The 71,014-nt window shown below is 51.5% G+C and overlaps 2 protein-coding genes and 1 pseudogene across 2 annotated transcripts; all 3 read left to right on the top strand.

Moving 5' to 3' along the window:
• Positions 1-2,142: 2,142 nt before the first annotated feature.
• Positions 2,143-3,432, top strand: LOC142047494 (myeloid cell surface antigen CD33-like; annotated as a pseudogene).
• Positions 3,433-28,370: 24,938 nt separating this feature from the next.
• On the top strand, positions 28,371-55,662 carry LOC116838266 (sialic acid-binding Ig-like lectin 16). Its single transcript, XM_032803310.2, has 12 exons — positions 28,371-28,896; positions 46,955-47,115; positions 47,461-47,865; positions 47,989-48,309; positions 51,318-51,371; positions 51,776-52,039; positions 52,339-52,404; positions 52,533-52,799; positions 53,257-53,562; positions 53,987-54,080; positions 54,343-54,466; positions 55,475-55,662. Exons 1-12 carry the CDS (start codon positions 28,880-28,882, stop codon positions 55,652-55,654), a joined length of 2,259 nt encoding a protein of 752 aa, XP_032659201.1. The 5' UTR covers positions 28,371-28,879; the 3' UTR covers positions 55,655-55,662.
• A 7,255-nt stretch (positions 55,663-62,917) lies between these two features.
• Positions 62,918-67,196, top strand: LOC116838242 (sialic acid-binding Ig-like lectin 13). The gene is given in 7 exon segments (XM_032803296.2): positions 62,918-63,053; positions 63,338-63,742; positions 63,882-64,202; positions 65,122-65,427; positions 65,559-65,652; positions 65,875-65,998; positions 67,017-67,196. Coding segments are annotated over 7 exon segments (1,566 nt in total).
• The last annotated feature ends 3,818 nt before the right edge of the window (positions 67,197-71,014 follow it).

The following is a 71,014-nucleotide window of genomic DNA, read 5'->3' as shown; positions in this document are numbered from 1 at the left end:
ATTTCTTTTAAACCTGCTGCCTATTAATTTCATTTGGGGCCTTCTAGTTCTTGTGTTATGGGAAGGAGTAAATCATACTAACTTATTTACTTTCTCCACACCAGTCAGGATTATATAGACTCTATCATATCCCCCTTAGTAGTCTCTTTTCCAAGCTGAACAGTCCCAGTCTTATTAATCTCTCCTTCTATGAAAGCTGATCCACACTCAAAATCGTTTTGTCACCCTTTCCTGAATCTTTTCCAATTCCAGTTTGAGATGGGGCCACCAGAACTGCACGCAGTATTCAAGATGTGGTGTACCATGGATTTATACAGAGGCAATATGATATTTTCTGTCTTAATATCTTTCCTCTTCTTAATGATTCCCAACATTCCTGGTGGACGCTGCACACTGAGTGGGTGTTTTCAGAGAACTATCCATAGTGACTCTCAGACCTCTTCCTTGAGTGGTAAAAGCTAATTTATACCCCATCACTTTATATGTATAGTTGGGATTATGTTTCCCAATGTGCATAACTTTGCATTTATTTACATTGAATTTCATCTACCATTTTGTTACCCAGTCACTCCATTTTGAGATTCCTTTGTAGCTGTTTGCAGTCAGCTTTGAACTTAACTCTCTTGAGCAGTTTTGTATCATCTGCAAATTTTTCCACCTCACTGTTCACCCCTTTTTCCAGATCATGTATGAATATGTTGAACAGCTCTGGTCCCAGTACAGACCCCTGGGGGACACCGCTATTTCCCTCTCTCCACTGTGAAAATTAGCCTTTTATTCCTATCCTTTGTTTGCTATCTTTTAACCAGTCACTGGTTCAGGAGAGGCCCTTCCCACTTATCCCATGACAGCTCACTTTGCTTAAGAGCCTTTTGGGAGGAACCTTGTCAAAGGCTTCCTGAAAATCTAAATACTTGGACTGGGTCACCCTTGTCCACATGCTGTTGACTCCCTCCAAAAATTCTAGTAGTTTAGTGAACCATGATTTCCCTTTACAAAAACCATATGGAGTTTTCCCCAACAAATCTCTGAATCTGATCATTCTGTTCTTTGCTATACTTTCACTTTACTATAATTTCAACCAGTTTGCCCCGTCACTGAAGTTAGGCTAATTGGTCTTCAACTGCCGGGATCACCTCTGGAGCCTTTTTTAAAAATTGATGTCACATTCGCTATCCTCCAGTCATCTGGTACAAAAGCTGATTTAAATGAGTTAGTAGTTCTGCAATTTCACATTTGAGTTCCATCAGAAATCTTCTCCAGCTTCCTTACGAGAATGTCATGTGGGACTGTGTCAAAAGCCTTGCTGAAGTCCAGGTATGTTATGTCCACCGCTTTCCCCCAGCCACCAGCCAGTTACCTCGTCAAAGAAGGTAACCAAGCTGGTTTGGCAGGATTTGTTCTTGGTAAATCCATGCTGGTGATCACCCCTTCGGCCTCACAGATTGAAGGTTTTATTTATTGCTCTAGTGGCTTTCCAGGTGTCGAGGTCAGGCTGACTGGTCTATAGTTCCCCGGCTCCTACTTTTCCCCTTTTAAAGATGGCCCCTCTGTTAGCCCTTCCCCTGTCTTCTGGGACCTCTCCTGGCATCCATGAGTTTGCAGATATTATTGCCAGTGGCTCCAAGTTTTCTTTGACTAATTTCTTCAGCCCCCTGGGTTGAACAGCTTCCTGCCCCACTGATCTGAATTCATTCAAATTGGTCGCAACATCTCCAACGTGTTCTTTACTGATCCTGATCTGCAGCCTTTCCCCTTTGTTGTCCGTGGTAACTTCACTGGTTCCCCGCTCACATGTTGTCTTTTGTGGGAAGACTGAAGCAAAGCAGGCACTGAGCAGCGCTGCCTTCCCACCATCTTCTGTCACCAGCTCGGGATTTTCTGACCAATCTCATGATTCTTAGAGAAAATCTCAGTTTTTTTCACCAATTTAAGGATTTTTTTAGCCTACAATCTCTCGGTACCATCTGGTGATGGAGGGGAGGGCTTCAGTGCACTAGCAGCAGCCCCAGATCAGCCCATTGCAGAGCCCAGCAGCACTGATGGTCCCCAAGGTAGATCTGTGCCCCCCAAAGACCTTCCACTCTCACATTTCCCACCCACCGTATGTCTCTAGGTCTGTCCCAGCTGGACACCCCAGACATGGGCAGAGCCCTGCTGCCACAGCAGGACATCAGGGAAAGGGAAATCCCACCTCAAGGTCCCCCATGGAGACCAGGGGGTACTTCCCCCCCTGCAGCCACGCTGAGGGTCCTGAGCCTCGCCCTGCTCTGGAGGGGTAAGTATGCAGTACCTGCCACCTCAGTGCAGGGGGAAGGGCAGAACCTGCGCTAAGCGGGGCCAGGTCTGTCCCAGGACTTGGAAGGGAGACTGGCCAGAGGGGGAGGGGAGCTCGGTGTCCCAGTGTGGTGCTAGGGGATGCCGAGAAAAAGGGAGCAGAGAGGGGACTTGCAGAGGGCTAGAGGTCGGGAGTGAGGGGCATCGGCAGAGTTGGGGGGGCGCTCAGGGTTTGTCTCTGCTCTCTATGGGTCCCACTTTGATCCCTCTCCGTCCCCTGCAGAGTCCCTGTCCCAGCTGCCTGGATTTACCCTGAAGGTGTCGCAGTTGGTGTCGGTGCAGGAAGGTCTCTACGTTCTCGTCCCCTGCACCTTCACGTACCCAGTCTCATCTGACACCGAAAATCCCTAGGCCCAGCTCTATGGATACTGGTTCAAGGGTCAGGCCATTGTGGGCCAGGATCTTCCCGTGGCCAGCAGTGACCCCAGCCAGGGGGTGTCACAGATGGCCAAGGGCCCTGTTCCGGCTGGCAGGGGATCTGCTGAGTGGTGCCTGCTCCCTGCAAATCAGCGATGTCTGGAGGACGGATGCAGGGAGATATTTCCTTAGAATTGAGAAAGGAAAATTGAAATACAGTTTCCTCTCCAATAACGATCGCACTCGCCCTACGCTCACGATCTCAGTGCCAGATAAGAGCAGCTGTAGTCACCGCTCAGCAGCCCCCTGAGCCAGCCAGTCCACACCCTGGGGCCAGATCGGGGCCGCGCCCCTAGAGGGGAAAGGCCCCGTGTCCCTGAGTGATTCTCTCCCCTCTCCCTGTGTCCAGGGCTGACGGAGGAGCCAGAGATCCAGATCTCGCCGGCGCGGGGGCTGCCAGGGACGCTGCTGGCCGGGGAGCCGGTGACTGTGACCTGCACGGCCCCTGGGCGCTGCTCCAGGCCCCCTCCCTGAGTCACCTGGATGGGGCCGTTCAGCGACACAGCCCAGGATGTCTCAGCCCAGCTGGTGAACAGCACCTGGGCCCACAGCTCTGCGCTCAGCTTCATGCCCAGCCTGGGGGACCACGGCAAAGAGCTCGTCTGCACCGTCACCTACAGACCACCACGGGCACCTTCCACTAGCGAAACCATCTGGCTCCATGTCGGCTGTGAGTGACCCCCCCAACTCCTCCGTGCCGGCCCCCAGTCCCCTCATCCCCACCCCTGGGCTCCCCAGCCCTGCCCTCCAGCCCCTCCCCCAACTCAGCCCTGTGCTGGGATTCCCACCCCTGAGCTCCTGACCCCCAACTCAGCTCTTTGCTGGGCTCCCCATCCCCTACCATGCACCCTCAACCAATTCTACTCCAGGCCCCTTCCCTCCACACCGTGCAGCCCCTTCTGCTGGGATCCCCACTCCTGGGCTCCCCAGCCCTGTCCTCCAGCCCCTCCCCCAACTCAGCCCTGTGCTGGGATCCCCACCCCCCACCATGTACCCTCAGCCAATTCTCCTCTAGGCCCCTTCCCTCCACACCGTGCAGCTCCCTCTTCCTTGGGATCTTCACCCATTCCTGCCCCCTTGGCTATGGCTACCCCCATCCAGACCTCTAGGTCCCCAGGCCCTTCTCTTCTGGGATCCTCTCCACTCCCGACCTGCCCTGCCCCCACAATCCTCCTGTGCTGGGATCCACTCCCCCCGCCCCCGCATTCCAGTCCCTGCTTGCTGGGATTCTCCCCCTCACACCAGCCACCCCAGTTCCCCCTGAGATCTTCCTGAGCTGTCCCACTGTGTCTCCTCCCCCTTCCCCTTTCTGCCGGGATCGGTGGATGCTTTATATGGGGCAGAGTATTAATGGGACCCAGTCGCTGTCTAGTACTAAACACGCTCCAGGCTTGGTGCCCAGAGACCTCTGCCCGCCCTGCCCCAGGGAAACCCTTGTTAAACGGCCCGTGACCCTCGTGCTGCAGATCCAGGGCAGAGGGAAAATCAGCGGCCACCTTTGCGGGGTGAAGGATCAAATCAGGCATCAGTGTAAGGATGGCCCTTGTTCCCTCAGGCAGAGGGAGATTTAGAACGAAACTCCCTCCCATCCCCGCATCTGAGCCCAGGCCCCAGTCAGACTCCGAACATCTACACAGACCTCGGAGGAAACGTCTGCACTGCAATCAGAGACCCGCAGCCCGACCTAACGGACCCAAGCTCTGAACCTCGGCACTGCGGGGCTTTAAGGGCAGCGTGGATGGACCTGCCAGGCCTGGCCAGCTGGTACCAGCATCCGGCTATTCCGGGTGTTGCTTTCAGCTGCCCCTCTTGGTGCAGCCCAGCTGCAAAATAGCCAGGCCTGGCCAGCTAAGCCTGGGGGCAAAAGGAGAGGGCTGAAGAGAGACAATCCAAGGGGGGAAGGCAAAGGATCCCTGACAGGGGTGTCTGATGTCCCTGGTGGTGCCTGGGACAGGGGTGGGGGCAGGAGCGGGGTAATTTAGACCCCTGGCTCTGTCCTGCCCTGGGGAGGACATGGTTGGGGATCAGGAGATTGTCATAGTTAATTTGCTGCATCAAGGGCAGCCCCAAAGGGGGCAGCTGAGGCTTGATTGGACCCCTGGGCTGTCTACAAGAGCTGTGAGCACCCAGGCTGAGGGCAGAGAAGCAGATGGGTTGGTGTGAAGTGCAACTGGTGGAGGATGGGGCCAGATCAGCTCCCAGGGGCTGGCCAAAGAGACACCCCAGGGCACAAGAACCTGTGGGACTCTCTGCCACTGGATATTAGCAGGTTAATCTATGGGACTCCCTACCCCTGAGCATTAGTATGGTTAACCCATGGAACTCCCTGTCCCTGGGTATCACTCTAACTATTAATTTGTCGCTGTGTCTCCTGTTCTCCCCAGACAGCCCCTGGCTGGGGACTGGGCTGAACTCATCCTGCCAGCGCCAGGGGCCCAGCGTCAGCTGCAGCTGCTCCCTGTGCTCCCAGCCCCCGCCCCAGCTCCAGTGGCAGGTGGACGGGGAGCCCCTGTCTGGGAACAGCTTGCGGGGGGCCCTGCAGGTCAGCTCCTGGGCCTAGGGGGACGAGGCTGTCAGCACCCTGAGCTGGACAGGGAATGGAGACGGGAACCCTCAGATCTTCTGCCTCGGCTCCAGCATTGACAGGATGTTCGCTGTACTGCTGAGCCCACCGGAAACAGGTGAGAGCCCTTCCCCACTAGGGGTAGCGAGCGCCAAACTGGCCCAGAGGTGGAGATTTGCTAGCTTGTAGGAGGGGACAGGGATTGGACCATGGGACCTTTCCCCTCAAGTGGGCACCGGCTCCTACTTGGCATGGCAGGTTTGGCTGGCATAGGGGCTGGGATCTATCCCAGACTCTCGACTTGTTCCATCTCCCACAGGTGGCCTCACTCGGGCATTTATCGAAATCAGCTGCAAACTCGTCTTCTTGGCAACTGGATTCATCCTGTCCTATTACCTCACCCTGCTCTATTACAGACAGTAACTCAGCTACCGACCTACCTACAGACCTACCCACCTACCCATATACCTACCCACCATTCTACCCACCTCTGTACCTGCCTAGCTACCTACCTATGCATTTACCATCCTATTCACCCCCCATGCACCTACATACCCACCTACCTACCTATGTAACCATTGACCTGCCCATCTACCGACTACCTCGCCTAGCTACCAACCACTGACCCAACCACCCACTGACCTACCCACTACTGATCTACCAACCTACGTACCCCCTACCTCCTATCTCTCTCTTCCCTCTTACCCAACTACCTACCTACCTACCCACCCATCTATGTACCCATCTACCCACCTACCACCCAGTCTAGCTACCTATTCACCTACCATCCCATCCCCCCACCTACCCACCCATACATGTATCTATCTCTCTCTCTATCTATTCCGACTGCCAGCCACGTACATACCCCAGAATCTCTCTCTCTCTCTCCCCCACCCCCAGGACACCCTGTCGTTCCTCAGCCACCAAAGAGCCAACAAGGAATTGGAATCTCACAGGACTGAGGAAATGGAGAATGAGACCTCAGCTGGGGGCACTGCTGCCCCGGGTGAGGCCAACAGAACAGTTTAGCTCAGTACCTGACCCCCTTCCTATCCATCCAGCTCAGACCCATGGGACTGGGCAGCACGTGGAAGCTGCCTGTAATATTGATATAACCAGTAGATGATCTATTTGTTGCCCTGATGGTTATGACCAGGGCCGGCCTTAGGGAAAATGGCACCCTGGGTGAACTTGTATTTTGGTGCCGCTCCATCACTCCTGGCCCCCACAGGCTCCCTGGGATTTCCCCCCCCCCCATCACCTCTGGGTCCCATTGCCTCCCACGGTGTTTAATTTGTATTGAAAGAGATACCAGAGCTCAGCTGTGGCTCAAATTAAGCCCCGGCAGGGTGGCCTGATACTGGCAGGTGCTGGCTGGGCACCCAGCTCTGAAGGCAGCACCACCACCAGCAGCAGCGCAGAAGTCAGGGGGGCCTGGCACATAGGGTGTTGCCACCCTCCTGCGCTGCTGCTGGGGCTTGTGGTGCCTGGTGCTCAGCACGTGGCTCAAGGCTTTGCACTGTCACAAGTGGGCTACATCTCGCAAGAGCCCACGGCCTCCTGCAGCCCCCTGGCCACTCCTGGCTCACCTTGGGGGGGGCACCAGTTCAGATTTGGAGTGGGAAGAGGAAACTTTAGCCATGATTCCAGGGACTATTTAGGCACCTGAAAACTCTCTGGGCTTTGCAGATAATAACTTAGGGATTAGCTGACAGGAGCACTGTATCTAATTGTTATATAAAGAAAGAAAAAAAAATGTACAAATGCCAATTAAAGACACGTTTGACGTTTATATGTAAATTTAGGACAATCAGGAGCTAATACAGCAAGATATTCCCAATCCCAAGCCTTGAGGTATCAGTTCTGGAGCTTTAACGCGTATATCAGAAACACACGTCTGATACTTCATACACAATCTTTAGTAGAGATAAATAAAATCTGCTAACACAGACACACTGTGTTACTGCCATTATCTCCTCTATTTTAGTCAATTGTTTTCCACTCAAAACGTAATTTTAACATATGTGATTAAGGTTTTGTTTTCTTTTTTATTAAGACAGGGAATTAACTTTTCTAATTCTTTTGGCATTTATGTTTACCAGTCAAAATCATGTGCCATTTGACTCCATCATTGCTGTTGGTATCATAGTTGGAACTGCAGTTATTTTCATGCACATTTTAAGTTAATTTACAGATCTAACTAAAAATACAATTTGAAAACAAGCAACTTTCATCTGCGCAGTGTCTATAGTTCTGTGTTTAGCTAATGTTTTTGAAACTGACATTAGTAAAGTGAGTACAAGCTAAAGTTCCATTCTAGGAGGATGCTATTATTTGATTGTACCACTTTAAATAATGAATGGCAAAGCGCAATATGTTTAATAACATTAATAATGCTAATTACTCCAGCCAGGACAGGTTAGGCAATTTAGAACTCACTAGTCAAAGAATTCAGCATGAGCGTAAGAGAGAAATAAAATTATGAAATGCAGAGACCAGTCAACAAACTCAAATAACGGCACTTTGAAAGAGTAAAATTACAGAGAATATATGTGCATTGCAGGAAGTACCATCAAGTAACAACAGCAAGATAAGTATGTGTTGGGAGGTGATGAGTGTGAAAAAGAAGACGTGTGAGCTGGTGGAGTGTGAGAGAGACCATGCACTGCCCCTTTAAGAGAGGAGCACTCAGCGATCTGCCAGCAGCTCCGTCCCTCACTCGGTGAGCCCTGTTGCCCCCACCCTGCTCTGCGGAGATGGGGTACATGGGGGGTAGGGGACAGTCTGATATCAGAGCCCCTCCCCCTCCTCCTTACAGCCGACAGGAAGTTCCCGTGAGCAACTGGCCAGGGGTAGCTCCGAAGCAGGGGGCAGGAGCCGTGTGGCTGCAGATGCCAGTGGGGGGCACCCTTGCTCCGGATTTGCCCCATTCACCCGTGCCTGAATTTCTTTCCTGCAAGGCTCCCAGATATCCTAGTGACGACTGCAGGATGACGCCCTTTGGAGCAGTGGTTCTCAAACTGTGGATCAGGACCCAAAAATGGGTCATGAGACCATTTTAACAGGCTCAGCTGAGCGGGCTGAGAATTACTGGGGCCCGTGGCCAAAGCCCGAACTGCACCACCTGAAGCCTGAGAGCTTCAGCCCTCAGCTTCGGGTCTCAGGTTATAGGGCCCCTCATTTGGCAATGAAGCCCTTGGGCTTTGGCTTTGCCACACACACCCCCACCCAGGGTGGCAGGGCTCCGGCAGGCTCAGACTTCAGTCCCTCCTTCCTGGGGTCGTGTAGTAAGTTTTGTTGTCAGAAGGGGGTTATGGTGCAATGAAGTTTGAGACCCACCTGCGAGAACAGAGCAGACCACCTGATGCTGGTTACTGATCCCTCCAAGACAACGCCCAACCCAGCAGCTCTAACGGCCACTACCTGCCAGCGCGGGGAGAAAGTTTCACAGACAAACTTTTTTTTTAATGCGAAATGGAAATTCAGCAACACCAAAACATTGTGTGAATCCAGGTTGATTTTGCTGAATTGTTCATTAGGTGAGAAAAACTCAAAAAATTCCCCAAAATGGAAAGATTCTTTTAGGCATTTTCAAAAAGAAACATTTCACTTTCTCAATTCAAAATCATTCTATGATTTGAAATTTCTTGGTTTTTTTTTTAATTAAAAAAACTCTAAAATCCTTGAAATCAAAACAAAATGTTTCATCCTCAAGCCAAATCTATTTCTGACCTTCTGGTTTGCTGAAAATTTTTTGACCAATTTTCTTTTTCAGTTTTATGTGAAAAGGTTTTTTTCCCTTAATTTTGGTTCCCTCAAAATTTATCAAATTATGCTGCCAGATTGACCCCCAAATATTTTTTCAAACGATTCATTCTTTTTTGTTTCGATCCAAACAGTTTTCAGTTTGCTAAAATTCTGATTAATTTTTGTTTCAAGCCACTAGCCAGGTGGAGAATGGGCCACTGGGCGATGGCTTGGATCCAGCCCCTGGGTGGGGGACTGTCATAAACGGATAGTTAAGGGTTAATGCCTCTTTTTCCTACAAAGGGTTAAGAAGTTCACCTAGCCTAGCTGACACCTGACCAGAGGAACCAATGAGGGAACAAGATGTTTCAAAAGGGAGGAGGGAAGTTTCCTTTGTTTAGAGTCAGTTTCAGTTTCAGCCCGAGTGGAAAAGATCAAGGAACCAGCCTCTTATCAGAGTCGTAAGTTTTAGAAAGGAATAAATAGGTTTATGTTTATTTTCTTTTGTGACTTTGTCTTTGTGCAATTAGGGGAATTATCAAATTGGGTATTCTTGAGTGTACTAAGGTTTTTGCCCAGGGGAACATCCTGTGTTTTAAATCTATTGTCTGTGAGATCAGCTTGTATGCTGTCTCCCAGAGTTTTTTCTTTACTTTTTTTTTCTTTAATTAAAAGCCTTCTTTTTAAGACCTGATGGATTTTTTCCCTGTTTTTTTAGATCCAGGGGGATTGGATCTGGACTCAACAGGGATGGTGAGGGGAAAAGGGAGGAGGAAGAGTAATTCTTCCTGTTTTAAGATCCAAGGGTTTGGATCGGTGTTCACCAGGAATTGGTGGAGGAGTCTCTCAAGGCTACCAGGGAGGGAAGGTTTTGTGGGGAGACAGAGTTTTCCAGATGACTCAGACATCTGGATGGTGCAGATCTAAGCGTAGTTAACTTAGAGGTGTTCATGCAGGTTCCCACATCTGTACGCTAAAGTTCAGAGTGGGGGTGAAATGTTCATAGGACTGGCGGGCCAGGGGCAGATACCTGTGACAATGAGGTGCAGGCTTGTCGGGTGGACCAAATGCGGCCAAAGCCATAACAACCCAGTCTTACCCAACATAACAGTGTTTAAACATGGTCCAGGGTTTTGGCATTCAGAGAGCCCAGCCTGCTTATGAGTACCATTGGCCCAAACACAATCGAAATTATTTTAACCTTTATTAAGATAAAGAAAAGGGAGAAAAAAAAATTAAAGCATTATGAAAGTAAAGAATATAAGATCAGGCTTTTATTTCAACATGTTTGTTCCTTTAGCTGGAGAGAGTTTAGAGGAAAAACCTCTAGTTGGACAGACTTATTATCATCTTTAAAATATCTAACGTCCCTCTTAGGGGAAAAAAAGTTAGTGAAATGAGCTGGAGCCTACTACTGTAACAATCTGATCCCATTCATTCCGGGTGGTGGCTCGGATTCAGTTGAGCCAGTAAAAGTGGGAATATTATCTGCGCGTCCCTCTCTCTGCCTGGGTCTGTCAGGACATTCTTCTCAGGGTAGGATAATGAAGCCTGGGACCCCAGGAGATGAAGGGGGTAGCCCCGATGATAGGTGAAGCTTGTATCAGTATCCTCATGTTCTCTTCTCTTACTGGTTTTTTTACTAGTCTTTGATTCCTCCTTACCTCTCCTCCCCTAGTTTCCCAAAAAGCGTCTAGTCTTCAGGACCAAAAGGATGGAATAGCCCATCCCCTCATTATTTTTGCCCATCCAATTAGGCCTACTTTCTGAGACACATAATATTTGGGTCATTGAACTCCACATCATTTAGTTTTTAAACAAGGTATATTAACAGCTAGTCTCTTGTGGTTATTAGTATAGCAACTCGATTGCTTTATCATGGAGTGTATTTAACTCATTCGAGTTGTCTTGTACTTGTGTGTGAGTTTTTAAGGCATATGCTACTCCTCACCTCACATTTCTGTGTGCTTTAGCATTTTCTATGTGTAGCAACTTATCGACCTACATAGCGTATCTGTCCCAGTTAAACTCATTCTGCAACAATGTATACGTTAAATCATCACTCACGATCTATACCCTAGTGAGAAAGTGCTCGCAAGCTTCGTACCCCCAAATCATCTCGAGTTTAGAACCGGGTGATTGATTAACAAATATTGAGGTTTCTCCTCACAATGAAGTGCTGGATCACTTGCTCCATAAACCAAGGCGTAGAGATCCACCATGAAGATCCAGGCCCCATCAGTGGGCACTGAATGTGCGGGGATGATTGAAGCAGGACCCTCCCAGACTCACACGAATTCTGGACCCTTCAGGCCCAAGTCTGGACTCTGGGCAAAAAGAATCCTGCATAGGAGAGATGAGATGGGAGGAACATGGCTGTTCTGCATGGCGCCCCAGTGGCGCAGTTACACAATCCCAGACATAAATCTTAAGTCGTGCGAGCAAGTGTTAAGGGTCTCTGGAGAAATGCGGCGAATTGATTTGTTCAAGTATTTTATGTACCATATATCCCCACCATAATTACGTGTGTTTGTATTTATAACTACAGTGTTAGTGTGTGTGTGTATACACACACCACACACAGTTATATATAGACTATATATCTAATTAGCTCAGTTTCATGTTAATGTAAACTCTGTGTATATAATCTCACACACACACACACACACATATAGAAAGAGTGAGTGAGTACATATAGACTGTGCACACACACATACTGGATATATACATATATTGACTAGTATTTTAGGATATATGTTATATAATGATGCTAATTATATTTTGCTTGTTCTATTAAACTTATCACAACAGATCTGGGTTGTGTCAGAGACTCCCAGGCCCCTGGGAGGAACTCCCAGGTCACTCTGGGAGATTAAGACCTGGTCAAGTCACCGGTGGCCTCTCTCCTCCACCTTTTGTCCTCCCACTGGCCAGAACCGGCTGGCTCCCATGATGGGCTGGGCCTCTGGGCCACTGGTTGCTAAGTGCCATAATGTCCAGGCCGGTGTCTGAGGTCCCAGATGCTAGGTGAGGTCACACCTGCCCATCTGCAACTACAATCCCCATCTCCCACCACCTCGTTACACACGCAGAACACAGGGAAACAGAGGCACACTCAGTATTCATGAAAAACACTAACAAAATCCCCCATTTCATCACAGGTTGTTTTTAAAATAATAGTTTTGTGCAAAAGTTCCCTTTGCTAAAAACTAATCCCAGGTTTGTTTGTTTTTTAGAAAGGTTTCACAGAGATCTTGGCCATCTAAAATGAATGGTCACCGGGAAAAATTCACTGGCTAGGAATTTTTCACAAAAAATGTCCCATATTTTTCAATTCCCCACACTCCCTGCTCCCATGTATCAGGTATCTTCAGGACATAAAAAGAAACAGGATTATTTGAATTATTAAAATGATAGATTAGACTAGATAATTAATGGACTGGTAATTAACCCTTTCTCTTCCATATCAGTAAGAGACGGACCCCCAGTCCCCATGATCTCCATGTTATCAGCCCTGTCAGGATTTGATCTCGACCTGGCGGTTCCAAGGTTTCCCAGTGAATCTCTATTTTTCCTGCATCTGAATCTGGTAATTCCCAAGACCCTGGAAAAACACATGAGTCAAATACTGAGCTCAATACAATGCACAAAGATCCCTTGCCCAGCACTGAGATGCAGCTGCCTTTGGAGTGGAGTGCGGGGCTGTTTCTTCAGGGACCCCTAGGCCAGAAAAGAGATGTGGCCATCTCTAGGGTGGGACGCGGGGGCTGTTTATATAAGGATCCCTTGCCCAGCTGGCACTTAGATGCAGCCACCTCTAGGTGGGGCATCTGTTTAACAGCAACCAGGGGAAACCTCCCAGGCAGCTAATTAAAACGAGTCTGAAAGCAAATGGGATATACCAGAGGCAAATTGTACCAACACTGTACAGAATGGCCCCTGCTCCTGCCTGGAGTGGTTTAAAAAGCAGCCCTGCGGGAGGTGTGGGCCGCCGGGGATTGTGGGATAAGGCGTGTAACTGATTGGAGCAGCGTAGTCTGTATGTGGATTGCCAACATATTGCCCCAATCAGGCGTCCCACTGGCCCTTTATAACAGAGGCACGGGGCCAGTGACCGGCAGTGAGTCATCTTCCTTCAGCTGAGGGACGAAGAGAAGGAAGGATGGACCTGGACTGCCTAGTGCTTGAAGGGCGTCACCATCATCGGGGATGAAAGCCAGGCGCGAGTAAAAGGCCAGGGAACTGCAGCGGCCAACAACTCACCCCACGGCATGCAGGGCTTGTTACCAAGGCCCCTGGTGGTCCTGGGTATGTTGCAGGGGGAATGGGGAGGGAAATGGCAGACAGGCTCGTTTCCAACCCCCCATTGCTATGAATGACTGGCTTATACACTGCAGTCGAATGCTTGGCCCATGTGGACAGGGGGTACCGGATGGGGTTCACTGCAGAAGCCCATAGGCTGAGGCAAGGCGGCGGGGGGGGATAAGAGGTGCTGGGAGGTTCCTTTGGGGGAGGGGAAGGACCCTTATGAGAAGGAAGGGGTTACAGCCGAGGCAGAACCCCAGAATAATGGGCCGGGCTGGGAGGGACCGGGTCAAGTGGCAGTGGCGACACCGGCCTGCATGAGGGTCTGCTCTGGATGAGCTATTCCTGGAGGTGTCGAATAAGATCGTCTGTTGGTGAGTCATGTGATGCTTACACACACAAATTAAGGTAGTCAGCCCGGACACCGAGGGGGTTCCTGCCCCGGATCTGCCCACATGACCAGGGTTCTGACCTGATCCGCCATGGATCTCAGCGCATAAAGCAGTGAGAAAATAACCCACTAGACCTGGCAGGCACTGTCCAGCAGGAATTCTGCTCCAGGTCACCCTATCCACCACTGGGCGGGGACCTTGTGTTCAAGCTGCCATGCCCAGTGGTTCAATTGGACCCTCTCACCTGCTTTCGTGTGACTCTACCCAGCCCTGAATAGGGGCCAACTGGCCAGGAGGTGGGTGGAGCAAAATATTACAGCTGAAAACATCCTCTTGTGGTGGAAAGATCTCTCAGGCAGCCAACTTCCCAGCACCAGCCGCCAGGAGCCCACACCAGGGGGGCAGAGCTGACAGCCACTAGCTGGGGCAGAGCCAGGCCAGGGTCTGGCTGGGTGTGAGACTCGAGGGATCGTAGACTATGTCTCGGTCCCAAAGCCCTTAGGGAGCTGTTGTCTTTCGTCTTAGTCTCTCCCAAACCCTTTGTCATGTATCTAACATTTCCATCCTGGGCAAGCGGTCCCTTGTATAAACAGCCCCCGTTTGCCCCACCCCATGAGGGCAGCCACATCACAGCACTGGGGAGAGGTCCCTGTGTTAAACAGACCAGGACAGATTTCTCTGCCTCTCAGCCTCTTTTAAGGCTGAGGAAGAGACGGAACGCATGTGGCAGGCGGTCTGGAGATCCAGCTGCCTTCTTCCTTGATCCAGCCAATGACCCTGGACCATCACAAGGGAATCCTCAGATTCCGGTCACTGAATTCTGGGAGGCATTGAGGAACTGAGAGTCAGAAAACAAACATCTGTGCTCAGGTGGACCAGCTCCGATCTGCTGGGTCTCCCTTGTGAGAAGACCCTAGAGGAGAAGGACCCCTGATCCCACTCCCACCCTTAGAAAACCAGCCAGTCCCATTTCTTGGAGCAATTTAGAAGCCAGGGTTCCCTAGAGGGGAAAAGACCCATGCCAATCCCCCCTACCCCAGCCATCCCCTGTGGTGGGGCCGGAGCCGGCTTGTCCGTGGGAGGCTGAGCCTGTATCTCTGACAATTCTTCCTCTTTGCTGATGGCACCAAAATCTCCAGCCACTGACTCCCCTTTCCTTTTGATTTACCTCTCTCCCCAGCCCCTCGCCCTGACACTTGCATTCCGCTGCCTCCCAGGCAGGTCTCCTCACGCATCTGGCTCTTACCCATTCACTGGCTCTTCCTAACCAGACACCTGCTGTTCCAGGTGCGCTGTTTCCCAGTGCCCCGCACCCACTCCGGGTGAGTGATTAGTATCTGCAGATGTCCCAACACAATAGAGGTGTGAGTGCAGTGTTAAAATTATTATTCGTGTGACTGGAAAAAGCGAGTTTTAATATGGGATAGGCTGGGACATGGGGCAGGTAGCCCGGACTCCTGGCGTTCTGTCTCTGGCTCTGGGAGGGACAGCTGGTCATAGTTGGGTTACAATGGGGGTGGAGACAGGATCAAGACTCTGGCTTTTTGTCCCTGGCTCTGGAAGGGAGTTGGTGTGAATGCTTATTGAGGGGGTCAGAGGCCCAGACTCCTGGTTCAATTTCCAGCCCCACAAGCCAATATGCAGCCTGCCCCTGTTTGCAGTGAAGCAACGGAAGCCCCTGCCACCCCCCCCCCCCCCCCCCCCCCTGAGGAGGGAAGTCGGCAGGATGCTGGTGCTGGGGTTCTGAGAGAGCATCTTCTCACACCCCTCCTGTCTGCACCAACTCTGCTTCACATTGCTGTGCATGCTGCTTCCCCAGGCTCCGAGTCACAACCTGGGATTCCTGGGCCTGCGAAAGTCGGAGAGCCAAGTGCTTAAGCCCCCTTCTGCAGGCCTAGGGCGTGAGTTGGAAATGTGGGGAAGGGAGGTGGAAGGTCTGCGGAGACCGGGTGCCCCTTCAAATCCCCACCTGCGGCCTTCCCATCCCAGCCCTGGCAAAGTCCTCGGCAAACCTCTCCCCGTGTTCTGTCTACAACCACGGCTGATTTTTGGGTATCTCACTCCCTTCCTTGTCCCCTTCGGGGTTTCCTTCTACCCCAACCTGCCCTGCACCCAGAAGCCTCCTATGCTGCGATTCCACACCCCATTCCACCCCCCTTATTGGGATTTCCCCTCACACCCAGCCACCCCAGTTCCTTCCTGAGATCCCCCAGGCTGTCCCACCACGTCTTCCTCTCCTCTTCTTTCTGCGGATCGTGGATGCTCTGTATGGGGCAGAGCTTAATGGGACTCAGTCACTGTCCAGCACTAAAACACGCTCCGGTGTCGGTGCCTAGAGACCTCGGCCCACTCTGCCCCAGGGCAAGCCTCATTCAATGGCCTGGGACCTTTGTTGCTGCAGATCCGGGCAGAGATGAGGGAAATCAGCAGCCGCCTTTGTGAGTGAAGATAAAAGCAACATCACTGTAAGGACGGGCCTTTTCCTATCAGCCAGAAGGATTTAAGGAATCCCACCTCCCAGTTCCCCGCCATGTCTGAGCCCAGACCGCAGCCCGACCCCGAAGTCACACAGACTTTGAGAAACGTCTGGCACTGCAGTCAGACCTGCAGCCCGAGCCCAACCAACGGCCCAGGCTTCTGAGCCTCGGTTGCCGCGAGGCTTTGAGGGCAGAGTGGACGAGACGTTGTGAGGCCTGGCCCGACAACACTAGCGTCCGCTGTTCTGGTGTTGATTTCCACATGCTGCCCTCTGGGCGCAGCCGGGCTGCAAAGTACCCAGGGCACGCTAACTAAGCCAGAAGGTGAAGGGGAGGGCTGGGGAGAGACGAACTGAGGGGGAGGCAAGGACCCATGAGGGGGGTGTCTGACATATCTGTTAGTGGCTGGGGATCAGCTGGGGCAGGAGTGAGGTTATTTAGTCCCCTGGCTCTGGCCGGCTGGGAAAGGATACATCTGGGAGTGGGAGGTGCCATAGCTAATTAGCTACTTTGAGGCAGCTCCCGCGGGGCCAGCTGAGGCTTGAACGGACCCTGGGCTGTCTACAAGGCCGTGAGCTCCAGGCGAAGGTGGAGACAGGTGGGTTGGTGTGAAGGCAACTGACCGAGGATGGGGCCGGATCATGCCCAGGGCAGAAGAACCTGTGAGATCTCCCTACTGGATACAGCAGTTTAATCTATAGGACTCCCTTCCCCTGGGTATTAGTATGGTTAACCCGTGGGACTCCTGCCCCTGGGTTTCTCTCTCTGACTATTAATTTGTTGCTGTGTGTCCTGCTCTTCCCCAGACATCCCAAGCTGGGGACCAGCTGAACTCGTCCTGCCAGCACCAGGGGTCCAGGGTCAATACAGTTGCTCCCTGAGCTCCACCCCCCGCCTGGCTTTAGGGCAGCTGTACAGGGAGCCTTGGCTGGGAACAGCTCTGGGGGGCCCTGCAGGTCAGCTTCATGTGTCCAGGGGGATGAGGCCGTCAGCACCCTGAGCTGGACAGACAGAGAACCGGATCTTCTGCCTCTGCTCCAACATCCACAGGATGTTCGCTGTACAGTACTGCTGAGCCCACCGGAACCATGAGAGCACTTCCCCACTAGGGAGCGCGACACTGATCTGGCCCCAGGGAGGGCATTGACTGGCTTTGTGGGGGGAGGTGGGTGGGCATTGGGCCACAGGACCTTTCCACTCTGGGGGGCGCAGGCTCGTTCCTGGCCCAGGCAGGAATTGGCTGGTTCGCAGGGATTGCAGGGATCTATCCCGACTCTCGACTTCTTCCAGCTCCCACAGGTGCCTCACTCGGGATTTATCGAAATCAGCTGCAAACTTGTCTTCATGGTGACTGGATTCTTCCTGGCCTATTACCTCACCCTGCTCTATTACAGACGGTAACTCAGCTACTAACCCACCTACCCACCAACCCACCTATGTACTGACCTAGCTACCAACCCACTGACCACCCATCTATCCATCTACCACCCCGCCAAACTACCTACCTAGGAACTTACTAACCTACTCACCCACCCACCTACCATCCCATCTACCTATGTACTCACCTACTTACCTATTTATCCATTGACCCGCCTAGCTACCTACAACATTGCCTAGCTACAACCCACTCTTCTACCCACCTACTGTACCCACCTACTGATCTACCAACCTACCTCCTATCTCTCTACCCACTTACCCAACCAACTACCCACTTACCTATGTACCCATCTACTTACTCACCTACCATCCTTCCCATCCATCCACCCATAATCTATCTATCTATCCATCCCCATCCACCCCCTCTATCTATCTATCTATCCAGACTGCCAGCCACTTATATACCCCAGAATCTCTCTCTCCCAGGACACCCTGCTGCTCTCATGGAAGCAGAAGGAAGGACAGACCAGGGGCCAGGGAATCCATGGTGCCCGAGTCCGGCGTGTAGATTGGGACGTTCCTCAGCCACTGAAGAGCTGACAAAGAACTGGTAGCTCAGGGGACTGAGGAAACAGAGAATGAGTCCTCAGCTGGGAGAACTGCCACCCTGGGTGAGGCCAACCGGCTGATCTAGCCTGATATCCTGCCCCCTCTCTACGCCTCCGGATGAACCTCATCATGGGCCCATCTAGACTGTTATCCCGCCCCCTCCCTGCCCCTCTGAATCATACCCATGAGCCTGGGAAGCAGATGGAAGCTCCTTGTAATGTTTATATGACCATTAGATGATCTGTTTATTGCCTTGATGATTATGACTCTGTTGGCTCTGTGATGACCGCCTGGCACCCAGATACCCTGGTGACAAACACAGTATGAGACCCGATTAGACCCTCTAGAGAACAGAGCAGACCAGATGATGGTAGTTACTGATTCCTGCAAGACAATGCCCAACCCAGCAGCTCTGACAGCCGTTCCCAGCCAGCGCAGGGAGAAAGTTTCGCTGACAAACTATTTTTTGAGTGCAAAATGCAAATTTGACAACATCAAAACTTTGTGTAAATCTGGGTCGACTTTGCCAATTTGTTTGTTTAGGGAAAAAAACCTCCCGAAATTCCACCAACTTGAAAGTTTTCATTTAGGCGTTTTAAAAAAGAAACGTTTCACTTTCTTGATTCAAACGCACTGTATGGTTTGAAATTTCCTGTAATTTTACTTTGTAGTTAAAAAACATCTAAAATGCTTGAAATCTAAACAAAATGTTTCATCCTTAAACCAAATCTATTTCTGACCTTCTAGTTTGCTGAACATTTTGACCAATTTCCATTTTTGGTTTTACATGAAAAGATTTTTTGCCCCTGACTTTGGGTTCCCTCAAAATTTATCAGATTATGCTTTTCAGATTGACCCCAAAGTATTTTTTTTCAAATGTTTGGCTCGCCAAAAACATCAAACATTTTTCTTTTTGTTTCGACCCAAATAGTTTTCAATTTGCTAAAGTTTGTAACCAATTTCTGTTTCAAGCCACAAGCCAGGTGGGGAATGGGGCACTGGGTCTTTCCCCTTTCGTGGGTGATGGCTTGGATCCAGCTCCACGGTGAGGGACTAGCTGGCTTAGGTGGCAGAGGTGGAATATGTGTGATGATGAGTAGGCTGTGGTTGCTCGGTAGCTGTGCGAATAATTCCCCTTGGTGATGTCAGATAATAGCAGCCCTCGTCCCTGTCTCACATGTTGTTCTCGATGCCAAGGAGCAGCCCCCGTTTTTCCAGGTGCCCAGCTCAGAAGTGGCGCTGCGCCTCCCCCAACACCTCTCTGCAGAGGATGTTGGTAGCGATGGGTTTTCCACAGAACATATCCGCTTGCTCCATGAACCAAGGCCCACAGATCCCCACATCCGATCCAGGCCATTTCAGTGGCCTGAATGTGCAAGAGATGAATGAAGCAGGACCCACCCAGGCTCACACCAATTCTGGACCCTCAGGCCAGGTCTGGGTTCTGGGCAAAGAAGCCTGCATAGGAGAGACGGGGATGGGAGGAACACGCTGTTCTTGATGGAGCCACCAAGGTGCAGTTACACAAAGCCAGACATAGTGTGTGAGCAAGTGTTAAGTCTTTGGAGAAATGCAGGATTGATTGTGTTCAATATTTTATGTAGATATACACCCTGCAGTGACTCTCCGCCAGCGTACACAGGAGTTATTATGTCTGAACCCAGCACAGGCAGGTCTCAGGCCCCTCAGATCTAGCCAATCTCTGCACTGTCCAGCTGGGTCTGTCCACATCCAGATGCTCATTGCAGAAGTGATCTCCTTCACCACCCCTCCTTACCCTTTGTCTAGTCCCTGGGCAAAAGGTCACCTGGGCATCATCTCTTCCATCCTTTGTTCCTGAACTGACAGAACCAGCTGCCTTATGGGGCCCTCTCTCCTCCACTCTTTGTCCTCCTAGGGCTGTCAGGGTTCCCTCCCTACTCTGACTCTGGGTACAGATGTGGAGGACCAGCATGAAAGAACCCTTAAGCTTATTTTTACTAGCTTAGGTAAGAATTCCCCAAGCACAATCATTTCCTTGTCTTGGACGGTATTGCTGCCACAGTAAGTGATTCAGACAAAAAAAATTCAAGAAAAGGGTCACTTGGAGTCCCTTTTCCCCAAATATTCCCCCAAATCCTTTCACCCCTTTCTGGGAGCTTGAGATAATATACTAACCAATTACTTACAGTGTGAGACAAGACCAAACCCTTTTTTTAGGACACTGAAAATCAATCAGTTCTAAAAAAAATAATTTTATTTAAAGAAAAAGTAAAAGATCACACCTGCAAAAAATCAAGATGGAAGGTAACTTTACAGGGTAATAGAAGATTTAAACACAGAGGATTCCCTTCTAGCTCAGCTTGAAAGTTACTACAAACAGGAATAAACTCCCTCTTGCATATGGAAAAGTCACAACTAAACAAGAGATAATCTAAGCATTTCTGCCCTATACAATTTTGTAATCTTAGATGCTCATTTCAAGTATGTTTCAGGAGAAGGTTTTCCTACTGGCTCTCTCTCTCTCTCTCTCTGTTGTGTGTCCAGCGAACACAAACAAAACCTCTGTGCCCCACACCACATTTGAAAGTATCTCTTTCCTAATTGGTCCTTTGGTCAGGCCAACGCAGGTTATTTATCTTCTTACCCCTTACAGGTAAGGATTCAGTACAGCTGCTCAGGAGAGATTTTAGCTACCTCTAGCTGTATGTTGAACAGGGACAGAACTGGCTGGCTCCTAGATGGGATGGTCCTCTGGGTCACTGCTGCTAAGATCCTCATGTCCAGGCTGGTGTCCAGGGTCCAGGCGCTATGTGACATCACACTTGGCCCTCTGCAACCACAACCCTCCTCTCACCGCTTTGTTACACACCAGCACACAGGGAAATGGAGGTACACGCCATATTCATGCAAAACATAACAAAATCCCCACTTCATCATATCTGTCTTCACTTTGAGTCTGAACTCAGCAGCGGTCATTCAGCCAGTGACCCAGGGAGGTTCAGGTCCTCTCTCCGGACAAACCTCGGCTATAACATTCGTTCTCCGTTTCATATCTCAGCTCCATCCCTAATCCTGGAGGCTCAGACTCCATCTCAAGGACTTGGCGTTGGTCCTTTCATTTGGTGGATCCTGTTGGGATGAGTGTCAGTGTACACAGTAAAGTGGCACCCAAATATTAACCTGCAGCTTAACGGCCCACCCACAGCCAGGCATTGCTTCTCTATGACTGCAGAGTTCTGCTCCATGTAGCAGCCTGGGAGGGAGGAGGGAGGACGTGTTGCGCTCGGAAAGGGGCAGGGCCAGGGCGGGGATTTAGTTTGATGCATCCGTCTGTCAAGAAATCATCATCAATAGCTGTGGTTGTGAAATCCTCATTCTTCATTGATTTGTCCTCTGGTTCCCACTTCCTATTGGTGTATCTGTCTGTCTATTCTCTGGTTCTTTATTGTTCTGTATGTCTGCATAATAAATTTTGCTGGTGTAAATTAATTAAGGTGGTGGGTAGGATTGGTTAGAGTTTTGTTACACTATGTTAGGATTGGTTAGTAAAATTTTAGTATAATGATTTGGTTAGAGGTACAGCTAAAGGTCAATATTCACTATATAAATGGGGTCCAAAAGGAAGTTCTTTGCTCCAGGGACACAGCCCAAGATCAGAGCTCGCCAGACCTCACCTCTGCAATTACAACTGGCAGAAACTGAGTCCTCCAGATGGACCTGATCCTGACTGCCATCAAGAAAAGTCATCTTGTTTATGGTGTGAGCACTGCATGTGGGGGGTGGGATAACTCAGTGGTTTGAGCACTGGCCTGCTAAACCCAGCATTGTGAGTTCAGTCCTTGGGGGGAGGGGGGGCATCTAGGAATCTGAGGCAAAAATCCACCTAGGGATTGATCCTCTTTTGAGCAGGGGGTTGGACTGGATACCTCCTGAGGTCCCTTCCAACCCTGATATTCTATGGTTCTTCTATGATTCTATGTGTAGTGTGTGCAGTCTGTTTTGGGTGATTGTTAATAAATAGAGGATATAGGATATTACTGTGTAAGGCTCTTTCACTGGTAAAAAGTCCTGCAAACCCGCAGGGTTCTGCCCGAGGCCTAGGAAGAGAGTAAGGTGGGTGCTCTACATTGTAAGGTGAGGCCTAGAGCCCTAGGAACACAGTAAGGGCAGGTGCCCTTGAGTGTGTGAGTAATAGAGAATTTTGTGGGGTAACAATTTGGTGGTGAATGCCTGGGCAGCCTAAGGTCTTTTGGACTGAACTGACAGACTCTAACCCAGTAAATAATAGCTGAGTATCCGTGTCTGCTGTCAGGATGGGTCACTACCTATCTGGCAGAGTGCCCTCCTCTTCCCCCGCCCCCAGAGCAACAAGAGAGAAAGTGAATGGAGAAAAGGGACCAGGAGGGGTGGGGACTAGTTGAGGAGCCCCCCCACCTTCCTTGCTAAATGGTTACTGGGTCAAAGTCTGTGCCCACAGGAAGGGGCGGTTCCGTGAGGAAAGCAGGATCGGGCCCAGACAAGCAGGCAGGCAACAGAGAAAACAGGTAGGGAATCCTGAGGTCATAGTGGCAGGAGTAAGAGAAGGAGTAAGTGCAGGCATGGGGAATTCAGATCCCTGGGAGAATACTAGGAAGGGTGATATCTGGGCCGATGGAGGTGTCAGTTTGAGAGATAAGCAAGTGATTTAAGGAAAGAGAGCGAGATGTTAACTCTGCAGAGGCTGGAGGGAATTAAGCAGCTGAACATTGTAAAAATGTTTTGGTTTTTTTAAAGTGTCATAGAAAGAATTTTTGGTTTCTTTTCAACCATTCTGAAGGGGAAATATGCCCTTTTCCAAAGGAAGGTCTGTAAATAAGCCAGACACAGACAATCTGATTGAAGTCATTTGTCTAGGAACAATTTAGTCAAATTCGCTAAAAGAACATAAGGCGTTTCTGTTGGAACATAAGTGCCCCCAAATGTATACAAATGTAATCTATGTACAGCTGTGTAAAGAAGTAGTGTAAGGGGATGTTAAGCAAAAGAGTGTGTGTGTATCTGTGTGCATGTGTGTAAATATATGGTGTAAATCTGTGGAGTGTTTAGGACCTAAACCAACGCTCCTGGTTTGTAAAACTCTGTTTTGTGGGTTTAAGATTAACTTCTTTGTTTTGTTTTTCAATAACACCACTAAATATCCATTTGACGCTTTCATTCAAAGTTGCAAAACTGACAGACACTGTTTGTCAGACACAGGTAACTGGTGTTGTTCGGGTTTGGTATTGAGCATTTAACCCTTAAGGTACCTCAATACTTTCTAAAGTTCAAGATCTTTTTAAAGACCAAAGCGGTGGCTGCAGCAGGGCAGTCAAACCCAGGAGAAAAGGGAAAGATTCTGGATTCATTTTCTGGGAACAAAATAGCAGATAGGAGCTGTAGTAATATAACAAGAAATATTTTTTTTTAAAGACAGCGCCTCTCTAGAGCAGCAGCAGGGGTGAGGTGCACAAAAAATACAACACTCGGAACACTAAGCCTTAAGGTGGATCTGAGTAATCAGACTGTCACTTTGATAAGGGTACATGAAAACTCTGTGAGTACAAAAGAAACAGTTACACCATATGTAAAAATTGATATGGCTAATATAATGTTCTAGAAGTTAAACTATGGAAGGAAGGTGCATTTTTCCCAGGACATGTGCAGTGTATATTGTAGAAGGGGTCAAAGAAATGCAAGCAAAACATGCTACTTAATTAAATCTGGTGGAAGTTGACTGTGTCCCTTTTAAGACAGAATCTCTGAGCTGCTGATAACTTTGAATCCAAACGCAAGCCAGAAAGCCTCTGTGTTAATGCAAATTACCTAACTCATAGAGGAAGGAGAGAACTCTAGCCAGACATGGTCCCCACAGGCCCTGCTGCATGTGCCTCCCTTTTTCCTCTTCCAAATGCAGTCTGGATCTGTGTAGGTTTCCTGTTTTACCAGTTACCTTGCTTTTAAAGTGCGATTTGCGCAGTTTCCTATCTGAAACACAAATAGCAGAAGTTCTCGCTGATGTGAGGTGCTTGTTTAAAGCTATATCACCAATTGTATTTGTGCTTATGAATATGTAATCAATATGTAAGGAGTGACTGAGACAGTATGAGACAGTACGAGTGTAAGAAATCAGTGGCAAGGCTTGAACCAAAATATTACCATGTAAGGGTAGTCCAAGAGTATAGGGGACAATATATAAACCTCCGGCAGTAGCAGCCAACAGAGAGATGTAACCCATGACTGCAAGAACTCGGGACCCGACTGGAAGCAGTGGAGCCCTCCTACAGATGTGAAGGGACTCCAGGGATTCTCATCACTTAGTGGTTTTGATCTCTGGGCAGCTGGAGCCTGATCACCTCCAGTCACCTAAGATTGAAAATAACATCTGAACCTGCAGTCTGCCAGTAGAACGAATGCAATGTGTGAGTGAGTATAATTGTGCGGATAAGGGAAGCAAGTAATAAATCAAGCCCCAATACTACTCGAGTTGGACCTTGGTTTGTGATTATTTCTTGGCTGGTTCCAAGAACGAGTAACCAGAACTGCCCATAAATGGCAGCACAAAGGAGCCTCAGATAAAGGACAGACCTGGTCAGCAAACAAACTATCTGAAACCTAAAGGCTCAAACTCTGACCCTCGAGAGGAAGGAGGGAAAAAAAGGAGTCAAACCTAAGAATAAGAAAGGGACAGATTAACCCTCAGCAGGAAAAAATATTCTTTTTCTGCCTCTGTGCAGTGCTGAAATCTGAAGACAGGTACAAAATGGGTCTGCTTATATGCATGACACTCCTACCTTTTAACTCACCAAAACCCCAAGGGTATAATTAATGATATAACAAGATACCTTGAATAGATTTGAGGCTGATGTTAGTAGTATACTGCTCGATAGCATTCATCACCATGCATTTTTGACAGGTTGCCACGCCCCATTGAGGGCTTATATCCTGCCTTCCCATCCTGTTTCCGTTGGCACAGAAGTTTGGTGCTGTCAGCCATTTTGAAACTGTGTATATGTGTTTGACTAGGGGAAATGTTGTGTGTGTTTTGCTTGGGTACATGGAGTAGTAAACAGGGTACTGGGTACTAAACAGGCTGGCCATAATAAACAGGCTGGCCTTAATAAACTAAGTAAACTGGCCTTTAGTAAACTAAACAGGCTGGCCTTAGTAAATTCATTTTTTTGGCTCTATGGGTTCTTTTTAAACCTATTTTTTTATATTATTTAACTTTTTTCTTAAACTAAACATTTAAAAACAAATATTTCTTTTTTTCTTTAAGTTCTATCTTTCTGTTCTTGAATAACCTTCCTTTACCAACCTCTCTCCTTACTCAGTCACATCCAATCACCTTTCTTTCCTTTTTTCTCTAAACCTTGCCCACACTTTCTTTTTTCATCTTTACACTCTCATTCTCTTCTTTCCACCTTTCTCTCTCCATGTACCCAAGCAAAACACACACAACACTTCCCCTAGTCAAATACACACACACACATTCTCAAAATGGGTGACAGCACCAAACATTGGCTCCAGTGGAAACGGGGTGGGAAGGCAGGACATAAGCCCTCAATGGGGCGTGGCAACCTGTCAAAAATGCATGGTGATGAATGCTATCGAGCAGTATACTACTGATATTGTTAGTATTAAACATTGGGATAAACTTGCTGTTAATAAGCACCCCTGTAACAATGTATAGTGTATAAGATTTTTGGAAAAAACCTTTAAGGCCATATGGTAATGATGCTTCTCAGCTATTACCTGTGAATAAACTTAAAGCTTAGCACAGCAGAAAAAAAACATTACATACCTGGTCTTCTGTATAAAAAGGGAAACTGAGGTACACCACTTCATGAATGTCCTGACTGAACAGTGGGATAATTTCCCCTAAGCCCTTAAAGGATAAAAGCCATTAAACCTGGCCTGCCTACAGAACAAAATACAGGAAAGTATGGGGGTAATTGCAGGCAAAACAGAGCAATCAGCAAGGGTATTTGTAGAAGGAAGGGATATTTTAAGCAATAATCTGCCACCCCAAAGGGGGTAGAAACTTGTTCTTTTTGTCTTTCAGAAAATCAGGAAAAGCTGGTACCAGCTGAAGAGCAACCCAGAATACCCTGAATCTACTGTTGTAACAAAGATAGCGTTTTGTGTTTGTTTTGACTTATGTTGTTTGTCTTGTTGCTAGCATTGTTGTGTATTGTGTTACAAAAGGGAAAATAGTGCATTAGGCAGAAAAAGATTAATATGCATTCTAACTGTATTTACAGAAACCAATGGTGCAGAAAAGCAGAGGTCAAGGAATGCCAGTCTGTTAACAGGGAAACATCTTTATGTGCTAAAAGGCAAATTAAAAGACAAAATATGCATAAGACACAAGGTTTATCTGTTGGTCGGAATGGAAGAATAGACATTAAAAAAATTGAGAAACAAAGTGAAATAGCCAAGGGAAAAAAGGGTATGTGAAATCAATGGGTTCTTGGAGGGGGGGAAATCAGTAATAATTGGCAAATCTTTATCAACTTCCAGCATGCAAGCCCAGATGAATGCACCTGTGTGTTGTATTAAATTAGATGTAAGGCAAGAAAGGCCATTACAACACCTTGCCTGATTACTACAAGGGGCAGTACGGTAAAGGCCCAGTGAAGGTAGACCTGCCTTAATACTATCTCAGTGTGAACTACTGAAGGTTATTGGATATAGCTGGCAGCCAGGAGGGAGGGGTACCCTAAAGAAAAGGCTCCCATGAACTGTATTGAACTGCTTTGGGTAAAACTGGATTACGAGTTGGATGCTACTAACATAGAGGTAATGGCAAACTATTATGCTACAGCTGAAATACAAGAATTGGAAAAGTCCATCCGTGCAGCCTTATCAACATTAGGAATGGGTCAACAATTATTTTCTAAAATGCTGCCAGTATGGCAAGTGAAAGGTGAAAAGAATTTGTTACTGTTAGCAGGGACTATGGAATCAATACAAGAAAATGTGTCCTTTGCATTAGCCTGTATACGGGCCCCGGAAATGAGTCAGCAATTTTGTTTTCCCAGTGAATCTCTTTTTTTTCCTGCATCTAAACCTGGTAATTCCCAAGACCTAGGAAAAAAACGAGCCAAATACTGAGCCCAATACAACGAACAAAGATCCCTTGCCCAGCACTGAGATGCAGCCGCATCTGGAGTGGGGTGCAAGGGCTGTTTATATAAGGACCTCTTGCCTGGCTGGCGCAGCGATGCAGCCACCTCCAGGTAGGGCATCTGTTTAACAGCCACCAAGAGAAACTTCCCCGGCACTTGATTAAAAAGAGTCTGAAACCGAATGGGGATTAACCAGAGGCAGAATGTAACAAACCAAACTAGGGGCCAGCCCAGACACCAGGGTTCCTGCCCCGGATCTTGCCCCAATGACCAGGGTTCTGACCTGATCCGCATGGATCCAGTGCAGCAAGTTATAACCCACTAGACCTGCAGGAATCTGCCCCGGGCTCTCCCCTTCTGCCACTGGCTGGGGACCTATGTCCAAGCAGCCACACCTCAGTGTTCAGTAGGACCCTCTCACTTCCTCTCTGTGGCTCTTGACCCAGCCCCAAACCGGGGCCGACCGGCCGGAGATGCAGCACACTCACCAACTGGAAACTTCCTGTTGTGGAAGATCCACTCAGCAACCAGCCTTCCAGCACAGCCGCCAGGGCCCACACATGGGGGGCAAAGCTGATGTGCCACTGGCCTGGGGCAGAGTGGGTCAGGGTCTGGCTGGGGTGAGAGACTTGAGAGGACCCGGCAATTAGGGCTGGTCCCAATGCACCCATGGGGCAACGTGTTTCTTTTAGTTCTAGGTTTCCCCCAAACCCTTGTGTATCTCAACACCGGGCAAGGAGTCCTTGTATAAACAGACCCCGCGCCCCACCCCAGAGATAGCCCCATTGTAGCACTGGGGAGAGGTCCCTGTGTAAACAGCCCCCAGGAACCAGGTCAGATTCAGCTGCATCTCAGCTCTTAAGTCAACGGACGCTGTTTGTGCTGGGCCATGGAATCCAGCTGTCTCTCCTGATCCAGTCAATGACCTGGGTCCTAGCACAAGGGAATCCCCAGATTCAGTGACCCAGAACCTGGGAGCTATTTGAGGAACCGAGAGACAGAAAACAAACCTCTGCGCTCAATGGACAGGTTCTGATATACTGGTGTCTGCCTGGCTGAGAGATCCTGGTGGAGGAGGGCCCCGGCTCCCACTCCAACTCTCCAGACCCAACCAGTGCCCCACCCTGGGGCAGATCAGAGCCAGTGCCCCCTAGACTGGAAAAGCCCTGTGCCCCATTCCCTCTACCCCCAGCCAGCCCCCCACACGGGGCCGGAAGCCGACTGTCAGTGGGAGCTGCCTGTGTCTGTGACAATCTCCCTCTTGCATCGATTGCACTGAGATCTCCAGCCACTTGAACCACCTTCTGCAACATGTTCTAGGGCCAGATTCATATGCTGGCTTCCCCTTCCTGTCCTGAAATCTCACATCTCACTGCAACCCTCATTCTGACACTCACACCTTCTCCGTCCCAGGCAGGTGTCCTCATGCACCCGACTTTTCTCATTGGAGTTGGAATTCACTAGCCATCCTAACCGGGCATCGGCTGTTCCAGTGCGCTGTTCCCAGCCGCCCCACCCCAGAGGCAGATGCAACTCAGCTCCAGGTGAGTAACCCCTGGGCAATGTCGCTGTGTGGCTGTTCCCCAGCTGCCCCGCCCCGGAGGCAGCTGCATCTCAGCTCGGGGTAAGTGATTAGTGTCTGCAGCATGTACAATACGATAAGAGGTGTGAGCTGCTAGTGTTAAAATATTATAGTGTGACTGGAAAAAGCAGTAATAAAGGGATCGAGCTGGGACAGGGGACAGGTAGCCGGACTCCTGGGTTCAATCCAAGGCTCTGCGAGGGGAGTGGTCGGGGGGGAGCTGGGAGCCAAGACTCCTGGGTTCTGTCCCTGGCTCTGGGAGGGGAGTGGTCGGGGCGGGGAGCTGTGAGCCAGGACTCATGGGTTCTGTCCCTGGCTCTGGGAGGGGAGTGGTGTGTAGAGGGGCTCAGAGCCTGGACTCCTGGGTTCTATTTCCAGCCCCACAAGCAATATGCAGCCTGCCCCATTGCAGGGAAGCCACGGGCAGCCCCAGACACAGGGAGGGGAAGTCAGCAGGATGCTGGTACTGGGGTTTCTGAGACAGCTTGTCCCACCGCCCCCCTCAGCATCCACTTCTGCTTTCACATTCCTGTGCATGCTGCTTCCCTAGGCTCCAAGTCACAAACCCTGGGGGACCCGGGCTGAGGGTCAGAGAGCCAGGTGCCAGGCCCCCCTCTGAAGGTCTAGGGGAGAGTGGAACTAGGGTGGGGGAGGGAACTGGATGGTCTGTGGAGACTGGGGTGCCCCTCAATCCCAATCGACAGCCCCTTCCCATCCCAGCCCCTGGCTCCCTGCCCTCGCAGCTCTGCCAGTGGCCCTCCAGCCTGAGCAGGGTCCTGCCCTAGGGCTCCCCCACCATGGGGACCACACTGGAGCCATGGGCTCAGGGGGACACGTATAGCCTCATATCTCAGCCTCCTTCCCAAGAAGACCTGAAGGCAGCAGAGGGATGGTGGGAAATGGAACTGCTAGGCTTTTCCCCCTTCCCCATAGGGGTGGTTTTGGGGGGCACAGAATGCAGGCATTGCAGAGGGATGGGGATGGCGGCTGGATCTCTCACGGCTGGCCCCAGGACAGCAGAGCCTGTCCCACCCTGCTCTGGCAGGGGATGGTGCATGGCCACAGGGGATCCAGGCTGAGACCCACCCAGCTCACTGCACCAGTGACCAGCCCCAAGCTGCAGAACTCCATCCTTGAAACCCCCTCTGATGGGCTGCCCTGACCACTTGCCCCACCTCCTGGAGAAGGGCAGCCAATCAGGGGTGCTGCAGGAGGGAGGCAGCTCCCCCCTCAGGAGCTGAGAGGAGTTTTTAGGTAGGGGAGGGAAAGGGGGGGCGGCCTGTACCATTTTCATGGGGGTGAGTGGAGCCATTGCCCTGTACTGTTTGCACAGAAGGGGAATGGGGGATGCAGAGGAGTGGCTCATACCATTTTAAAAGGCAAGGAGGGGTGAGGAGTAAATAGTCCACACCATTTTCAAAGGGGAGAGCAGTGAGTGACCCATACCATTCTGACAGCAGTGGAGAGGGGAGCGGGAAAGGAGTGAGTGGCCAATACCATTTTCAAACATGGGGGGAGGAGAGTCACAGCTGCAGGAGGAACAGGGTGGAGTGGGGGTGGAGGAGAAAGCTGTGCGGCAGGGAGGGCAGGATTAGCGCCCCACCCTGGCTGCAGAGGGGCGAGCTGGAAACGGGACCAGACCAGACCAGACCAGGGCTGCGGAAAGGCAGAGGCACTGGAGAGTAAAGGCAGAGGAGCTGGGGAGCTCCAGCCTAGAAAGCCCCAGGTGCAGCCTAGCAGAAGGCCAAGGGGTACTGGGGGTTGCACTGACAGCCCGGGGGCAGGCCAAGACAGCAGGTCCAAACCCTCCTTGCCAGGGATGAGTGGCTGATACTGCAGTCTGCCCCAGAGTGTGGGGCTAGACAGTGACTTGCAGTAGCCATATACTGAGGTGAGGTGAGTTTCCCAGGAAGGGGAGACCCTGAGAAAAAGGGGTTAGTGCCAGGGGGCAGCACCCCAGCTAACAAAGCATTGGGGTCCTGGGAGGGACACGGGGCCAGAGGATGGTGTGGGCACCTTCTGTGAGCCTGAAACAGTAATTGTGCACACACGTCCCCCCTCTCTGCTGCTCCTCCTCCTCTCTCTGCTGCTGAAGAGCAGAGCTGATTTTGATTCCTTTAGGAGGCTAGTTACAGGCTGCTAAGCTGAATTCACTTTCGGCCAATGGTGCCCCAGCACTGGGGCTCCCCTACTGCAAGCTGAAATGACTGAGCGCTGCATTAACTAGCGGGGGAACCTGAAGCTATATTGCTAAGTGGCTGGTGGAGCAGTTTGGACAGGCCTGCGGAACAGCGAGTGGAGCTGAGCAGTTTGCAGAGATGGCTGGAGGAGCGGCTTGTGCTGAAGGCTGCGGCAGAACCCCACAGAGAGGCGGGGCAGTCGGGCCCAGACCACGTAAGGTGCCCCTTAACACCCTGTGTACCCCCCACCCCCATTTCCACCCAGGCTAGGGGGGTAAAACTCTGCCGATGAACTGCACTGACCAGGGCCAGAGACTTTTCGGACTGTGTGATTCTTGGATCGCTGGACTCAAGAGACTTTTGGGGTGTTGGACTCAAGAACCCAAGGGAAAGGACATGGCCCAATTTATCTTAGAATATCAGGGCTGGAAGGGACCTCAGGAGGTCATTTAGTCCACCCCCTGCTCAAAGCAAGACCAATCCCCAGATTTTTACCTCAGTTCCCTAAATGGCCCCCTCAAGGATTGAATTCACAACCCTGAGTTTAGCAGGCCAATGCTCAAACTACTGAGCTGGGGTGGGTCTTTACTCATGGTTTGGTCTATGAACCCTAGTTGTGGTGGTTTCCCAGTTTAATGCTGATGTCGTTTATCTCATGTTGTTAAACATTTTCTGCTATACCGAGACTCGGTGCTTGCGAGAGGGGGAGTATTGCCTCTTCGAGGCGCCCGGGGGTGTGTGTAAGATTTTCCCAGGTCACTGGGTGGGGGCTCGAGCTGGTTTTGTGTTATGTTGTTGGGAGGCGACCCCTATGTAGTGAACCCGGCCCTTGCTACTGTCAACTCAGCCTGGCAGAAGGGTTACACTTGTGTTAAGCCAAGCTGGTCGCCTGCCATATTTCCTGTTCTTACTACACATCAGTGCACATACCTGTTCCAGCCTCTCTCCTCTCCCTGGGCTTTGGAACCCACATCCCTTGCCCAGTTTGGGGGCCTTCCCCCCACTCATGCGGCCCCTCACATCTGGGGGAGTTGCCCCACCCCGACAAGAATCTGTTGCTCTCAGAATCTCTCCACCACCCAAATGTCTCCCCATTGACCACCCCTATCTGCTCTTACTGGGGGCCAGAGCCCCAGGGTGCAAGCAGACATGATGTGCACTGGGCTCGGAGGGGACTCATCTGCACCCTCCCTCCCCTGGCCAGCTCTGCCCCCGGGGTAGTGGGTGGTTGCTTCCTCCCCCGGCTAGTCACAGCTCATTCTGTGAGCCAGTTATCCACTGGCTCCTATCTGCCACGTTAACCCTTTGAGTTTCTCCTGGGCCAAGATTTCCTGTGTCTCTGGGCCCTGCCCCGCTGCCTGCAGTGACCACATCTCTGGTTTCTGACGTGTCCTGGAGACATCCGGCCCTTCGGCCTCTCCTCCACCTCCATCTCTACCCTGCAGTGAGTCTCAGCCATTGTAACACAGGAGGTTTATTGAATGTCTGAACCCGCTACAGGAAGTTCTCAAGGTCCTTGGGCCTGGCCAGTCTCAGCACCGTCCAGCTGGGTCTGATCCCATCCAGGTAGCTCAGGCCCCTCTTTGTCCCCAGTCCAGAAGCGACCTCCTTCCAGCCAAGCCCCCCATATCCCCTCCCCCACCAGTCCCTCTTCCACCCTCTGTCTTCGATCCCAGGTGAACAGATCACCTGGGCCCCCTCTCTTCCATCCTTTGTCCTCACTGGCCAGAACCGGCTGGCTCCTATGATGGGCTGGGACTCTGGGCCACTGGTTGCTACATTCCAGAATGTCCAAGCTGGTGTCTGGGGTCCCTGCTGCCTGGTGAGGTCACACCTCACCCTCTGCAAACACAGTCCCCCTCTCCCACCAGCTCGTTCCGCACGCAGTACACAGGGAAACTGAGGCAAATCCAGTATTCATCAAAACACTCACGAAATCCCCCACTTGGTCACAGGTTGTTTTTTAAAATAAAAGTTTTGTGCAAATGTTCCCTTTCCTAAAAACCAATCACAGGATTTTTTGGTTTTTAGAAAGGCTTCACTGAGATCTTGGCCATTTAAAACTAATGATCACTGGAAAAAATTCACTGGCTAGGAATTTTTCACAAAAAATATTCCACATTTTTCAATTCCCCCCCGCCCCATGTTTTAAAATATCTTCAGGACATAGAAAGAAACAGACATTGAAATTATTTAGACAGAGAGAGGGGGTGAATGGGGATGGATAGATTACTGGTAATTAACCCTTGCCCTCCCGTGTCAGTAAGAGATGGATCCCAGTCACCGTAATCTCCATGTTATCAGCCATGTCAGGTTTTGAACTCAACCCAGATGTTCTAAGGTTTCCCGGTTTTTCCTGCATCTGAACCTGGTAATTGCCAAGACCCAAGAAAAACACATGAGTCAAATAATGAGCTCAATGCAATGCACAAAGATCCCTTGCCCAGAGCTGAGATGAGGCTGCCTCTGGGGTGGAGCGCAGGGGCTATTTATACAGGGACCCCCTTGCCCAGTGCTGAGATGAGGCCACCTCTGAGGGTGGAATGTGGGGGTGTTTATATAAGGATCCCTTGCCCGGCTGGTGCTGAAATGCAGCCACCTCCATGTGGGGCATCTGTTTAACAGCCACTGAGGGAAACCTCCCAGGCAGCTGATTAGAAAGTCTGAAACCAGAAACTCGCTGACTGGAAACTTCCTGTTATGCAAGATCCGCTTAACAACCAGCTTCCCAGCACAGCTGCCAGCGCCCACAAGCAGGGGGGCAAAGCTGAGTGGCCTGGGGCAGAGCAGGCCAGGGTCTGGCTGGGGTGGGAGACTCGGGAGGACCTGGCCGTCGGGCCTGGTGCCAATGCCCCTGTGTTTCTTTTAGTTCTAGGTTTCTCCCAAACCCTTGCGTATCTCCACACCGGGCAAGGAGTCCTTGTATAAACAGCCCCCATGCTCCACCGCAGAGGCAGCCACATCTCAGCACTGGGGAGAGGTCCCTGTGTAAACAGCCCCCAGGCCAGATTCTCTGCGTCTCAGCTCTTAAGTCGAAGGACGGAGTCTGTGGCGGGTGGTAAAATCCAGCTGCATGTCCTAATCCAGCCGATGGCGCAGGTCCCATCACAAGGGAATCCCCAGACTCAGTGACCTGGTACCTGGGAGGCTTTTGAGGAACCGAGAGACAGAAAACAAACACTGAGTTCAGTGGACCGGCTCTGATCTGCCGGCATCTCCTTTGCTGAGAGACTCTAGAGGGGAAGGACCCCGGTCCCATTCCCAGAGCCAGCCAGTGCCCCACCCTGGGGCAGATTAGAGCCGGTGTCCCTAGAGGGGAAAGACCCCATGCCCCATTCCCCCCTCCGATAGCCAGTTTCCCCTACTCCCTCTCCGCGGTGGGGCCGGAAGCCGGCTGTCAGTGGGAGCTGCCTGTATCTGTGACAATCTCCCGCTTGCGTCAATGGCACCAAGATCTCCAGCTACTGGAACCAGCTTTTGCAAGATGTTCTAGGGCCAGATTTCATTGCTGACTTCCTCTTCCTGTCTTGAAATCTCACATCTCGCCCCAGCCCTCGCCCTGACACTTGTACCCGCTCCCTGCCAGGCAGGTCTCCTCATGCACCCGGTTCTTCCCATTGGAGTCGGGATTCACTAGCCGTCCTAGCCGGGTATCTGCTGTTCCAGTGCGCTGTTCCCAACCGCTCCACCCCAGAGACGGCTGCATCTCAGCTCGGGGTGAGTGATTAGCGTCTGCAGCATGTACAATACAATACGAGGTGTCAGCTGCTAACGTTAAAACATTGTTGTGTCACTGGAAAAAGCAGTAATAAAGGGATCGAGCTGGAACAGGGGACAGGTAGCCGGACTCCTGGGTTCAATCGAAGGCTCTGGGAGGGGAGTGGTCGGGGTGGGGGGGCTGGGAGCCAGGACTCCTGGGTTCTGTCCCTGGCTCTGGGAGGGGAGTGGTGTGTAGAGGGGCTCAGAGTCTGGACTCCTGGGTTCTATTTCCAGCCCCACAAGCAATATGCAGCCTGCCCTGTTGCAGGGAAGCCGCAGGCAGCCCCAGTCAGAGGGAGGGAAGTCAGCGGGATTCTGGTGCTGGGGTTTCTGAGAGAGCATCTCCCCACAACCCCCTCCTGTCTGCACCAACTTCTGCTTTCACATTGCTGTGCATGCTGCTTCCCCAGGCTCCGAGTCACAAACCCTGGGGAACCTGAGCTGCAGGGTCGGAGAGCCAGGCACTGGGACCCTCTCTGCAGGTCTAGGGGTGAGTGGAAATGTGTGTGGGGGGAACTAAGAGGTCAGTGGAGACTGGGCTGCTCCTCAGTCCCGACCTGCAGCCCCTTGCTATGCCAGCCCTGGGCTCCCTGCTCTCACAGCTCTTCTGGTGCCCCTTCAGCCCGAGCAGGGTCCCGCCCCAGGGATCCCCCATCATGAGGACCACACTGGAGGTGTCAGCTCCAGGGCCCACGTACAGCAGGGGTTTCCCCAGCTCCCATCTCTCAGCCTCCTTCCCGAGAACACCTGAGGGTAGCAGAGGGATGGTGGGAAATGGAACTGCTGGGAGTTTCCCCTTCCTCATGGGGTGGATTTGGGGGGCAGGGAGGGCAGGCACTGCAGAGGGGGCAGTTATAGATGGAAACTTCTCTCCCAACCTCCAGCTGTGCTCACCCCATTGCTCCCCATGGAGCCGTGTGGGGCACAGACCCCTTGGGGCTCCCAGACACTGCACACAGGCAGGGCAGCCCCCCAGGGATGGGGGTGGAGGTTGGATCTCTCGAGGCTGGTCCATGCCCCTCCTGGAGAAGGGCAGGCAATCAGGGGTGCTGCAGGAGGGAGGCAGCTCCTCCCTCAGGAGCTGAGAGGAGATTTTAGGTAGAGGAGGGAAAGGGGGGAGTGCCTCGTGATAAAGGAGGCTATTGATATAATCGACATCACAGAAATTTGGTGGCTTGAGAACAATCAATGGGACACAATTATTCTGGGGTATAAAATATATCGGAAGGACAGAACAGCTCATGTGGGGGGAGAGGAGGGGAGTGGCGCTATATGTGAAGGCAAATGTAGAATCAAATGAAGTAAAAATCTTAAGTGAATCCACATGTTCCATAGAATCTCTATGGATAAAAATTTCATGCTCTAATAAGAATATGACATTAGGGATCCGTTATCGATCACCTGACCAGAACAGTGATAGTGATGATGAAATGCCAAGGGAGATTAGAGAGGCTATCAAAATTAAGAACTCAATAATAGTGGGGGGGGGTTCAATTATCCCTGTATTGACTGGGAACGTGTCACCTCAGGACGAAATGCAGAGACAAAATTTCTCGATACCTTAAATGACTGCTTCATGGAGCAGCTGGTACAGGAACCCACAAGGGGAGAGGCAACTCTAGATTTAGTCCTGAGTGGAGCGCAGGAGCCACTTGGAAATAGTGACCATAATATAAGAACATTTATCATGGCTGTGGTGGGAAAAACATCTCAACAGCCCAACACTGTGGGATTTAATTTCAAAACGGGGAACTACGCAAAAATGAAGGGATTAGTTAAACAGAAATTAAAAGGTACAGTGACTAGAGTGAAATCCCTGCAAGCTGCATGGATGCTTTTTAAAGACACCATAATAGAGGCCCAACTTCAATATATACCCCAAATTAAGAAACATGGTAAAAGAACTAAAAAAGAGCCACCATGGCTTAACAACCTTGTAAAAGAAGCAGTGAGAGATAAAAAGTCTTCCTTTATAAAGTGGAAGTCAAATCCTAGCAAGGTAAATAGAAAGGAGCATAAACATGCCAAATTAAGTGCAAGAGTGTAATAAGAAAAGCCAGAGAGGAGTTTGAAGAACGGCTAGCCAAAAACTCCAAAGGTAATAACAAAATGTTTTTGAAGTACATCAGAAGCAGGAAGCCTGCTAAACAACCAGTGGGGGGCCTGAGATGAGATAAAAAGGAGCGCTTAAAGACGATAAAGTCATTGCGGAGAAACTAAATGGATCTTTTGCTTGCAGTCTTCACGGCTGAGGAGTCAGGGAGATCCAAACCTGAGCCAGTTTTGTAGGTGCCAAATCTGAGGAACTGTTCGCAGATTGAAAGTGTCACAAGAGGAGGTTTTGGAATTAATTGATAAACTCAACATAACAGAGTACCGGACCAGATGGCATTCACCAAGAGTTCTGAAGAACTCAAATGTGAAATTGCGGAACTATTTAACTAGGTTTGTAACCGCTCTTTAAATCAGCTTCTTACCATGACTGGAAGTATGCTAATGTAACCCGATATTTAAAACGTCTCTAGAGGTGATCCCCGGCAATTACAGATCGGTAAGTCTTAACAGTCTGTACCGGCAAATAGTAGAACAATTTAGAATAAAGTCAGACCACATAGCAGAAATAAATTGTTGGCAAAAGTCAACATGGTTCTGTAAAGGAATCGTCTTACTAATCTATTAAGGTTCTATGAAGGGGTCAACAAACATGTGGACAAGGGGATCCAGGACATAGTGTACTTAGATTTCCAGAAAGCTTTTGACAAGGTCCCTCACAAGGCTCTTACGTAAATTAAGTTGTCATGGGATAAAAGGAAGGTCCTTTCATGATTGAGAACTGGTTAAAAGACAGAGAACAAGAGTAGGATAATGGTAATCTCAGAATGGAGAGAGGTAACTAGTGGTGTTCCCCAAGGGTCAGTCCTAGGACATCTATTCAATGATTCATGATGATCTGGAAACAAGAGGGTAAACAGTGGTGACAAGTTTGCAGATGATACAACTGCTCAGATAGTTAAGAACAAACAGATTGTGAAGAACTTCAAAAGATCTCACGAAACAGTGATTGGCAAGAAAATGGCAATGACGTTTATGGGATAAATGTAAAGTAATGCACATTGGAAAAAATAAGCCCAACTATACATACAATATGATGGAGGCTAATTTGCTACACTAATCAGGAAAAAGATGCGATCATCGTGGATAGTTCTCTGAAGATGTCCACGCATGTGCAGAGCGTCAAAAAGCAACAGATGTTAGGAATGATTAAAAGGGGATAGAGAATAAGCTGAGAAATATTATTGCCCTTATATAATCCATGGTACGCCCACACTCGAATCTGTGACAAGATGTGGTCTCCTCACCTCAAAAGACATTCTAGCACTAGAAAAGGTTCAGAAAGGCAACTAAAATGATTAGGTTGGAGAGGGTCTATATAGAGGAGAGGATTAAAGAGGCTAGACTCTCAGCTGGGAAAAGGAGACTAAGGGGCGATAAGAACAGAGTGTATAAATCATGAGTGATGTGAGGAAAGTGACTAAGGAAAGTTATTTACTTATCCATATATAAAGAACAGGGGTCACCAATGAAATTAATAGGCAGTAGGTTTAAAACAAATAAAGGAAGTTCTTCTTCACACAGCGAACAGTCACTTGTGGAACTCCTTGCCTGAGGAGTTGTGAAGCTGGGACTAATAACGCGTTTAAAAGAGAACTGTATAAATTCATGTGTTAAGTCATTAATGGCTATTAGCCAGTCTGGGTAAGGAATGTGTCCTAGCCTCTGTTTCAGGGGAGGAGATGGATGCAGAGGAAAGATCACTTGATCATCGCTGTTAGGTTACTCCTCGTGGGCACCTGGCAGTGGCCACTGTCGGTCAGACGATACTTGGGCGGATGACATTTGGTCTACCCAGACGACGTCCTTATGAACCATTTTCATGTGGTTGCGAAGAGACATGCCCGTATCATTTGTACGAAAGGGAATGCGAATAGGGGAGTGGCTCGACCATTTTCAAATGGAAAGGAGAGGGTGAGGAGTAAAGTGTCCAAAAATTTTTCAGGGGAGGAGGGAAAGAGTGAATGGCCCATACCATTCTCATAAGTGAGGAAGAGGAAGAGGGAGTGGCTCAAACCATATTAACAGGTGAGAAGAGAAGGTGTGTGTGGCCAATACCATTTTCACATGTGTCAAGGTTCCCTCCCCACTCTGAACTCTGGGGTACAGATGTGGGGACCCCAATGAAAGACCCCTATGCTTATTTTTACCAGCTTAGGTTAAAAGCTTCCCCAAGGCACAAATCCTTCCCTTGTCCGTGGATGGTATTGCAGCCACCACCAAGTGATTTAGATAAAAGTTCAGGAAAAGGGCCACTTGGAGTCTCTTGTTCCCCAAATATTCCCCCAAGAGCCTTCATCCCCTTTCCTGGGAGGCTTGAGAATAATGTGAGTACCGACCAGACCCTTTCTCCCTAGGACACTGAAAATCAAACGGGTTCTTACAGGAAGAACTTTAAAGAAAAAGTAAAAGAATCACATCTGCAAAATCAGGATGGAAGGTAACTTTACAGGGTAATAAAAAGATTTAAACACAGAAGATTCCCCTCTAGGCTCAGCTTCAGAGATCCAAAAACAGGAATAAAACTCCCTCTTAACACAGGGAAAATTCACAAGCTAAAACAAAAGATAATCCAGCGCATTTCCTTGCCCTTACTTACAATTTCTCTAATTTTAGATGTGTCATTTCAGGTATGTTTTCAGGAGATGTTTTACCTGCTTGGTCCCTCTCTCCGGGAACAAACAAAGAGAGCACAAACAAAACCTCTCCCTGCCCCACCAGATTTGAATGTATCTTCTTTCCTTATGGTCCTTTTGGTCAGGTACCAACCAGCTTATTTGAGTTTCTTAACTCCTTACAGGTAAAGTGATTCTGTATCTCTGGCCAAGAGGGATTTATGTTACTGCATACATAAAGGTTGATACCCTTCCATTTATATGTGAGTAGTGGGGAGGAGGGAGTGGCTCCTACCATTCTCAGAAAAGTGGGGACGGGGGAGTGACCAGTGCTACTTTCATGGGGGGAGGGATAGCTCAGAGGTTTGAGCATTGGCCTGCTAAACCCAGGGTTGTGAATTCAATCCTTGAGGGGACCACTTAGGGTTCTGGGGCAAAATCAGTACTTGGTCCTGCTAGTGAAGGCAGGAGGCTGGACTTGATGACCCTTTGGGGTTCCTTCCAGTTCTAAGAAATAGGTATATCTCCATTCAAATAAAAAAAGGAGGGGAGGAGAGTCCCAGCTGCAGGAGAAGCAGGTTGCAATGAGGGTGGGGGAGACAGATCTGGGGCAGGGATGACAGCATTAGTGCCCCATCCTGACTGCAGAGGGGGGAGACATCAGCTCTCTGCATCCTCCCCTCCTAGGACACTTTACCCACCTATGGGCCATCCAGCTCCCCTGGGTCCACACAGAACAAAGCCACTCAACACACAGGGGCAACAAGAGCACCCATGGGGCAGCAGTGAGAGGGATAAGATAACGGGTCCCAAACAACAGGGCGTGTGGAGACAAAGCATAAATCTGTGGATTTTAAAAGCCAATCTCAGGATTCTTAAAGAAAACCTCAGGATTTATTAGTGAAATTCAAGCAGGGGCAGGGACTTATGTTCACATTAAATCTCAGGATTTTTTAGCAAATCCTAGAATCACAGACCCACAGGGTGAGAAGGGACCGCAGGTGTCACCCAGTCCAACCCCTGCCAAGATGCAGGATTGGTTGGATCTAACCCATCCCAGACAGATGCTGTCCAGCCTCATCTTGAAACCCTCCAGTGAAGGAGCTTCCATGACCTCCCTCGGCGTCTGGTCCATTGTCCGACTGTTCACACAGCTGGGGAGTTTTCCCTGAGATTAAATCTCAGGGAACTGTTCTGCTGTAGTTTGAATCCATTGCCCCTTGTCCTGCCCTCTGGGGTGAGAGAGAACAACTTTCTCCAGCTTCTCTATGGCAGCCTTTGAAGTATTTGAAAACCGCAATCATGTCCCCCTCCTCATCTCTTTTTCCAAACTAACCATACTCAGTTCCTTCAGGCTGTGTCCCTAGGGCTTCCATTCTATCCCTTTGATCGTCTTCATCCCTCATCTCTGGATCCTTTCCGCTTTCTCTGCATCCTTTCTATACATTGGTGACCAAAACTGGACACAGTCCCCAGCTGAGGCCTAGCCAGCGCTGAGTAAAGCAGTACTGTCACCTCCCGTGACTTGTATGCTTTGCCTCTGTTAATGCAACCTGACATTGCATTTGTTTTTTTGAAACAGCATCACATTGCTGACTCCTGTCGAGGTTATGATCCACTCCAACTCCCAGCTCCTTCTCAGCTGTGCTGTTGCCAAGCCAGTTCTTCCCCATCCTGTATTTGTGCATTTGGTTTTTCTTCCCTAAGTGGAGCACCTTCCCTTTGTCTTTCTTGAATTTCATTGTGTCATCTTCAGTCCACTTCTGCAATTTATCGAGGTCCCTCTGATTTTTAGCTTCATCCTCCAAAGTGTTGGCAACTCCCCCACTAGGTTTGTGTCCTCTGCAGATCTGATCAGTCTGCTCCCTAGTCCTACATCCAGGTCATTGATAAAGACGTTAAACAACACGGGACCCAGACCAGATCCCTGTGGGACTTCAGTTGAGACCTCCCTCCAATCCCACATCATTCCATTAACAGTTATTCATTTATTGCAGTTGTTTAACCAGTTATGTAGCCACTTAATGGTAGTTCCACCAAGCCCACATTTCTCCATAAGAATGGCCGTACCGGTCAGACCAAAGGACAATCTATCTCAGTGTCCTGTCTCCCGACAGTGGCCAATGCCAGGTCCCCAGGGGGAATAAACAGAACAGGGAATCATCAAGTGATCCATCCCCTGTCTCTCATTCCTAGCTTGTGGCAAACACAGACTAAGGAGACCATCGCTACCCATCGTGGCTAATAGCCATTGATGGACCTTGTTACCAGCTTTGCCTGTTACCTTGGGGTACGCTCATTTCTTAGGGTTACTCTTCTGGGGTGGGAGGCGGGAGTTCTGTACTTCTATCAATGTGCTGCTTGTGTCACGTGTGTTCTCATATGGAGCTCTACGTTCCCCTTCTGCAAGTTCCCTCTGTCACGGAGTTTGGGGGAGACAAGGCCCCACACCCCCAGCTTCCTGTGATTCACCGTGACTCTCAGCCAGCCTGTGAGGGTTCCTTCCCCACTCTGAACTCTAGGGTACAGATGTGGGGACACGCATAAAAGCCCCCTAAGCTTATTTCTTCCAGCTTAGGTTAAAACCTGGTATTCTGCCACCACCGAGTGATTTAACAAGAAACAGGGAAAGGATCAGTTGGAGTTCCTCTTCTTCCCCCAAAATATCCTCCCAAGCCCTTACACCCCCTTTCCTGGGGAGGCTTGAGAATAATATCCTCACCAATTGGTTACAAAGTGATCAAAGATCCAAACCCCTGGGCCTTTGGACAATGGAAAAATCAGTCAAGTGGCTAAAAGAAGGATTTTATTAAAAAGAAAAGATAAAAATCATCTCTGTAAAATCAGGATGGAAATAACTTTACAGGGTAATCAGATTCAAAGAGCCCAGAGGAACCCCCTCTAGACTTAGGTTCAAAGTTACAGCAAAACAGGGATAAATTCTCTAGCAAAAGGAACATTGACAAGTTGAGAAAACAAAGATAAACTAACACACCTTGCCTGGCTGTTACTTACAAGTTTGAAATATGAGAGACTTGTGCAGGAAGATTTGGAGAGTATGGATTGATGTCTGGTCCCTCTTAGTCCCAAAAGCGAACCACCCCCAAAACAAAAAGCACAAACCAAAGCCTCCCCACCCTAGCCAATATTTGAAAGTATCTTGTCCCCTTATTGGTCCTTTGGGTCAGGTGTCAGACAGGTTACCTGAGCTTCTTAACCCTGTACAAGTAAAAGGATGTTGGTGCCTCTGGCCAGGAGGAATTTTATAGTATTGTACATGGGAGGGCTGCTCCCTTCCCTTTATAGTTATGACATGCCCCCCAAATCACAGATAGTGTTTGACAGCCAGTTCCACGCTGACTGTGATTTCTTCCTGGAGCTGGAGGAGAAAACAGAGTTAATAAAACACATGCACCTTTAGACATACTACTGATTATATAAAAACTAACAATATGTCCCACATTCCAAGAACAATTTTTAACCAGTTGATTCTGGGAAACTTTCACGGGAGAGTGCAACAGCCACTTTGTTAGAAGCTCCTGAAATGTGTTGTATTTCAAAATCGAAATGTTGGAGAGCAAAACTCCACCGAAGAAGTTTTTGGTATTCCCCTTGGTGGTATGAAGCCACTTCAGTGCAGCATGGTCGGTTTGTAGTTGCAAACGCTGTCCCCAATTGTATGAGCATAACTTTTCCAGCACGTACACAAAGCCGTAGCATTCCTTTTCGCTGATTGACCAGTGGCTTTCCCTCTTGGACAGTTTCTTGCTGAGAAACACGACAGGATGGAATTCTTGATCCGGTCCTTCCTGCATTAAAACTGCTCCCACACCATGCTCGGACGCATCTGTGGTTACTAGGAACGGTTCGTCAAAGTCTGAGGCCCTTAGCACAGGGTCAGACATGAGTGTCGCTTTTAGCTGGTTAAAGGCCTACTGACACTCATCAGTCCACTGAACTGCATTTGGCTGTGTCTTTTTGGTCAGGTCTGTCAGTGGGGCGATGATTTGGCTGTAGTGTGATACAAATTGCTTGTAGTATCCAGCCAAGCCTAAGAAGGATTGGAGCTGTTTCTTTGACTATGGGACAGGCCACTTTTGGATAGCATCCACTTTGGCCTGTAGGGGGTTAATAGTTCCTTGACCTCCTTGGTGTCCAAGATACGTCACTCTGTTTAGGCCTATTTGACACTTTTTAGCCTTAACAGTTAGTCCTGCCTGCCTGATGCACTGGAAGACTTTTTGCAGATGTTCCAGGTGTTCTGCCCATGAATGAGAAAATATGGCCACATCTTCAAGGTAGGCGACTGCAGATTCTCCCAATCCCGCTAGGAGATCATTTACAAGTTTTTGAAAGGTGGCGGGTGCATTTCGCAGCCCGAAAGGAGCACATTAAATTCATACACTCCTGCCTGGGTGATGAAGGCTGACTTTTCCTTGGCGGGTTCATCTAGCAGTACCTGCCAGAACCCCTTGGTTAAGTCAAAGGTAGAGACGAACTGGACACGTCCCAATTTCTCCAATAGCTCGTCTGTGCCTGGCATTGGATAGTTGTCTGAAGAGTTACAACATTTAGGTTACAGTAGTCCATGCAAAAATGTATTTCCCCATCTGGTTTGGGATCTAGAACCACTGGAGAGGCCCATGCACTGTCAGAGGGGAGGATTACACCCATCTGTAGCATATTCTGGATCTCCCATTTTATAGCAGTTTTAGCTTGAGGAGACACCCAGTGAGGTTGGGCTCTAATTGGGTGAGCATTACCTGTGTCAATGGACTGCTATGCTCGTTTGGTCCGTCCTGGGGTGGCTGAGAACATCAGCGCGAAGCTAGTGCACAGCTCCTTGATCTGCTGTTGCTGCATACGTCCAAGGGTCATGGAGAGGTTCACCTCTTCCGCACCACCGTCACTTTTTTTGTTGTAGTAGACACCTTCAGGCCACTCAGCATCATCTCCTCCCAGGAGACAGACTGTCGGCCATTGTCTGTGCAGACAATATCACAGAGGCCTTCCTGGGCTCTGCAACAATCATACACCCTGATCCCTCCACCTAGATACCTAAGAAATGCATAGGGGAAACTGAGGCACCCACACAGTATTCAGAGAAAACATTAAGAACATTTCCACTTTGTCACACCCTCCCAATGGAGGGATCCTGTAGGACCTAGGTTCCCCCGGGCTGGGTTCTTCCAGCCCCAGAATCAGATGAACACACACACAAACACACACTTTAACAGAGCGCTTCTGAGAGGACCAGGTTAATCAGGGCTCCCAAGCTGACCCCTTAGATGTCCCTAGGTCAGTGGGCTGGGTCGAGCAGCACCTCCAAGCTGTCACCCTCATAGGCCATGGGCACCGCACCACAATAGCGTACGCCTGAACAGGCTGGGTCGAGCAGCAGTTTCAATCTCCCACCCTCATATGCCCCTGGACTCAGCACATCCCTATCCTCGCTTCCATGTTACAATTGTGCTTGGAGTAACCCACTTGATGAGCAAACCCCGCAGGATTTATGGGTGCTGCAGGGATCTTTTAGCTTAGGCGTAGGCACCAACTTTCTTGGCGCCGGTAGCTGCCCGTGCCCCCACTTGCCCCTTTCCCCACCCCTGGCCCCGCCCCAACTCCACCCCATCCCCGCCCTTGGCCCTGGCCCCATTGCAACCCCATCACCAAAGTCCCAGCCCAGCCCTGCCTCTTCCCCCAGCGTGCCGCTTTCATCCCTTTCCCTCTTCCTCCTTGCCCCACAAATCAGCTGTTTCACAGCGCAAGCACTGGGAGGGAGGGGGGAGAAGCAGGACGCGGTGGCACGCTCGCAGAGGAGGAGAAGGAAGTGAGATGGAGCAGGGTAGGGGGACGGGGCAGGCCACAGGGAGCTGCCAGAACGAATGAGGAAACCAAAAAACACCCACGAGAGAGAAAGAGAGAGAGAGAAAGATGGGTTCTCACCACTCCGTGAAGCTTGACTCAATCGGGGTTCCCAGATAGTGGTGGTAGCTGAGAGTCTGGGGTGCTGAAGACAGGCAGAGCCCCCGGTATGATCACTCAGGAGATGAAATTCCAGTGGAACTGATGCAGATTTTGATCCAGGCATCAGAACACTTCCTTGAGCATGGGAAGGGGTTTTTGTAGAGAAACAGTGGTTCGAAGGAGAACACTAGATTTGTCGATATGTAAACACTGGAGATACCAACGTTGTTTTGTTCAGGCTGGACATGGGAACTGATCACTTCTGGTTTGGGGCGGTGTTCCTTGGAGGGAGCTCACAATGCAATTAGGGAGCTTCACTATTTTGGATACCAGTCAAGGATTCGTTACTAGAACTGGTCTGATAACTGCTGAGCTGAGTGTGTGCGGGCGGGTTCATTGACATCTGGAGCAGAGATCCCCCATCATGCACTGCTTCCCGGCTTTTCTGGTCCCAGAGTTCCATGCAGTTCTTGCCTTGGAATCTCTGTTCTCCATTCTGTCTGCTAATGGAGATGCCTCCTTGTCCCATCTTCAATGCAAATGAGGCTAGGGGAGTTTCCTTAATCCTGTCACTCTTATCTCAGGGGCTTAGGGGTGTCTCCCAAGGCCTTTCCACTTTTTGTCAGTCCTTCTTCTTATACAGATTTGGTTCAAGCAGAGGTGTATGTGGGGGGTCTTTCATGAGTCAGACAGGCTGGGTATTGCACCCTGGTTCCCCAAGAACACAGAGCTGCTAGGTAACAACATATTGTCCATGAATTTATCCAGTTCTTTTTTGAACCCTGTTATACTTTTGGCCTTCACAACATCCTCTGGCAAGGAGTTCCTCAGATTGACTGTGCGTTGTGTGGAGAAATACTTCCTTTTGTTTGTTTTAAACCTGCTGCCTGTTAATTTCATTTAGAGACTCCTAGTTCTTGTGGTATGAGAAGGAGTAAATAACACTTCCTGATTTACTTTCTCCACACCAGTCATGATTTTCTAGACCTCACTCATATCCCTCCTTAGTCGTCTCCTTTCCAAGCTGAACAGTCCCAGTCTTAGTAATCTCTCCTGAGCTGGTCGCCCGCTCACATGTTGTTTTTTTCTGGGAAGACTGAAGCAAAGCAGGCACTGAGCAGCGCTGCCTTCCCACCATCTTCAGCTCGGGATTTTCATCTCATGATTCTTAGAGAAAATCTCAGGGTTTTTTTGCCAATATAAGGATTTTTTTAGCCCACGATCTCTCAGGATCATCTAGTGATTGGGGGGGGGTCACTACAGTGCCAGCAGCCACAGATCAGCCCCCCACAGAGCCCAGCAGCACGGATGGTCCCCAAGGCAGATCTGTCCCCCACTCCCATACAGCCTCCACTCTCACACTTCCCAACCCCCCGTCTGTCTCTAGGTCTGTCCCAGCCCAAACCACAGACATGGGCAGAGCCCTGCCACCACAGCAGGATGCAAGGGAATGGGAGCTCTGGGCTCAGGGCCCCCCCTGGAGAACAGAGGGTCCTGCCCCCCATGCAGCCACTCTGAGGGTCCTGATCCTCGCCCTGCTCTGGAGGGGTAAGTAAGAAGCACCTGCAGCCCCAGTGCAGGGGGAAGGGCAGAACCTGCGCTAAGCGGGGCCAGGTCTGTCCCAGGACTTGGAAGGGAGACTGGGGAGAGGGGGAGGGGAACCCAGTGCCCCGGTGTGGTGCTAGGGGGTGTTGAGTGACAGGGAGCGGGCAGGGGGCTTGATGTACGGAAGGCTGGAAACTAAATGGAGTGAGATTTGGTCAGGAACCCAGGGCTGGGTTCTCGGGGGGCTGCAGGTCGGGAGTGAGGGGCATTGACAGAGCTGTGGGGGGAGTTCAGGCTTGGTCTCTGCTCTCTATGGGTCCCACTTCGATCCCTCCCCATCCCCTGCAGGATCCCTGGCCCAACAGCCTCGATTTACCCTGACAGTGCCACAGTCGGTGTCAGTGCAGGAGGGTCTCTGCGTTCTCGTCCCCTGCACCTTCATGTACCCAACCTGGTACAACACCAACAATCCCTGGTCCCAGCTCTACAGATACTGGTACAAGGATCAGGCTAACGTGGGCTCTGATCTGCTCGTGGCCAGCACTGACCCCAGCCAGGAAGTATCACAGGAGACCCAGGGTCGGTTCCAGCTGGCAGAGAATCCAGCGCAAGGAGACTGCTCCCTGCAAATCAGCGACGCCCGAAGGACGGATGCAGGGAAATATTTCTTTAGATTCGAGAAAGGGACATTGAAATACAGTTACCGCTCCAATTCCTATCCCACTCATCCTACACTAGATATCTCGGTGCCAGGTAAGAGCAGCTGCAGTCACCGCTGATCAGCCCCCCTGAGCCAGCCAGTCCCCGCCCTGGGACCAGATCTGGGCTGCGACCTTAGAGGGGAAAGGCCCCAGTGATTCTCTCCCCATGTCTCAGGGCTGACGGAAGAGCCAGAGATCCAGATCTCGCCAGCACGGGGGCTGCCAGGGACGCTGCTGGCCAGGAAGCCAGTGACTATGACCTGCACGGCCCCTGGGCGCTGCTCCGGACCCCCTCCCCGAGTCACCTGGACGGGGCCGTTCAGCAACACAGCTCGGGACATCTCAGTCCAGCTGGCCAACGGCACCTGGACCCACAGCTCGGCGCTCAGCTTCACACCTGGCCCGGGGGACCATGGCAAAGAGCTTGTCTGCACCGTCACCTACAGGCCACCACAGGGACCTTCCACCCGCAGAACCGTTCAGCTCCATGTCAGCTGTGAGTGACCCCCCCTAGGCCCTCCACACCGGCCCCCAGCCCCCTCTGCTGGGATCCCCACTCCTGGGCTCCCCAGCCCTGCCCTCCAGCCCCTCCCCCAACTCAGCCCAGTGCTGGGATCCCCATCCCCCACCATGCACTCTCGGCCAATTCTACTCCAGGCCCCTTCCCTTCACACCGTGCAGCCCCTTCTCCCTTGGGATCTTCACCCTTCCTGCCCCCCTTGGCTATGGCTCCCCCCTCCCATCCACACCCCCAGGTCTCCAGGCCCTTCTCTAATGGGATCCTCTCCACCCCCGACCTGCCCTGCCCCCAGAATTCTCCTGGGCTGGGATCCACTCCCCACCATTCCAGTCCCCCCTTACTGGGATTCCCCACACACACACCAGCTACCCCAGTTCCCCCTGAGATCTCCCTGGGCCATCTCACCACTTCTCCTCCCGCTCCCCTTCCTGCCGGGATCGGTGGATGCTCTACATGGGGCAGAGTGTTAACGGACCCAGTCACTGTCCAGCACTAAACACGCTCCAGGCTCAGTGCCCAGAGACCTCGGCCCGCCCTGCCCCAGGGCAAACTCTCGTTCAGTGGCCCGTGATTGTCGAGCTACGGATCCAGGGCAGAGGGGAAATCAGCAGCCGCCCTTGCGAGGTGAAGGCTCAAATCAGGTTTCACTATAAGGACGGTCCTTGTTCCTGTCAGCCGGAGGGAGATTTAGAAGGACACTGCCCCCCCCCTCCGTGTCTGAGCCCAGGCCCCTGTCAAATCCTGAACATCTACACAGACCTTGCTGGAAACAAGCCCGACACAACAGACTCAGGCTGTGGGGCTTTGACAGCAAAGTGGACAAACCCTGGCATTCCTGGCCAGCCGGTACCAGCGTCTGGCTGTTCCAGGTGTTGCTTTCAGATGCCTCTGGGTGCAGCCAAGCAGCCGGGCTGCATAATACCCAGGTCTGGCCGGCCAAGCCAGGGGGCAAAAGGAGAGGGCTGGGGAGAGATGAACCAAGGGGGGAAGGCAAAGGACCCACGAGGGGGTGTGTGATGTCCCTGGTGGTGGCTGGGACTAGGGTGGGAGCTGGGTTATTTGGACCCCTGACTCTGGCCCACCCTGGGGACAACACATTTGGAGAGCAGGACGCTGATCACCAGGGCGCAGGCAGACAGTGGCACCGAAATGGTGATGCTCACTCCAGTACCCAGTCTGGAGACGCTTGGCCCCTCTTTCGTGCCTCCGCCAATTAGGCCAAATTTTGACCTACCGGTTTTGGTTCCTTGAGTTTTGATTGGACAGATGACTAGGGAGGAGTATAAAAATATTGCTAGAGCATGCAGAGGTGTATTCAGGAAGACCAAGGAACAATTGGAGATGCAGGTAGCAAGGGATGTGAAGGGTAACAAGAAGGGTTTCTACAGGTATGTTAGCAACAAGAAGAACATCAGGGAAAGTGTGGAGGAGGCAACCTAGTGATAGAGGATGTGGAAAAAGCTGAAGTACTCAATGCTTTTTTTGCCTTGGTCTTCATAGACAAGGTCAGTTCCTAAACTGCTGCTCTGGGCAACACAGTATAGGAAGGAGATGAGCAATCCCCAGTAGTGAAAGAACAGGTTAAGGACTATTTAGAAAAGCTGGACATGTACAAGTCATAGAATCATAAAATCATAGAATACCAGGGTCAGAAGGGACCTCAGGAGGTATCTAGTCCAATCCCCTGCTCAAAGCAGGACCAATTCCCAACTAAATCATCCCAGCCAGGGCTTTGTCAAGCCTGACCTTAAAAACCTCTAAGAAGGAGATCCACCACCTCCCTAGGGAACCATTCCAGTGCTTCACCGCCCTCCTAGTGAAATAGTGTTTCCTATATCCAACCAAAACCTCCCCACTGCAACTTGAAACCATTACTCCTTGTCTGTCATCTGCTACCACTGAGAACAATCTAATCAAATCCTCTTGGAACCCCCTTCAGGTAGTCAAAAGCAGCTATCAAATCCCCCTCATCTTCTCTTGTGCAGACTAAACAATCCCAGTTCCTCAGCCTCTTCTCATAAGTCATGTGCTCCAGCCCCCTAATCATTTTGTTGCCCTCTGCTGGATCTTTCCACCTCCTTCTTGTAGTTTGGGGCCAAAAGTGGACCCAGCACTCCAGATGAGGCCTCACCAAACTTGAATAGAGGGGAATGATCACGTCCCTCAATCTGCTGTCCTACTTATACAGCCCAAATGCCTTAGCCTTCTGGCAACGAGGGCACACGCTGACTCATATCCAGCTTCTCACCCACTGTAACCCCTAGGTCCTTTCTGCAGAACTGCTTCCTAGCCATTCGGTCCCTGGTCTGTAACAGTGAATGATTCTTCCGTCCTAAGTGCAGGACTCTGCCCTTTTCCTTGTTGAACCTCATCAGGTTTCTTTGGCCCAGTCCTCCAATTTGTCTAGGTCCCTCTGTATCCTATCCTACCCTCAGCTATCGACACTCCTCCCAGTTTAGTGTCATCTTCAAACTTGCTGAAGGTGCAATCCACCATCCTCCAGATCATTAATGAAGATATTAACAAAACCGGCCCCAGGACAAGACCTTGGGCACTCCGCTTGAAATCGGCTGCCAACTAGGACATGGAGCCATTGATCACGACCCATTGAGCCCAACGATCTAGCCAGCTTTCTATCCACCTTGTAGTCCATTCATCCAGCCCATACTACTTTAACTTGCTGGCAAGAATACTGTGGGAGACCGTATCAAAAGTTTTGCTAAAGTCATGGAATAACACATCCACTGCTTTCCCTGCTTCCAACCCCCTGCTCATTTCCTAGTTCTGGTTCCCCGGTGTAACCCTAACCCGGCCCCTGGGTTCTGTCAGGCACCTCTTGGGTGGGGCTCAGTCGGGTCTGTCGTTTCCCTTCCCCACCCACGGGTCTTGTGTCACTTCAGGGACTTTCCTGTCCCCCAGCTAAGCTCACAGCGTGGCACCATGTCTAGTCTCCTCTGATCCCTCCTATCTGGTTTGTGTTACAGATCCACCCGGGACCCCCAACATCACCGGGACCCTGACCAGGAACGGACGCCCCGGTGAGAGGCCGCGCTGCGAGCCCCGGGAATCAGCGAGCGCCTCCTAGTCAAGATCAGCCAGGCGAGGCTGCTCTGTGCCCGGACAGGAGATTCTGAGAAAGCCGCAGGGTTGTGAGGAGGGTGGTGTGATGATTGGGCCCAGTTCCCTCTGTCTCCAGACCCCAGGGTGGCATAAGTGGGCACTGGGCAGTGGGTAGAAGATGGATTAGGGAGCGATCTCTGCAACAGAGACCTGCTGTAAAGGCACCGGGATTGTGCACCCACCCAGAGCTGGCTATGTCTCCACACCAGGAAAGGGTCCCTGTATAACCAGCTCCTGCATCCCACCCCAGAGGTGGCTGTATTGTGGCACCTTGGTGGAGGATCTCTGGAGGGGGCCTCACCTGCCTGCTTATGTCTTTCAGTGCTGGAAGTGTCGGGAGCTGAGGACGACGTCGTGTCTCTGGAGACCTGGGAAGGCGACTCCCTAAGTCTGGGCTGTGAGGCTGGGAGCAGACCCGAGGCCACTCTGAGCTGGGCCAAGGGGAATGAGTCCCTGAGCCCCAGCCAGGGACGGGCTGGGCATCTGGAGCTGCCGAATCTCAGCAGAGGGGACGCTGGGGAGTATTGGTGCTGGGCAAAGAATCCCTTTGGGTCGGCCAGCCGGGCCCTGCGTGTGCACGTGCAGTGTAAGGCTCTAGGGGGCACTGCGCCACACAGAGGGGCCTTAGTGGAGGGCATTGGACTGCAGGGGGCAGGTGGTCAGTAGGGGGCGCTGTGCTTCAGGGGGTTAGCAGGGGGTTAGTAGGGGGCGCTAGGCTGCATGGAGCAAGGCGGGGGTCAGTAGGGGGTGCTGGGCTGCAAGGGGCAGGTGGTGGGTCCATGGGGGCGCTGGGTGCAGGGGAGGTGGGGGTCAGGTGCTGGGCTGCGGAGCAGGGTGTCAGTGGGGGGCTCTCTCCAATCTAATACGTTGCTGTGGGTATTTCAGCCCCAGCGAGGATGCTGCAAATCACCGTCTCCAGAGCTAACAGGAGCGACCCCCAGTTATTCCAAGGTATCGCTGGGGGTTGGGAGTGGGGTACAGGGCCTTTCCCCTCTAGGGGGCAGCAGCCCCGATCCAGTTCCCAGGCAGGGACTGGCTGGCTCAGGGTGCAAGTGGTTCCGTGTTATTTCTATTCCCAGATCCCGGCGCCCTGGTGGCAAACGGGTCACAGCTCATGGCTCGGGAGGGCGACTCCCTGCGCTTCCTCTGCTCTGTCGCCAGCAGCCCCCCTGCTGCACTGGGCTGGGTGAGGGGGGGCCAAGCCATCGAGGGCACCCACCCCGTGGGAGAGAATCAGCTGCAGCTGGAGCTGCCCAACGTGACGGCCGAGGAAGGGGGGCTGTACGGGTGCTGGGCCCAGAACAAGGAGAGCTCTGCCCAGGGGACGTTCCAGCTGCTCGTCGAGTGTGAGTGGGGTTAACCCCTGGGACGCTGACCCTGGAGAGTAGCAGTGTTAATCCGTGGGACTCCTCGCCACTGAGTACTAGCAGGTGTCACAGGGTGCCCAGCCCCTGTAAAGAGAGACAGTGCAACCCCCCCCATCCCCGCCATGCCATGGTTAATTAGCTACTTCAGGGGCAGCCCCAAGGTGGGCAGCTGAGATGTGAACAGACTCCTGGGCTGTCTACAAGGGCCGTGAGCGCCCAGGCTGAGGGCGGAGGAGCAGGTGGGTTGGTGTGAAGTGCAGCTGGCCGAGGATGGGGCCAGATCAATGCCCAGGGGCCGACCAAAGAGACATCCCAGGGCAGAAGAACCCACAGGACTCCCTGCCACTAGATATCAGCAGGTTAATCTATGGGACTCCCTGCCTCGGGTTTCTCTTTCTAACTATTAATTTGTCACTGTGTCTCCTGCTCTCCCCAGACAGCCCCAGGCCGGCGACTGGGCTGAACTCGTTCTGCCAGCGCCAGGGGCCCAGCGTCAGCTGCAGCTGCTCCCTGCGCTCCCAGCCCCCGCCCCAGCTCCAGTGGCAGGTGGATGGGGAGCCCCTGGCTGGGAACGGCTCAAAGGGGGCCCTTCAGGTCAGCTCCTGGGCCCAGGGGGATGAGGCCGTCAGCATCCTGAACTGGACGGGGAGCGGGGAAGGGGGCCCCCGGATCTTCTGCCTTGGCTACAACCGGCACGGGACCTATGCCGCCCTGCACTTTGACTTCAGCCCCCCACAGACAGGTGAGACACTTGGACTCCTGGGTTCTGTCCCCAGCTCAGGGAGAGAGCCAGGACTCCTGGGTTCTATCCCCAGCCCTGGAAGAAGAGTGGGATCTGGGTGCTGGAAGCAGGGGAGTTGGGAACCAGGACTTCTGGATACTATCCACAGACCTGGGAGGGGAGTGGAGTGGAGTCTAGTGGTAAGAGCACGGGGCTGGAAGCCAGGACTCCTGGGCACTGTTCCCTCTATGCTGTGTGCGTTTGTGCACGCACACAGATCCTAAACCCCACGCACATGGCAAAACGCCACACGCACAAAAATGTGCACAGAAGCACAATAATTTGCACAGAGGACATTTTTTGAGCACACGGCCTGTCAGAAATTAGAGGAAGCGTTGCTCCTGGGTTCTCTCCCAGCCGTGTCCCGTGCTGTGTGTTTTCGCAGGTGCAGAGGAGCCCGTCAAGCTGCTGGGTGTCGGGGTGGCCTGTGGGCTGGGGGTTGCCATCGGCTTCTTCCTTCTTGGGCTCTGTGTGATCATGTGAGTCTGATGCCTCCTGCCCTGCCCCCCAGCTGCCCCTCCCAGATCCCACTGAGATCCCCTGCCATCACCCCTGGGCTTTTCCAGCCCTCCTGGGCAGCCCTCCCCCCAGTGAGATCCCTCCCCCAACCCATCGCTCTGGTCTATCCCAGTCTCCTGCACTCTAGACTCTCATACTGGGCTGCCACCTTCCTCCCTCCCCACGGGGCTAGTCTAACCCCGCCACGGTCTCATGAGTCCATCTTGATCCATCTCCCCACAGGCTGCGGGGCCGGGAGCCGGAGCCCCCCAGAGCTGAGGCAGGGGAGATGGCTAACGGGAGCCAGGCCGAGCACACGGCCAACAACGCCAGCCTGATCTACAGTAACGTCACCACCATCCCCATGGTATGTACCTGGGGAGAGCAGGGGACCAAGCTCACCTGCCCTCCCCCCCGTCTCTGCACCCCTCCATTGCTCCTCCTCCCTCTCCCCGCTTTCCTACCCCCTTAATGAATGCAGGACTATAAGCCAGGCTTTCACCAGGGCTCCCAACAACCCCATGCATGCCCAGTGCAAGAAATGCACCCCTGCCACCAGTGTGGGCTTCCCGAACTGTGTGGGATCGGCTCCTGCATACAGAAAATGCACCTCATCCCTCGAGTCTCGCTCAGAGGGAAGGACATGCAGCGAATGCATTCACATGCCTTCACAAAGTGCAGGGGACTAGATTGGGGCTGCAATGCTGCTAATCCCTGGGCATCTCCCAAATGCATCAGCTCGGCAAGAAATGCATTTCTGCAGCTGCCTGCTATGGTATCATGTGTTTGTCATCAGACAGTGTATGCAGGGTGCTCCGTGTATGTTGCACCCCTCAGAAAATGCAATGAACGCATCAGCATATTCTGTGCAACCACAAGATCAGATCATGAATGCACAGTGCATAGAATGCACACAACCCCATGTGTCTTGCCAATGGATGGCCAGTGCAGGCAATGCAGAGAATGCATTAACTTAACTGGTGCTGCCCCAAGATGCATGAGATCAGTTCATGCATGCTCGGAGCATGAAATCCAGTCAATACATTTCCTGAACATGTTCTGTGATGAGATGCATGAGATGAAATCCTACATGTGTGGGGCATGAAATGCACACCCCCCCATGCATCTTGCTAATGCGTGTCCTGTGCAGCTGAGGCAGTGAATGCATTAACTGAGCTGGTGCTGGCATGAGATCGGCTCATGTGTGCAGAGTGTGTAACACACCCAATCCCCCATCTCTTGCTAGTGAATGCCCGATGCAGGAAATGCATTTGCAGGGAGCGTGGGGGAAACGAGTCTGGGACAGCCCATGCAATCAGCTCAGCAGGGTGGATGCAAGTCTCTGCTTGGTGTCTCTGCCTTGCTTCTCACTCAGGATCACAAGACTCCAGACAAAGGCATCCAGGACGGGGCTGCAGCAGCCCAGGCCCCGCTAGGCCCCGGAGAACCAGATGAGCTGCACTACGCCACCATTGACTTCTCCAAGCTGCAGCACAAACGGGGGGAGCCTGCGGAGGTCCCCGCCACGGAATATTCCGAGGTCCGGCTGAAATAGCCCCCTCATGCCATGGGCCCAGGCTGGGTGTCTCTGGCCTGTCCAGTGCGGGAGGGGGTCAAAGTGAGAGGGAAAGGCGGCAAGGGGTCAGCCCCGAGTTGGAAACCTGGGTGCAAATCCCTGCTCCGCCCCAGACTCAGGGCAGAGTCAACTAGGCCTTGAAGAGGCTGGAGCGCTGCATCGTGGGGTGGTATCCCAGAGTCCCCTGCAGCCGGGTCCCAAAGCCTGCCCCCTCCCAAATGCCACTGCCCCTGGGGGAAAGAGCCTCTCACCCCCCAGCCTCAAAGAGTCTCTCTTCTACCCTGCCTGAGCCCTCACCCACTCGCTTCACAGATGGGCAAGATGGTCACGCTCAGGGGCAGCAGCTGGCAGGAGCTGGGGTGACCAGACAGCAAGTGTGAAAAATCAGGACAGGGGGTGGGGGTAATAGGAGCCTATTCAGTGTCTCCTCACTTAACATCCTCCCCCTCACCGTTGTTTCCAAGTTAGGTCGCTGCTCCCTTAGGGAACGTGCTCCTGTAAAGCTGTGTGCGCCACGCTCCCTTCTAACGGGGTTTGGGGGACTTTACGAGTTCCTCTTCTCCGCCTCCCCCCCTTCCTCCCTCCCTCCCAGCACTTCTCCTTTAAAGCCGGTGGGAGAGAAGCGGCCGTTTGAAGGGGAAGTGCCACTTCTCTCCGGCCACTGGCTGCGCAGCTGCCCCTGCTCCGCCATGGGCCAGAGGACTCAGGGCCACTTTCCAAAAGGGACTTCAGAGCTGCAGGCCAGGGCCCCCTTAGCCCAGGGACTTGCAGCCCCTAAAGCCCCTGCATTCCAAGTGCCCTGCCTGCTGGGGGGGTGGATCCCAGAATCATGGCCATGGGGGCGGCGCTGCGCTGCACAGAGCCACCTGCACACCCCCTGCACCAAACAGCAGCTGCCCCAGGTAAGTGCTCGGCACCTCCTGCCTGCCTCAGCCTGGAGCCTCCTCCCACACCCCCACCCTGAGCCCCCTCCTGCATCCTAATTCCCTCCCAGACCCCACACCCCCACCCTGAGCCCCCTCCCGCACCCTAACTCCCTTCTAGACCCTGCACCACCACCCTGAGCCCCCTCTGCACCCTAACTCTCTCCCACACCCCCACCCTGAACCCCCTCCCACATCCTAATTCCCTCCCAGACCCTGCACCGCCAACCTGAGCCCCCTCCCGCACCCTAACTCCCTCCCAGATCCCGCACCACCACCCTGAGCCCCCTCCTGCATCCTAACACCTCCTAGACCCCACACCCCCACTCTGAGGGCCCTTCTGCACCCTGACTCCCTCCCAGGCCCTGCACCCCACTCTGAGCACCCTTCTACACCCTAACTCCCTCCTAGGCCCTGCACCCACAGCCCTGAATCTCCTCCTGCAACCCCACCCTGAGCACCTTCCCGCACCCTAACTCCCTCCCAGACCCTGCACCACCACCCTGAGCGCCCTCCCGCACCCTAACTCCCTCCTAGACCCTGCACTCTGAGCACCCTCCTGCATCCTGAGCACCTTACTGCACCCTAATTCCTTCCCAGACCATGCACCCCCCAAGTGCCCTCTCATACCCTAACTCCCTCCCAGACCCTGCACTCTGAGCACCCTCCCACACCCTCACTCCCTCTCAGACCCTACACCCCACCCTGAGCCCCCTCTCTCATCTTAACGTCCTCCCAGACCCCGTACCCCCGGCTCTGAGCCTCCTCCCACACCCTCACTCCCTCCCAGACCCCACACCCCACCCTGAGCGCCGTCCCGCACCCTAACTCCCTCTGAGCTGGCCTGTCTCTGCCATGGGCCCCCTCAGGGAGTCCCCTCACTATGGCCCCCCAGGGCCTCCACCCCCAGAGGGAGCAACAACCCCCCCCCATCTCCACCCTGCAGTGACTCTCAGGCAGTGTAACACAGGAGCTTTATTGAATATCTGAACCCAGCACAGGAGCCTCTCAGGGGCACAGGAGCCTCTCAGGGCCACAGGCCTGGCCTCCCTCAGCACAGGATATCTGGGTCTCTCCCTTATCCAGGGGGGCTCTGACTGCTCTCCCCAGCCCAGAAGCCCCCTCCTTGCAGCTGAGGCTCCTATATCACTGGCCCCAACATCTCCTCCCCTGTCCTCTGTGTCCTTTGTTCTCCATCCCTGGTAAACAGATCACCGGGGTCCTCTCTGCTCACTCCGAGGAAGTGGGAATATTCGGGCTGTGTTATGTGAATGGGGAGTGGGGAGTATTGACCTGGGAAGGTTGCAGGGGAGCTGGGACTGGCTGCATTGGGGAAGGGAGGACACCCGAGCATGTAACCTGAGGACACAGGAGGGGGGTTGGAGGCCAGGTGCCACCTCTGCCCGGGACACTGGACAAAGGACACAAAGGCTGGGGGAGAAGCCGAGGGGAGGCTGAGTGAGAGGCTGGGGGGAGTTTTCAGTTTGGAAGCTGGCTGGGAAACGGAGGGGAGCCCTGACGGGGCTTTGGCCTCCCTGGGGCCCCAGATGGACCTAACTAAAGGGAGTCCTGTTGTCTGTACCAGCAAGACGTGTTTTGGACTGTATCCCTGTCATCTAAATAAACCTCTGTTTTACTGGCTGGCTGAGAGTCACGTCTGACTGCGAAGTGGGGGTGCAGGACCCTATGGCTTCCCAAGGACCCCGCCTGGGTGGACTCACTGTGGGAAGCGCACGGAGGGGCAGAGGATGCTGAATGCTCCAAGGAGAGACCCAGGAGGTGAAGACGTGTGAGCTTCTTGCCCGAAGACAGTCTGCTCCAAGGGAGAGGAGGCTCCCCAGAGTCCTGACTGGCTTTGTGGGGAGCAGTTTTAGAGCATCGCCCAGGGACTCCATGACACTTCCATTGCCCAGAACTAGCTGCCTTTCAAGCCAGGGGTGTGTGGGGGTGGTGCTTCTGGTCACCAGTTGCTAGAGTCCCCCATCTCCAGGCTATTGTTCGGGGTCCCGGCTGCTACGTGAGGTGACACCTGGCCCTCATCAACAATGAACCCTCTCCCACCAGCTCGTTACACACTCAGTACACAAGGAAACTGAGGCACACATGCAGCAGTCATGTAAACCACTATGAAAATCCCCAGCACGCTGGAGCCCCAATCTCATCTGGCACAGGGCCTATCTCTGTCTGTATCTGTGCAGTGCCCGGCACAATGGGGCCCTGAGCTCAGCCAGGGTTTCATAGGGCCTTACTCGTCCTCCCTCCTGATTTTCACACTGTTTCTAAAGAGAATGGCGAGGATGGAATGTCCATCGCCATCCATAGGGAGTTTCACTTGGCACCACCTGACATTTTGATTCAAAAACTAGAAGGATACAAAATTACCATGACCCAGATTCAAAACTGGCTAACTGCTAGATCTCCAGAGGTAACTGTCACCAGGGAATCAGCAGCGAGCATGTGTTTCCAGGGGGATCCCTCAGGGAACTGTCCTTGGCTCAATGCTTGTTAATACCTTTTTCTACGACCTGGAAGATAACATAAAATCAAGTTTGCAGATGACACACAGATGGGGGGACTGGCAGATAATGAGGAGGCCAGGTTACTGCTGCAGAGCACTCCGGGTCACTTGCTAAACTGGACACAAGCAAACAATGTCAGCATCTACATCCAGGAACACAGGGTGCCAGTCGGACTCACAAGATGCGGGACGCTCTTCTGGGCAGCAGGGACCCTGACAACAATTTGGGACTGATGCTGGATAAGTAGCTGAACATGAGCTCCATGTGCAATGCTGCGGCTGTCCTGGGTGCATCAACAGTGGGCTCCGGAGTCAGAGCGGGGAGGTGATTTCCCTCTGGATCTGGCCCTGGTGCGACCGCTGCTGGGGTCCTATGTCCAGTTCTGGTGCCTGCAGTTCCAGAAGGACGTTGACCCATCGGGGAGGGCTCAGGAGGAGGCAGGAGACTGACTAAACAGTTAGAAAACCTGCCTCAGAGGGAGAGACTCTGGGAGCTCCAGCTGTTTGGCTTAACAAAGACCAGGTTCAGGAGTGACTTGATCCTGGTCTATAAATACCCATGTAGGGAACAAATATACAATAACAGGCTCTTCAGTTTGGCAGAGGAGAGTCTAGCACAGATGTACTGTGCCGAGTCTTCATTTATTCATTCTAATTTAAGGTGTCGCATGCCAGTCATACATTTTAACGTTTTTTAGGTCTCTTTCTATAAGTCTATAGTATAGAACTAAACTATTGTTGTATGTAAAGTAAATACATTTTTTAAAATGTTTAAGAAGCTTAATTTAAATTAAATTAAAATGCAGAGCCACCAGGACCCAGGCAAGGTGAATGCCATTGAAAATCAGCTCGCGTGCTGCCTTCGGCACATGTGCCACAGGTTGCCTACACCTGGTCTAACACCATCCAGCAGCTGGAAGTTGAAGTTAGACAGATTCAGACTGGAAAGGAGGTAGAAATGGTTAACCATTGGGACAACTTCCCAAGGGCCCTGGTGGATTCTCTGTCACTTGCAATTGCTAAACCAAGATGAGCTGTTTTTCTAAGGGCACGTCTACACTGGCAACGTGCCGGCAGTTACAGCACCGCTCAGAGAGCACTGAAGGGAAACTGCTTTTGTGTGTTCACACTGTCAGCTTCCTGCTCAATAGCATATTCACACTTGCAGCATTTGCAGTGGTATTCGAAGCGGTGCACGCTGGGCAGCTATCCCACAAAGCACCCCTTTCTCTTCTACTGCTATGACTTGTGGGAAAGTGGATGGGGTCACGTGGCATCCTGGGTCCTGTCCCAATGCCCCATGATGCATTGCTTCGCATTCCACCAATCCCTGTGCTTCCGTCCGCATTTGGTGTCATCTTTCAACGGTTTGTGTCCTGCGCACCCTGCCTCTTTGGGCTGCAGGAATGGAGCTGAACTGTTGACAAGAATGCTGCTCGCTCTGACCAACACGTCACGCATGGCAGTGGAGTTATTCCTTAAACTGCAAAGGCAAGAGGAGTGAAACATTGATCTCGCCACGCATACTAGCTACGACATGAGATTGTTTGTGGCATTCACGGAGGTGCTGACCACAGTGGAACGCCGCTTTGGGGCTTGGGAAACAAGCACTGAGCGGTGGGATCACATTGTGATGCACGTCCGGGATAACGGGGCAGTAGCTGCAGAACTTTCGCATGAGGAAAGCTACATTCCTGGGAGTGTGTGATGAGCTCACCCCAGCCCTGCGGCGCAAGGACATGAGAATGAGAGCTGCCCTGTCATTGGGAAAGTGTGTGGCGCTCGCACTGTGGAAGGTGGCTACTCCAGACTGCTACCGATCTGTCGCTAACCAGTTTGGAGTGGGAAAGTCGACCGTTGGACTCGTGTGGATGGAAGTCTGCAGGGCCATTAATCGCATCCTGCTCCAAAACACCGTGACTCTGAGCAACGTGTGTGACATTGTGGATGGCTTTGTACAAATGGGCTTCCCTAACTGCGGAGGGCGATAGATGGCACACACATTCCAATTCTGGCACCAGACCACCTAGCCTCCAGGTACATTCATCACAGGGGGGTATTTCTCTATGGTTCTCCAGGTACTTGTGGAACACCATGGGCATTTCACAGACATTAATGCCGGCTGGTCCGGAAAGGTGCATGACGCTGGCATCTTTCCGAACACTAGCCTCTTTCAGAAGCTGCAAGCAGGGACTTTCTTCCTGGACCAGAAGATCACCGTAGGGGAAGTCGAAATGATTTTACAGAGCTCTATCATATCCCCCTTAGTCGTCTCTTTTCCAAGTTGAACAGTCCCATCTTATTAATCTCTCCCTGTATAGAAGCTGTTCCATACCCCTAATCATTTTTGTTGCCCTTTTCTGAAGCTTTTCCAGTTCCAGTTTGAGATAGAGCCACCAGAACTGCACGCAGTACTGAAAATGTTGGCGTACCATGGATTTAGATAGAGTCAATGTGATGTTTTCTATCTTATTATCTATCTCTTTCTTAATGATTCCCAACATTCTGTTCGCTTTTTTGACGGCTGCTACACATTGAGTGGATGTTTTCAGAGAACTCTCCACAATGATTCCCAGATCTCTTTCTTGAGTGGTACCAGCTAATTTAGACCCCATCATTTTATATGCTTGTTGATTCCTTCCAAAAATTTTAGTAGATTGGTGAGGGATAATTTCCCTTTACATAAAGCACATTGACTCTTCCCCAACATATCATGTTCTTTTCTGCATCTGATAATTCCCTTCTGAGTTTCAACCAGTTTGCTGGGCACTGAAGTTAGTCTTAGTGGCCTCTAGTTGCCGGGATCACCTCTGGAGCCTTTTTAAAAATTGGTGTCACATTAGCTCTCCTCCAGTCATCTGGTACAGAAGCTGATTTAAATGATAGGTTACATAAGACAGTTAGTAGTTCTGCAATTTCACATTTGAGTTCCATCAGAAGTCTTCTCCAGTTTACATATGAGAATGTCATGTGGGTCTGTGTCAAAAGCCTTGCTGAAGTTCAGGTATGTTATGTCCACCACTTTCCCCCAGCCCCCAACCAGTTACCTCGTCAACGAAGGAAACCAAGCTGGTTTGGCAGGATTTGTTCTTGGTAAATCCATGCTGGTGATCACCCCTTCGTCCTCACAAACTGAAGATTTTATACATTGCTGTAGTAGCTTTCCAGATGTCGAGGTCCGGCTGACTGTTTTATAGTTCCCCAGATCCTCCTTTTCCCCTTTTAAAGATGGCCCCTCTGTTAGCCCTTCCCCCATTTTCTGGGACCTCTCCTGGCATCCATGAGTTTGCAAATATTATTGCCAGTGGTTCCAACTAATTCCTTCAGCCCCTGGGTTGAACAGCGTCTCGCCCCAATGATTTGAATTCATTCAAATTGATCGGAACATCTCTGACGTGTTCTTTACTTATCCTGATCTGCAGCCTTTCCCCTTTGTTGTCCATGGTCCCTTCCTACTCACATGTTGGTTTTTTGTGGGAAGATGAAGCAAACAGTCATGGAGCAGTGCTGCCTTTGGACCATCTTCTGTCACCAGCTCGGGATTTTGTGGCTGATCTGCTGATTCTTACAGAAAATCTCTGTTTTTTTTACCAATTTAAGGATTTTTTTAGCCCACGATCTCATGGGACTGTCTGGTGATTTGGGGGATCACTGCTCTGACAGCAGCCCCAGATCAGCCCCCTGCAGAGCCCAGTAGCACTGATGGTCACCAAGGCAGATCTGTCCCTCCCCACAGCCTCTGCTCTCACACTTTCCACCCCCCATCTGTCTCTAGGTCTGTCCCAGCCGGAAGCCCCAGCCATGGGCAGAGCCCTGCCGCCACAGCAGGATGCAAGGGAACGGGATCTCCAGGCTCAGGGCTCCTCCTGGAGAGCACGGGCTCCTGCCCCCCATGCAGCCGCATTGAGGGTCCTGATCCTCGCCCTGCTCTGGAGGGGTAAGTAAGAAGCACCTGCAGCCCCAGTGCAGGGGGAAGGGCAAAACCTGCACTAAGCGGGACCAGGTCTGTCCCAGGACTTGGAAGGGAGACTGGGGAGAAGGGGAAGGGAGCCCATTGCCCCAGTGTTGTGCTAGGGGGGCCGAGCAAAAGGGAGTGGCCAGGGGGCTCAATGGATGGGCTGTGGGTCAGGAGTGATGGGCACTGGCAGAGCTGAGGGGGGAGCTCAAGGTTGGTCTCTGCTCTCTATGGGTCCCACATCGATCCCTCTCCATGCCCTGCAGGGTCCCTGTCCCAACTGCCCGGATTTACCCTGACAGTGCCACAGTCGGTGTCAGTGCAGGAAGGTCTCTGCATTCTCGTCCCCTGCACCTTCGCGTACCCAGCCTCTTATGACACTAAGAATTCCTGGTCCCGGCTCTACAGATACTGGTACAAGGATCCAGCCAATGAGGACTCTGATCCGCCCGTGGCCAGCAGTGACCCCAGCCGGGGAGTGTCGCAGGAGACCCAGGGTCGGTTCCAGCTGGCAGAGAATCCAGCACGCGGTGACTGCTCCCTGCAAATCAGCGACGCCCGACGGACGGATACGGGGAAATATTTCCTTAGAGTCGAGAAAGGAAACTTTAAATACAGTTACCACTTCAATTCCGATGGCACTGATGCAAAGCTCACGATCTCCTTGCCAGGTAAGAGCAGCTGCAGTCACCACTGATCAGCCCCATTGAGCCAGCCAGTCCCTGACCTGGGGCCAGATCGATACTGCGGCCCCAGAGCGGAAAGGCCCTGTGTCCCCCAGTGATTCTCTCTCCTCTCCCCGTGTCTCAGGGCTAACGGAGGAGCCAGAGATCCAGATCTCGCCAGCATGGGGGCTGCCAGGGACGCTGCTGGCCGGGGAGCCGGTGACTGTGACCTGCACGGCCCCTGGGCGCTGCTCCGGGCCCCCTCCCCGAGTCACCTGGACGGGGCCGTTCAGCGACACAGCCCGGGATGTCTCAGCCCAGCTGGCGAACGGCACCTGGGCCCACAGCTCCGCGCTCAGCTTCATACCCGGCCCAGGGGACCATGGCAAAGAGCTCGCCTGCACCGTCACCTACAGGCCACCACAGGGACCTTCCACCAACAGAACCGTCCAGCTCCACGTCGGCTGTGAGTGACCCCCCCAGCCCCTCCACGCCAGCCCTCAGTCCCCTCTGCTGGGATCCCCATCCCTGGGCTCCCCAGCCCTGCCCTGCCCTCCCCCAACTCAGCCCTTTGCTGGAATCCCCATCCCCCACCATGCACCTTCAGCCAATTCTCCTCCAGGCCCCTTCCCTCCACACCATGCAGCCCCTTCTCCCTTGGGATCTTCACCCCTTCCTGCCCCCCTTGGCTATGGCTCCCCCCTTCCATCCACACCCCCAGGTCTCCAGGCCCTTCTCTAATGGGATCCTCTCTGCCCCTGACCTGCCCTGCCCCCAGAATCCTCCTGTGCTGCGATCCACCCCTCCCCTCATTCCAGTCCCCACTTGCTGGGATTGCCCCCCACACACCAGCTATCCCAGTTCCCCCTGAGATCTCCCTGGGCCATCCCACCACTTCTCCTCCCGCTCCCCTTCCTGCCGGGATCGGTGGATGCTCTATATGGGGCAGAGTGTTAATGGACCCAGTCACCGTCCAGCACTAAACATGCTCCGGGGTCGGTGCCCAGAGACCTCCGCCCGCCCTGCCCCAGGGCAAACCCCCGTTTAATGGCCTGTGACCCTCGCATTGCAGATCCAGGGCAGAGGGGAAATCAGCGGCCCACATGAAGGATCAAATCAGGCTTCACTATAACGACAGCCCTTGTTCCTGTCAGCAGGAGGGAGATGCGGGGCTGTATGGGTGCTGGGCCCAGGGACAGGAGAGCTCTGCCCAGGGGACATTCCAGCTGCTTGTTGAGTGTGAGTGGAGTTAACCCATGGAACTCCCTGCCCCTGGATATTAATGGGGTTAACCCACACGACGTCCTGTCATTGGGTGTGAGTGGGGTTATTCTGTGGGATCCCCTGCCACTGGCTTTTCTGACTATTGTCTCTGTTCTCCCCAGACAGCCCTCAGCCGGGGACCAGGCTGAACTCGTCCTGCCAGCGCCAAGGTCCCAGCATTAGCTGCAGCTGTTCCCTGCGCTCCCAGCCCCCGCCCTGGCTCCAGTGGCAGGTGGACGGGGAGATCCTGGCTGGGAACGGCTCACAGGGGGCCCTGCAGGTCAGCTCGTGGGCCCAGGGGGACGAGGCCATCAGCACCCTGAACTGGATGGGCATCGGTGATGGGGGCTCCCAGATCTTCTGCCTCGGTTCCAACCCCCACGGAGCCTACGCTGCCCTGCACTTTGAACTCAGCTGCCTGCACAGAGGTGAGCCACTCAGACTCCTGGGTTCTCTCCTCAGTGCTGGGAAAGGATTGGGGTTTGGAGGGGGCAGGGGGCTGGGAGCCAGGACTCCTGGGTTCTCTCCCAGCCATGCCCCATGCTCTATGTTTTTGCAGGTGCAGAGGAGCCTCTCAAGCTGCTGGGTGTCGGGGTGGCCTGTGGGCTGGGGATCACCGTCGGCTTCTTCCTTCTCGGGCTCTGTGTGATCAAGTGAGTGTGGCGCCTCCTGCTCTGACCCCCAGCTGCGCCCCCAACATTCTGCTGAGATCCCCTGCCATGTCCTCTGGGCTATTCCAAGCCCCTCTCTCTGGCCTATCCCAGGCCTCTGTGCTCTAGCCTCCCATACTGGTGTCCCCCTTTTCTCCCTCCCCACAGGGCTATTCCACCCCCCCGAACTGTGTCATGCGTCTGTCCTGATCTGTTTCCATGCAGACTGCAGGGTCGGGAGCCGGCGCCCCCAAGCGCTGAGGCCGGGGAGATGGCTAACGGGAGCCAGGCCAAGCACACAGCCAACAACGCCAGCCAGATCTACATTAACATCCCCACCATCCCCATGGTATGTACCTGAGGGGAGGGGGGGACCAAGCCCACCTGCTCTTCCCACACCATCCCGTCTTTTCCCCCTCCACATCTTCTCCTTCCCACCCCCTTAACGAATGCATGAATATAAGCCAGGCTTTCACCAGGGCACCCAACCCCCCCGTGCATGCCCAGTGGAAGAAATGCACCCCTGCCACCAGCCTGGGCTCCCTGAACTGCATGGGATCAGCTCCTGCATGCAGAAAATGAACCTGATCCCTCGGGTCTCGCTCAGAGGGGAGGACATGCAGTGAATGCATTCATGTGCATTCACAAACTGCACGGGACTAGATTTGGGCTTGAATGCTGCCAATCCCTGGGCATCTCCTGAATGCACCAGCTGGGCAAGAAATGCATTTCTGCAGCTGCCTGCTATGGTATTAGGTGCATATGCTCCAACAATGCATGCAGAGTGCACCATGTCTGTTGCAAATATACATACCCTGCAGAAAATGCAATGAGCGCATCACCATAGTCTATGCAACCATGAGATGCATGGGATCAAATCATACATGCATAGTGCATAAAATGCACAAAGCCCCAGGTATCTTGCTAATGCATGACCGGTGCAGGCAATGCAGTAAATGCATTAACTTATCCGGCGCTACCCCACGCTGCATGGGAGCAGTTCATGCATGCTCAGTGCATGAAATCCAGTCAATACATTTCCTGAGCCTGTTCTGCGATTAATTGCATGAGATGAAATCCTGCATGCGTGGTGCATGAAATGCATACACCCCCATGCATCTTGCTAATGCGTGCCCTGTGCAGCTGAGGCAGTGAATGCATTAACCGAGCTGGTGCTGGCATGGGATCGACTCGTGTGCAGAGTGTGTAACACACCCAATCTCCCGCCTCTTGCTAGTGCACGCCCGATGCAGGAAATGCATTTGCATGGAAGGTGGGGGAAATGAGGCCTGGGGCAGCCCATGCAATCAGCTCAGCAGGGTGGATGCAAGTCTCTGCCTGGTGTCTCTGTCTTGCTCTTCACTCAGGATCACAAGACTCCAGACAAAGGCGTCCAGGACGGGGCTGCAGCAGCCCAGGCCCCGCTAGGCCCCAGGGAGCTGAACGAGCTGCAGTATGCTGCCATTGACTTCTCCAAGCTGCAGCACAAAGGGGGGGAGCCCTGAGAGGCCCTGACCACAGAATATTCCGAGGTCAGGTGGAAATAGCCCCCTCACGCCATGGGCCCAAGCTGGGCATCTCTGCTCTTGAGACCACACCTCTGAGCTGGCCTGTCTCTGCCATGGGCCCCCTCAGGAAGTCTCATCAATCTGGACCCCAACGGCCTCCACCTCCAAGGGGAGCAACACTCCACAGTCTCTACCCTGCACTGACTCTCCGCCAGTGTAACACAGGAGGTTTATTGAACATCTGAACCCAGCACAGGAGCCTCTCAGGGCCCTCGGTCCTAGCAACCCTCAGCAAAGGATATCTGGGTCTCTCCTGCATCCAGGGGGGCTCTGGCTGCTCTCTCCCCAGCCCAGAAGCCTCCTCCTTCCAGCTGGGCATCCGATATCACTGGCCCCAACAGTTCCTCCCCTGTCCTCTGTGTCCTATGTCCTCCATCCCAGGTAAACACGTCACTGGAGTCTTCTCTGCTCTGCCCATTGTCCTCCACTGCCCAGAACTAGCTGCCTTTCAAGCTAGAGGGGGGGAGGGTTTCTGGTCACCAGATCACCAGTTGTTAGGGTCCCCCATCTCCAGGACATTGTGCGGGGTCCCAGCTGCCAGGCGAGGTCACACATGGCCCTCTCCTAAAACGAACCCTCTCCCTCTACCTCATTACACACGCAGCACACAGGGAAACTGAGGCACACATCCACCTTTCTTGCCTTGGCATCTAGGAACGCCACTTCTCCATGCAGTCTTCCCTTCCCAGCCAGTTGCGGGTGATACATCCACCAGGACCAGAAATAAGGCAAAACTGCTTTATTTCTTTGAGTGTTTATTTCGGAACAACTTTCCCGACTGTGCTGGGACTGGGTGCCCCAGGCCACAGAGATTCCACTCACTCCTCCTGGAGGTAGGTGAGCAAGGAGCTGGGGAAGGGGAGGGCTCATTGTGGTTTGGGGGTGTGGCATGACAGCTGCCTCAGAAAGAGGCAATGGGTTGTGCAGGATGGGGGTACCTAGGGGAAATGAAAAGACTAGAAAACAAACAGACACAATCCGATGAGTGTGTAACACATGGAGAAATTAGACCCGACAATCTAGTGCAGGCAGATACACAATCTCTGATGAGGATAAAATGCAAGGGAAAATTAGACACAACAATCCCTTCTAAAACTGTAGAGTGGTTGTCATTGTGGTGCTGGAGGGTGTTGATCATTCCCAAGAAGCTTGTCTTTGATCTGTGAACAAACACAGAACCTCGCTGAAGCTAAGGGGTGTTAGCAGCCTTCCAACCAGCCTAAATGAAGCAGCAATTAAATACCCCTTTGCTTAGTGATAAATGAAACAGGGGCATTGATTGGACTGTAGTTATGTGTGTCTGAAGTAGAAAGCTGCCCCAAAAAAGGCTGCAGCAAGCCAGAGGAGCCCTGAGAGGAAGCCAAGGGAAATCTTGTTGGGCAGAGTACTGTCTGCAAGCAGGCTTGGATTTCTGAGGAAGGAACTTCCCCCTGCAGTTTGTTACCTGCTGTGTTGAGGGAAAGATGTCTGTGCCTCCATTCTTGAGAGATAAACAGGATTGTACAAAAGAAACACCTGACCCACCATCTACAATTTCTCCTGCATGGAAATGATCTGTGAGGCCCTGAGCACTGGCTAAACTGCTCCAGTGGAAAGGAGCGACATACTGAGACACAGCCAGCATTTTGCAGTGGTTTCAGCATCTTGGCTGTGTGGCTGGAAGTGTATTAATTAGTAATGATAACTTTATAACTAGAGAGACCAGGTGGGGGAGAAAATAGCTTTGATTGGACCAACTTTTCTTGCTGAAAGAGTCGTTTTTGAGCTATACAGAGCGGTTCTTCTGGTTCTGAATAAGAGCTCAGGACTGCTCAAAATCATGTCTCTTTCGCCATTACCTCTCTTGTCTCTCCAATATCCTGAGACCAGCCCAGCTACAACAAGCTGTCATAAATATAAAGAGAAGGGTAGCATAAAATCCCTCCTGGGAAGCTGTACTAAATCGCTTCACCTGTAAGGGGTTAAAAAGCTCAAATAACCTAATTGGCACCTGACCAGAAGGACCAATGAGGAAAAAAGCTATTTTCAAATCAGGGGGGAGGATTTGTTTGTGGTTCTCTTTGTTGTTCCCTCTCTGGACAGAGAGAGAGACCAGGCAGGTGCAACATCTCCTGCAAATATACCTGGAATAATAGATCTAAAACCACAGAAATTGTAAGTAGGCAAGGAAATGCATTGGGTTATCTTTTGTTTTGGCTTGTGAATTTCCTATGCTACAGAGGTAGTTTGATTTCTGTTTTTATAACTGTGAAGCTGAGCCTAGAGGGGAATCCTCTGGGTTTTAAATCTTTTATTTACCCTGTGAAGTTACCTTCCAAACTGATTTTTCAGGCGTGATTCTTTTACTTTTTCTTCATAAATAAAGTTCTTCTTTTAAGATCCCGATAGATTTTCAGGGTCCTGAAGAGAGAGAGTCTGGTCTGTGCTCACCTTGCTAACCAATTGATTGGTACATTATTCTCCAGCCTCCCCAGGAAAGGAGGTGAAGGGGCTTGGGGGAATATTTTGGGGGAACAGGGATTCCAAGTGACCCTCCCCTGAAATTTTATGTAAAACATTTGGTGGTGGTAGCAATACCATCCAAGGACAAGGGAAGGAATTTGTTCCTTGGGAAGTTTTAGCCTAAGCTGGTAAAATATAAGCTTAAGGGGTCTTTCATGCGGGTCCTCACATCTGTACCCCAGAGTTTGGAGTGGGAGGGAACCCTGACACAAGCGTTATTGCTAATAATTCCCTTCATGATATGAGCAACGGACTCGTGCTACTAATGAATAGTATTGCAATGTACTGGGTATTCTTGTTAATTGTTATAGAAATGTGCTATGCATCAAAATTAATAACTGTAGTTTGATTGTTAATAATTAATTTAGTGGTTTGAGCAATGGAATATTAATGAATATCTTTAGAATGTAGTGTACATTTTTATTAATTATCATCGCATTTTGTTATCAATGATCATTTTCTTACTAATAATTTAGTACTTTTGCTAACGGAATATGAATGAATATCAGAATATAGTGATTACTGTTAATTGACATTATTATAATAATCAGCACAGAGTTGTTATTTAATTTCGCAACAGATTGTTCGTAGCAATTAATATTATAGTTTAGTGATAGATCGTTATTAATTACAGCACATTCGCAGTAGATTACTGATATCAATTAACATAATTAGCAATATAAAATTGGTAACAAATTTTACAACAGATTGTTCTTAGTATTTAACATAATTTAGTGATAGATCATTGCTAATTATAGAAATTTAGCAAGAGATTACTGTTAAATTACATGATTATAAAGATAGGTATATAATTTTAGTGAATAATTTAGAAACAAAATATTCATATTAATAAATTATAATTTACTAATGAGTCATTGTAATTAATTAAACAACATAATATTCATATTCATATACTAGAATTTAGCAATAGATCATCATAATTAATTAGCAACATAACGTTCTTATTAATATACTATGATTTATCAATAGGTCATTGTTATTAATTAGCATCAGAATGTTATGAATTAATATATTATAATTTACTGATAGATAATTGATATTAATAACATCATATTAATTATTGCAGTATAATTTAGCGATAGATCATTAATTATTGTAGCAATTCAGCAATAAATTACTGACACTGTTATTATTTGAGTGATAGATTATTAGAGTTATTAATTGCTATTAGTTCACTCGCTGTGGGGATTGCACAGACATTACTAACCATCCATTAACTGCCTCAGAAATGCAAAGAGGTTTCGCTGCAGACCCACTTCATGGAGACAAAGCAA

This window comes from Chelonoidis abingdonii, chromosome 11 (genome assembly GCF_003597395.2).
Source record: "Chelonoidis abingdonii isolate Lonesome George chromosome 11, CheloAbing_2.0, whole genome shotgun sequence".
Lineage (NCBI taxonomy): Eukaryota > Metazoa > Chordata > Testudines > Testudinidae > Chelonoidis > Chelonoidis abingdonii.
Note: the sequence above shows the minus strand (reverse complement) of the source record. Positions and strands in the feature narration are given on the sequence as shown.

What these genes read in the sequence shown, in the direction of transcription:
- LOC116838266 (XM_032803310.2), top strand. An exon ending in ACTAGATATCTCGGTGCCAG is followed by an intron (nt 47,866 to 47,988) that starts GTAAGAGCAGCT and finishes CCCATGTCTCAG; the next exon opens with GGCTGACGGAAGAGCCAGAG. An exon ending in CGTTCAGCTCCATGTCAGCT is followed by an intron (nt 48,310 to 51,317) that starts GTGAGTGACCCC and finishes TTTGTGTTACAG; the next exon opens with ATCCACCCGGGACCCCCAAC.